This window comes from Trichomycterus rosablanca, chromosome 11, assembly GCF_030014385.1.
Source record: "Trichomycterus rosablanca isolate fTriRos1 chromosome 11, fTriRos1.hap1, whole genome shotgun sequence".
Taxonomy (NCBI): Eukaryota; Metazoa; Chordata; class Actinopteri; order Siluriformes; family Trichomycteridae; genus Trichomycterus; species Trichomycterus rosablanca.
Genome location: NC_085998.1, coordinates 10,480,494 through 10,552,582, shown reverse-complemented (window position 1 = coordinate 10,552,582; position 72,089 = coordinate 10,480,494). Strand labels below are relative to the sequence as shown.

The 72,089-nt window shown below is 40.9% G+C and overlaps 1 protein-coding gene across 1 annotated transcript; it reads left to right on the top strand.

Moving 5' to 3' along the window:
- Positions 1-20,725: 20,725 nt before the first annotated feature.
- On the top strand, positions 20,726-52,722 carry si:cabz01090165.1 (uncharacterized protein LOC100333421 homolog). Its single transcript, XM_063004462.1, has 2 exons — positions 20,726-22,086; positions 52,101-52,722. Exons 1-2 carry the CDS (start codon positions 20,726-20,728, stop codon positions 52,651-52,653), a joined length of 1,914 nt encoding a protein of 637 aa, XP_062860532.1. The 3' UTR covers positions 52,654-52,722.
- The last annotated feature ends 19,367 nt before the right edge of the window (positions 52,723-72,089 follow it).

The following is a 72,089-nucleotide window of genomic DNA, read 5'->3' as shown; positions in this document are numbered from 1 at the left end:
TATCCTTTCCCTGTGTTTGGATTCTGCCTGTTATTAAAGCGTATAAACAAAAATCGCTGACCTAACGCAGACCGTTTTCTCTCACCTTTCTCTTTCCGATTGAATGTGTTTTGGGTAAAGCATACAGGTGCTCTGGCTAATGCACTGTAAAGGCTAATTGCTAGCCAAGCTAGTATTCGACCCATTCTTTCTTTTAAAACCCCAGCAATTATTTAGCACTTAAGCGGTCAACGTGTGCTACATTCCACCCTCCCTCATTCGACTGGCATTTAAACACGCTCAACAAACCATGCGCCGCATGTCTAGCTATGACCTGACTCATCATTCAATGATGCAACGTTTATTTTTCTTGCATAAACGGGGCTATTTTTGCACACATTCTGTCTGAAATGCTGATTTGAGGTTTGTATTATGTGTTGTTGGGTGAGGATTGTTTCTGGTCTGTTAGGACAGTGAATACCCTTGACATTACAACCAGAAGGAAGCTACTTTGAGTTTATCCTGATGTCTGGGCTGAATTTGATGTTTATTTATAAAGGGATTATAAAAACTGGAACTAAACTTGTACTAAAACAGTAATAAGTGGCATAACTAGCTGCTTATGGCCCACCAGCAACCACAAAATGCATACGGATGTTGCCCACGTGTCGAAGGGGGCATGGGTTAGCTTTGTTCTCCTCAAATCAGAGCGGGGGTCGGCATTAGTGGAGAGGAAGTGTAATGCAATTGGGCAATTGGACCCGCTAAAAAATCGGGAGAAAAAAGGGGAGAAAATACATAAACAAAATATATTAAAAAACAATAAATTAATAAATGAATTAATTCAATAAAAATACAAAATAAAATAATAGATCTTTACATTTGATAAATAATCTGTTTATAAGAATAAATATCTGTTTGTAAGAATAAAAAATGTTTAGGTAAAAAAAGACTGGAAAGCTCTGGAGAGAAAATGATGCAGATTATAGAAATATCTGGGTTATGGGGTATTTTATTTTGATATTCTGGTTTGTGGGGTAATTTTGTTTGATAATCTGGTTTGTGGGGTATATTTTGTTTGATAATCTGGTTTGTGGGGCACTTTTGTTTGATAATCTGGTTTGTGGGGTATATTTTGTTTGATATTCTGGTTTGTGGGGTATTTTTGTTTGATAATCTGGTTTGTGGGGTATATTTACTTTGATATTCTGGTTTGTGTGGTATTTTTTGTTTGAAAATCTGTTTTGTGGGGTATTTTTGTTTGATAATCTGGTTTGTGGGGTATTTTTTGTTTGATAATCTTGATTGTGGGGTAATTTTTGTTTGATATTCTGGTTTGTGGGGTATTTTTGTTTGATAATCTTGTTGGTGGGGTATTTTTTGTTTGATATTTTTGTTTGTGGGGTAATTTTGTTTGATAATCAGGTTTGTGGGTTACTTTTGTTTGATAATCTGGTTTGTGGGGTATATTTTGCTTGATAATCTGGTCTGTGGGGTATTTTTGTTTAATATTCTGGTTTGTGGGGTAATTTTGTTTAATAATCTTGTTTGTGGGGTATTTTTGTTTGATAATCTGGTTTGTGGGGTAATTTTGTTTGATAATCTGGTTTGTGGGGTAATTCTGTTTGATATTTTGGTTTGTGGGGTATATTTTGTTTGATAATCTGGTTTGTGGGGTATTTTTGTTTGATATTTTGGTTTGTGGCGTATTTCTGTTTGATAATCTGGTTTGTGGGGTATTTTTTGTTTGATAATCTGGTTTGTGGGGTAATTTTATATGATATTCTGGTTTGTGGGGTATTTCTGTTTGATATTTTGGTTTGTGGGGTATTTTTTGTTTGATAATCTGGTTTGTGGGGTAATGTTGTTTGATAATCTGGTTTGTGTGGTATTTTTGCTTGATAATCTGGTTTGTGGAGTATATTTAGTTTGATAATCTGGTTTGTGGGGCATTTTTGTTTGATATTTTGGCTTGCGGGGTATTTTTTGTTTGATATTTTGGTTTGTGGGGTATTTCTCTTTGATAATCTGGTTTGTGGGGTATTTTTTGTTTGATAATCTGGTTTGTGGGGTAATTTTGTATGATATTCTGGTTTGTGCTGTATTTCTGTTTGATATTTTGGTTTGTGGGGTATTTTTTGTTTGATAATCTGGTTTGTGGGGTAATTTTGTTTGATAATCTGGTTTGTGTGGTAATTTTGCTTGATAATCTGGTTTGTGGGGTATATTTAGTTTGATAATCTGGTTTGTGGGGCATTTTTGTTTGATATTTTGGTTTGCGGGGTATTTTTTGTTTGATAATTTGGTTTGTGGGGTAATTTTGTTTGATAATCTGGTTTGTGGGCTAATTTTGTTTGATATTTTGGTTTGTGGGGTATTTTTGTTTTATAATCTGGTTTGTGGGGTATTTTTGTTCGACATTCTGGTTTGTGGGGTATTTTTTGTTTGATAATCTGGTTAGTGCAGTATTTTTGTTTGATAATCTGGTTTGTGGGGTATTTTTGTTTGATAATCTGGTTTGTGGGGTAATTTTGTTTGATAATCTGGTTTGTGGGGTATTTTTGTTTGATAATCTGGTTTGTGGGGTATATTTTGTTTGATAATCTTGTTTGTGGGGTATTTTTTGTTTGATATTCTGGTTTGTGGGGTATTTTTGTTTGATAATCTGGTTTGTGGGTTAATTTTTTTTGATAATCTGGTTTGTGGGGTATATTTTGTTTGATAATCTGGGTTGTGGGGTATTTCTGTTTGATAATCTGGTTTTTGGGTATTTTTGTTTGATATTCTGGTTTTTGGGTATTTTTTGTTTGATAATCTGGTTTGTGGGGTAATTTTGTTTGATATTCTGGTTTGTGGGGTCTTTTTGTTTGATAATCTGGTTTGTGGGGTATATTTTGTTTGATATTTTGGTTTGTGGGGTAATTTTGTTTGATAATCTGGTTTGTGGGGTATATTTTGTTTGATATTTTGGTTTGTGGGGTAATTTTGCACGACAGCATTTAGAGGATTACAGTGGATGATGCTTTGCTTCAAACTGAAGAACTTCTGAAGGTTATAAATCTTGCTGAGTGAAACCAGACTCCTGGCTGAATGGGTTTCTAATGCAAATGAAACTTAATACTCACTCAACCCTTCAAATCCTTAAATAGCAAGCATTATTTTCAATATCACTAAACACTTAAGGCAGGGAAGGGGGCGTGTGATACAGTTCTTTATAAATTGCTTCTATTTCATTTTCAGTCTGATTACAAAGCCTCAGGATTTGTTTGTAATTTCTGGCTTGCGGAAGCTTTTGAGGTGAAATGATAAGTGAATATACTGTAGCATGTAGTGTATTATGTGCATGTTTTTCTAACAATAGCTTTTCTACCAATATTTTTTAATTATTTCCCCAGCGGGACATAGTCTAGCTCACAGTATTGCAGAAAAAATGCAGAACTTGGTGTTTAAATTGCACTGTCCTACTTCCTGTGCCCGCTCTACCTCCACCAGGCCAACAGAGAATACAGCCAACTGACTCTGAAACAGGAAGATAACCAGATTGGGAGCGACTTGTACTCGCACTTACTGCAGTGTATTTTGGATAAATTTCAATTTAGCTTTAAAGTAGAGTGATACATGAGCCTAGAATTAGGGGCTGTGGTCAAATAAAGAACCCCCTTCTTAAAAATTGTCACCCCAAAATTTTATTAAAGTTCACTGCTGATCACATGTACTAAGAAAATACAGAAGCAAAAAACAATGTAAGACCATGACCAATGGGAAGCTTGCTTCACTGTGGACAGGGTGTAAATTAGGGTGGATCTGATTCTGGTAGCTCTTGGATATCTGACCATCTAGAAAAATTTCCTGCTAGCATAAGGCTGCTGTACAAATGATCACATTATTATGACCACCAGCTAATATCCCGAGTAACCACCTTGTGCAGCATGGACAGCAGCTAGACGGGCTGGGAGTAAGGTCCTGGTAGGTTGTCACAGGTATCTGGTACCATGCTGACTGCAGTGAATCCCACAGCTGCTGGAGTGTGCGTGGGGGAGGATCCATAGAGCGAACATGACAATCAAGGTGGTCCCACAGATGCTCAATTGGGTTAAAGTCTGGGGAATTAGGGGGCCTAAGTAGTACTTGGAAGTCTTGGTCATGTGCTTCCAACCAGTGTCGGACATTTCTAGCCATGTGACATGTCGCATTGTCTTGCTGGAAGATCCCATGCGCCCCTGGGAAGACAATTTTACTCATGGTACTTTCACACATGATAGCAATGAGGGATATACAGTGTATCACAAAAGTGAGTACACCCCTCACATTTCTGCAGATATTTAAGTATATCTTTTCATGGGACAACACTGACAAAATGACAGCTTATATAACAGTGTAAATTTATTCTTACCTCAAAATAACTCAATATACAGCCATTAATGTCTAAACCACCGGCAACAAAAGTGAGTACACCCCTAAGAGACTACACCCCTAAATGTCCAAATTGAGCACTGCTTGTCATTTTCCCTCCAAAATGTCATGTGACTCGTTAGTGTTACTAGGTCTCAGGTGTGCATAGGGAGCAGGTGTGTTCAATTTAGTAGTACAGCTCTCACACTCTCTCATACTGGTCACTGAAAGTTCCAACATGGCACCTCATGGCAAATAACTCTCTGAGGATCTTAAAAGACGAATTGTTGCGCTACATGAAGATGGCCAAGGCTACAAGAAGATTGCCAACACCCTGAAACTGAGCTGCAGCACAGTGGCCAAGATCATCCAGCGTTTTAAAAGAGCAGGGTCCACTCAGAACAGACCTCGCGTTGGTCATCCAAAGAAGCTGAGTGCACGTGCTCAGCGTCACATCCAACTGCTGTCTTTGAAAGATAGGCGCAGGAGTGCTGTCAGCATTGCTGCAGAGATTGAAAAGGTGGGGGGTCAGCCTGTCAGGGCTCAGACCATACGCCGCACACTACATCAAATTGGTCTGCATGGCTGTCACCCCAGAAGGAAGCCTCTTCTGAAGTCTCTACACAAGAAAGCCCGCAAACAGTTTGCTGAAGACATGTCAACAAAGGACATGGATTACTGGAACCATGTCCTATGGTCTGATGAGCCAAGATTAATTTGTTTGGTTCAGATGGTCTCAAGCATGTGTGGCGGCAATCAGGTGAGGAGTACAAAGATAAGTGTGTCATGCCTACAGTCAAGCATGGTGGTGGGAATGCCATGCTCTGGGGCTGCATGAGTGCAGCAGGTGTTGGGGAGTTACATTTCATTGAGGGACACATGAACTCCAATATGTACTGTGAAATACTGAAGCAGAGCATGATCCCCTCCATCCGGAAACTGGGTCGCAGGGCAGTGTTCCAGCATGATAATGACCCCAAACACACCTCTAAGACGACCACTGCTTTATTGAAGAGGCTGAGGGTAAAGGTGATGGACTGGCCAAGCATGTCTCCAGACCTAAACCCAATAGAACATCTTTGGGGCATCCTCAAGCGGAAGGTGGAGGAGCGCAAAGTCTCGAATATCCGCCAGCTCCGTGATGTCGTCATGGAGGAGTGGAAAAGCATTCCAGTGGCAACCTGTGAAGCTCTGGTAAACTCCATGCCCAGGAGAGTTAAGGCAGTTCTGGGAAATAATGGTGGCCACACAAAATATTGACACTTCAGGAACTTTCACTAAGAGGTGTACTCACTTTTGTTGCCAGTGGTTTAGACATTAATGGCTGTATATTGAGTTATTTTGAGGGAAGAATAAATTTACACTGTTATATAAGCTGCACACAGACTACTTTTCATTGTGTCAAAGTGTCATTTTGTCAGTGTTGTCCCATGAAAAGATATACTTAAATATCTGCAGAAATGTGAGGGGTGTACTCACTTTTGTGATACACTGTATATGCAGACAGCCTATCACACACCTTATATACAGCTCACGAAACGTAACTTCCTTCAGTTAGTGGTCATAATAATGCGACTCGACTGTGTATATACACTATGGGTGTGTTTGAAAACCTAGGGAGCTGCCTCAGTAGAGAGGATTCTAATAAGTCAATGACTTATAAGGCAGGTTATTCGAACGCGCTACTTAGACAGCGATTCCATCGGGTTTCGCTTACTAAGCTAACACAGTTAGCATCTTGCCATTCAAACCAATGGGATGGGGTGGCACAGCACGCTAGCATGTCAACTAACATCTCCCTAACATTAACGTGTACCGTGAAAACAGTTAAATTCGCTGACAAGCCAGAACTTGCAAATAAAAACACTTGTGCAAGTTTATACAAGTTAAAAATCAATAATAATTTATTTACGTTTAAAAATAACTCAGTTTGTTTCTTCGTACCCTCAGCCATGTTTTTTATATTTTTCTGTGAGAGAAGAGCTGCCGCATTGAATGCTGGGATTGCCTTGATCAATAAGGATGCTTCTGATGCTCACTTGTTCTTGAGTCAAAATAACATTTAAATGTTAAGAAGCTTTAGTAGACAGCATATTAAGGCATCTAGAATTTCGAACAGCCTCATTCTCGGGAGCGCGCGTTGTGTTGTCCCATGAAAAGATATACTTAAATATCTGCAGAAATGTGAGGGGTGTACTCACTTTTGTGATACACTGTATGTATGTACATATAAGCAGAGGTACACAATATATGGTAACATACCGATGGCAATATACCGTAATATACAGATAATGTAAGCTAGCAGCGTGTGAAATATTTAAAAATAACAGTGAAGTGCACAGCATGTAGGATGAGTACTACAATATTTAGTCAACTGGCAGCAGGTGAATATTGTCATACTCAAGTCTGTATTGTCAGTCATTCATTTATTTAGGAGGGAGATGGCCTGTGGGAAGAAACTGCTCTTGAATCTGGAGGTTTAAGTGTGGATGGACCTGCCAGATGATTTGTAAACAGATTTGTGTCAATATTTATGTTCCTTACAGGTGGCACGGTGGGTAGCACTGTCACCTTATGTCAAGAAGGGCTTGTTTTTAATTCCCAGGTGAAGTGGGTCTTATTGTATGGAGTCTGCATGCTCTTCCCGTCTGTGTGGATTTCCTCACTCACTCCAAAGACATGCAGTCAGGTTAATTGAAGCTACTAAAATGCCCCAAGTGTGAATGTGTGCATGTGTGTTTGCAACCTCTCCAAAGTGTTTCCCACCTTTCGCCCAGTGAATTGCACCCAGCGTGACCCTCAATAGGATAAAGTGGTGGTATAACAGACAATAACTGAATGAGTACCTTACCAGGTACCTTACTAGGTCCTCATGGACCTTCCACGTCATTTCTCCATACAGGTTTAGGTCAGGTGACTGTGACCATAGCAAAAGCTTGATTAAATGTTCACTGAACCATCTGTCTAGTTTCAGATGTAGGCTTTGAATCATTGTCCCTCTGGAAGATCCAACCAGCCAGAGAAACTCCTTTGTAGGTGACAGTAGAGATGAGCTTGTTTTCTGTTTTTCCATCCTTCTTCTGTTGAAATACAAAGTAGGGATTTAACCTATAACCAACTTTCATTAGCCGACATTTAACTGATAACAAGCTCATAGCGTCCCAATAAATAAATAAATAATAAAAAAAAAACACATCACAGAGTTTCATATCAACAATCAACACAAAAATCTTGTTGCTGGTCCTATATAGTTAAAATTTCTCCTAATTGCCCTTATAAAGTCTAAATTTTATTTTATTCTTTCCTATGGTATTTACTCTATATTTTACTTTTACACTGTGCTGGAGCTGCTACAACACTCAGATTTCCCACATGTTCTCCCCGTGTCTGCGTGGGTTTCCTCCAAGTGCTCCGGTTTCCTCCCACAGTCCAAAAACATGCAGTCAGGTTAATTGGAGGCACTGAATTGCCCTATAGGTGAATGGGTGTGTGTATGACTGTGTATAAGTGCGATGGACTGGCGCCCTGTCCAGGGTGTTACTGTGTGCCCTGTGCCCATTGAAAAGCTCCCTGTATAAATTTTAGAGAGTGTTCATGTTCATTTGTGACCATTTACATTTACATTTTGGGTATTTAGCAGACAAAGCGACTTACAGTGATGACTAGGGATGTAACGATGCACCACAAGGCAGTTAATAACGATTTAAAAATTCCACAATTCAAATCGATTTTACATGTAAAATGAATTGATATTCACTTTAAACAGCAGAGGGGACTGGCACTATACACCTCGCCTGGCTTACGTCACTGGTGCTATACGACTGGTTGCCAGAATCGAGGGTTTTCTGCCTAATTGGGCTTAATTCAAAATAGTTTTGCATAGTTTGTACCTACCTGAGAAATGAAAAGGGCATTCATTATTTAGAGAAATAAAAGAGATAAAGATAAGCACAAATACAGTATTTTATTTAATTTTTTTTAAGAGAAATAATAAAATGAAACTTTGTCATAATTTGTCTTCAATTTCAGTTTTAAAATCGGAAAAAAATGTGACAACACAATTTTGAGCAATTAAGGGTTAAGGGCCTTGCTCAGGGGCCCAACAGTGGCAACCTGGCAGTGATGGGGCTTGAACCAGCAACCTTCTAATTACTAGACCAGTATCGTAACCACTGAGCTACCACTGCCCATAAACAAATAGCATCACATTTACATTTTCAGCATTTGGCAGATGCCTTTATCCAAAGCGACTTACATTACAGTTACAGTATACAGTCTGAGCAATTGAGGGTTAAGGGCCTTGCTCAAGGGCCCAACAGCAGCAACCTGGCAGTGGTGGGGCTTGAACCAGCGACCCTCTGATCACTGGTCCAGTACTTTAACCACTAGGCTACAGCTGGCCCATTTAGCAAGAGCTTTTGTCCAAACTGTGACAGTATGGGGCAGTCTGGGTCCTTTCTGTGTGGAGTTTGCATTTTCTCCCCGTGTCTGCGTGGGTTTCCTCCGGGAGCTCCGCTTTCCTCCCACAGACCAAAAACATGCAGTCAGGTTAACTGGAGACACTGAATTGCCCTATAGGTGAATGGGTGTGTGTATGAGTGCGATGGACTGGCGCCACGTACAGGGTGTTACTGTGTGCCTTTCGCCCATTGAAAAGCTGGGATATGCTCCAGCACCCCCTGCGACCCTGATTTAAATACGGTTAAGAAAGTGAGTGAGTAATTGCAATAATATAATAATATAATACTTTATTGCATATAATTGTATTGATACAACTGCTGTTAGTAATAGTTGTGGGTAAAACACCTACATTTATTCATTAGTAGTCTACAACTTGCTGACTGAGGTTTTATCTTTGTTTATTAAATTATATTTATTTAAAATAATTAACAAAACAGGCTTCACATGAGCAATACTTTTAATACACCTCACTGATTCAGTAAGAAATAAAATGTCTGTATGTGTTTAATGAGGCTTTTTATAGAACTTGTTACAGAATTAATGATTTTAATGCCCCCGGACATAAATCAGTAAAATGTTTGTTTCTTGCAAATGGAACTAAATTGATCTAACTTATGTTAATTCGATGTTGCATATCCACTTTTAATACCAAGTATCCAGATTGTGCAATTAACCTGCTGCTTTGGTTTATGCCTTCTGCCAGAAAGTCATCATGTACCCTATGTGCCACTTCATTAACATTTCATGTGGAAAACATTGCAGTGGCCTAGATTTACTTTTGAGTGGATATTTGTTTGTAATCTTAGATGCCTATACACACACTATTTACGGCACAGGGTCGATGTTTATGGCTTAATAAAATATGCAACAGGACCTTAAAGCTTAGTATTTTTTTGCCATTTTTGGCTGTATTTTATAGGAAATATATCCAATTTTCTAAACTTTAGTAACTTATGTTGCTTGTGCTTTAGTCAGCTGCTTCATTATACCAAATAGCATTAGATTAATACACAAACGGAGGATCATACTATACCTTGTGTATTCCTCCTCCGCTTGTGTAAAATGCTTGAAGCATAGTGTTGAATTCTAGCTCTTTTTTATGTTCTACAATTACTGAATTTAGTCCATCTGTTTCTCTACATACCTTTTTAGCCTGCTTTTATGCTGTTCTTCAATGGTCAGGACTCTCCCAGGACCACCACAGAGCAGGTATTATTTAGGTGGTGGATCATTCTCAGCAATGCAGTGATACTGACATGGTGGTGGTGTGTTAGTGTGTGTTGTGCTGGTATGAGTGGATCAGACACAGCAGCGCTGCTGGAGTTTTTAAATACCGTGTCCACTCACTGTCCACTCTATTAGACACTCCTACCTGGTTGGTCCACCTTGTAGATGTAAAGTCAGAGACGATCGCTCATCTATTGCTGCTGTTTGAGTTGGTCATCTGCTAGACCTTCATTAGGGTCACAGGACGCTGCCCACGGGGCGCTGTTGGCTGGATATATTTTTGGTTGGTGGACTATTCTCAGTCCAGCAGTGACAGTGAGGTGTTTAAAAACTCCAGCAGCGCTGCTGTGTCTTATCCACTCATACCAGCACAACACACACTAACACACCACCACCATGTCTAACAAAGCATGTAGAGAAACACACAGTCAGTAATTGTAGAACTTCAAAGTGCTTCTATATGGTAAGTTAAGCTGATAAAATGGACAATGTGTGTAGAAACAAGGAGGTGGTTTTAATGTTATGGCTGATCAGTGTACATATACAGGTGTACAGTACAATGGAATTCTTACTTCGCATATCGTAGCTTGTTTGGAAGCTGGGGTCAGAGCGCAGGGTCTGCTATTGTATGGCACCCATGGAGCCTTAAGAGCCTTGCTCAAGGGCCCAACTATGGCTACATGTCAGAGCTGGTATTCGAACACTCAACCTTTCAATTGATAGCCCAAAGCTCTACCCACTAGGCTACCACTGTCCCATTTTTGCCTCCATCTCATGGACAGAGAGTAACATGCTGACCTCCACATTCCACTATTTCTGTACAGGTGCCTCGGGCTACTAACCAGGGTCCTTACACAGCGTCGAAGACCCAAACCAACCTTTCAGTCAGGTCTTTCCCCACCCAGTAGATTAGTGTTCAATTTTGTCTGCTGCATGCACTGCCAATCGTTTAATCTACTCTTAGCAAAGCTGAGATTCAAACTTACAGAGTACAGAATCCCAGTGCTGGTGTGCTAGTGGAATATCCCGCTACGCCACCTGGACACTGACATGCCGAATTTTGTCTTTTAGGCTCCTGACCGGTGGCTCTGCTGAGGCTTGAACTCAGGTCTCCACTCTAAGGGCCAAACATATAGGACTTCTGATAGTGATGCATAACATTCAGTGTCCATGACTGCATGTATCTATGAACAGTGTGTGTGTGTGTGTGTGTGTGCGCGCATGCTTGTGTTGCTCCTAGAGGCAGTTAAAGACCGTGTAGTAAGTGTTGCAATTAGAGTTGAGGAAAGATTATTTTTACTCTTCACACTTCCTATCTGAGGTGCTCTTCGATGACTCCTCTTCACAGTAACAGCACTTAGTGTTGACCAGGGCTGCTTCAGCATGGCGCAAATCTGACAAGCTGACTTGTTGGAAAACTAACGTTTGTCTAAGGAGACTGTGCACCCATATGCTTGATTCACCACGCGTTTTGGGGATGAGCGAGCGTCCGTAAATTAAAGGAGGTGTACATAAACTTTTAAATGAAGATTGAATAATTTGGTGCAGTAAAATTCCAATTAATAGGTGATTAATTGTGCATGCCTGGCAACCGATCAGCAGGCAGATGGCCAGCATGAGAAGAAGGGGACGAAAGAAAGAAAATGTGTGTGTGTGTTGCTTTGGGTCATTGTCTTAATGTCCAGTGATGTCTTACCATGGGTTGCCAGCAGTGGCAATTTCTCTAAGACTGCAAGGGAAGCTCAGCTTCCCCTAAAATGTCAAAAATTAAATGGTCAAATATGTACAGTTGTGTTAACATTTCATTGACTACAAATGCGTTAGAACACGTTCATCTCGAAGACGAGTTTGTTCAGAATCAGCTACTTATCACAAATCGACTGACTCGAACTTCTCATACATTCCTGTAGCATCAATGCATTTGCCCGCAGAAGCTGAGCGTCTCTTCACTTCAATAGGGCTGCATGGGAGGGTTTTTTTTTATTGCTTCAAAACTCGTCGGTCATTGGATAAATGCCACGATTTTGTCGGGTCTGGACGCTGAGCTTCTGCAAGATGATTGGAGGATCAGTCGAAAGGCTGAATCCCGTTTTGATTGACAGCTATCACTTAGAGCTTCAGTCCCATCGCGGATTTTGCGAGTAAAGTTGAAAGACAAACTGCATCCCATCTCAGGCCATTTTCTTGAAAAGGAACAGAGGGCACAATTTATATACTGTATACGTAAATAAATTGACAAATTTTATGATGTAAGCCGACAATGAGCTTCCCCTGTTTGAAAGACCAGCAGCCGCCACTGGTTGCCAGACATAATCAGAATGAAGCGATTATTCTACAACCCCAAATCAGAAAAAGTTGGGACGGCATGGAAAATGCAGCATATGGTTTTGCATTGTCTTGTTGCAGCACATGTTGCTCTAAGATCTCAATGTACTTTTCTGCATTAATTCTGCCATCACAGAAGTGTAAATTATCTTTGCCAAGGGCACTGACACAGCCCCATACCATGACAGACCCTGGCTTTTGGACTTGTTGCTGATAACAAGTCTGGATGGTCCTTTTCGTTTTTGGTCCAGAGCACACAGCGTTCCTTTTTTTTTCCAAAAAACACCTGGAATGCTGATTCATCTGACCAAAATACACGTTTCCACTGTGTGATGGTCCATCCTAGATGCCTCCAAGCACAGAGAAGTCGATGCCGCTTCTGGACATGGTTAACATAAGCCTTTTTTTGCACAGTAAAGTTTTAAGTGGCATTTGTGCATGTAACTCTGTATTGTAGTGCTTGACAAAGGTTTGCCAAAGTAATCCCTCACCCATGTGGTTATATCAGCTATTGTTGAATGGTGGTTCTTAATGCAGTGCCGCCTGAGGAATCGAAGATCACGGGCCCTTGGCCCCTTCGCACTTAAATTCCTCCCGATTCATGAATGGTTTAATGATATTATGCACTGTAGAGGGAGAAATATGCAAATCCCTTCCAATCTTTCTTTGAGGTAAATTGTTTTTGAACATTTCAGTTTCAAAAATTTTTTAACACATTTGTTGACAAACTGGAGATCCTCTGTTCATCTTTGCTCATTAAAGACTCTTCCTGGATGAGCCTTTCCTGGATGCTGCTTTTGTACCAAACCATGATTACAATCACCTGTTGACATCACCTGTTTGGAATCACATCATTATTTTGTTTTTTCACCTCCTTACAAGCCCTAAATTTGCCCCATCCCAACTTTTTTTGGAATGTGTTGCAGACCTGAAATGCAGGAATGGATGTTTATTAACAAATTAAATGAAGTTAAGCAGGTAAAACATGAAATATCTCAGGTTCAAACTGTCTGCAATCAAATGAAAGTAAAAATAAATGTAAGGAACACTGCATTTTTATTTTATTTGCATTTTCCATACTGCCCCAACTTTTTCTGATTTAGGGTTGTACATTAACAAAATTGGCTAATAGACTAGGCTACTAGGATGGCAATGTGGTTTAGCATGTAGTATGGGTGCGCAGCAGCATTGTTCTTGGGACCAGGGTTTGATTCTTGCTTCTGTTAAGTGTCTGTGATGAGTTTTTCTGTTGCTGTTTGGCTCCAGGCGTTCTGATTTCATGGATGGATTTTCTTTTTGTAATTTGGCCCTTGGTGTGAATGAGCGAACGCATGGTTGAGTAATTAATTCCCTGCAGTGCATTAGTGCCCTGTCCGAGGTGTCTTCTTGCCCTTCACCCAGTGTGTCTGGGTTGAAATAAGTAAATGAATAAATGAATGAATGAACTACACTTTAAACTAAAGAAGGCTAATGCCACCTCAGAGACAAGGTGTATGAAAGAACGTCTCTTTTAGTGTTTTTTTAGTTAGCAGTCTGGATAATGGCTTTCTCTCGAGGCCGGCAGCCGCTTCGTCTGTAATGGAGAGCTAACTCAAGCTCGCCTGGATGCATCACGCGGCCTTTCACTCAAACACTTATGCCATTTCTTTTGCTTCACATGATGCCTGAAGCTCAATGTTTCCCCCTGCTGACTGATGGCGGTAAAATACTCTCCTGCTTATTCTCCCCATCCTTCCAGACGGCACATCCGTCTCATCTCTCCACGCACGGCTTCCTGATATTCTGAGGAATTGTGCACCGGCGGTAAAAATAATTACATTTACGAGCCTTTATGTACAAGTTATTAATATGGAAGCGAACCTGCAAACAATAAACGTCCACAAATCAGATATTCATTAGCGTTGGCGCCCAGCAGAATAATTCATATTTGCGCAGCTGGAGCAGTATATAAATTTTGGGGCAGACAGAAGTACGGGTCATATATCCTGATTCTGACAGAGCAATTAATACTAGCAAACATACAGCTCTGGTGTATCCACCTTCCACCACACACACACCGGAGTGTGTCTGCGCTTCCCGCGTGCATACATTACGCACAGGGGTGGCATATCTTTGCCGGAACACTGTGCAGACTCAGAGCGGGCGCGTACATTACTAATTCCTGTAATCAACATGGCGTCGGATGCATTATCTCTGATTCCCAGTGTTGCGTTTCGTCGCTCGTGGCACTTTAATTTTTTACTCCACTGATCCGGGCATCCTTTTTTGTTATTAGATTAAGTAATTAGATGCGTTTTGCTGGTGTGTGTCTGGAATTAGATGCAGAAATGCAAAGAGAATGAATTTCAGTAGTAATCTGTGTCTGCTTTTTGCAAAAATTAATTATGAATTAAGTTATAAATTAAGTTAATTATGGAATGCTACGTACAGCAGGATTTCTCAGCGAGTTTGGGCCACAGATTATGACCAAGCTGCAAAGCTCTGGTAGTCTAGTGGACCTAAGATCAAGCCAGGGGCCAAACTGCTGCTTTATGCTACCATTTGTACAGGTTGAGGAAACCTCCAGACAGTCATAAAGGTGCTTTTTATTAAGAGGATGAGAAGGCTTGACAAAAAAATCACTTTAAAATTCACTAAAAGCATTACAAATCTCCACCAGTGACTGGTTAGTAAAGATTTGTAGATGAGCGTGAGTGGAGCTTCAATTCCGTACTGCTGCACAGCTGATCAAATCAGTCATAAAGGTGCTTTTTATTAACGGGATGAGGAAGATTGAAAAATTCACTTTTACGAATTAAAAGCATTAAAAATATCCACCCACGCCCACAGTGATTGGTCAGTAAAGATTTGTAGATGAGCGTGAGTGGAGCTTCAATTCCGTACTGCTGCACAGCTGATCAAATCAGTCATAAAGGTGCTTTTTATTAACGGGATGAGGAAGATTGAAAAATTCACTTTTACGAATTAAAAGCATTAAAAATATCCACCCATGCCCACAGTGATTGGTCAGTAAAGATTTGTAGATGATCGTGAGTAGAGCTTCAATTCTGTACTGCTGCACAGCTGATCAAATCAGTCTTTGCAAGAGCCTCTTAGAATCAAATACAGATGTCCTGAACTTATTATATATTAAATATCAGTTGTAACAGAAGTAGTAATGGATGAAGACTAAGTCTTAAGTGGAAAACTAAGTGGTAGTAATGCCTGTTTCCCTGATATTGGAGTGTTCGTGGTGTACTTTAGTATAATAATCTCAAGCAAAGCAGTCCAGCTTTGATATTCGCTACATAATTTTGTTGTCTTAATAGACTTGTGGGTAATATCACTTACAATTCAGCTCCAGCTGTAAAAAAACAGAAACTATATATATATATACTATATATATACAGTGTATCACAAAAGTGAGTACACCCCTCACATTTCTGCAAATATTTTATTATATCTTTTCATGGGACAACACTATAGAAATAAAACTTGGATATAACTTAGAGTAGTCAGTGTACAACTTGTATAGCAGTGTAGATTTACTGTCTTCTGAAAATAACTCAACACACAGCCATTAATGTCTAAATGGCTGGCAACATAAGTGAGTACACCCCACAGTGAACATGTCCAAATTGTGCCCAAAGTGTCAATATTTTGTGTGACCACCATTATTATCCAGCACTGCCTTAACCCTCCTGGGCATGGAATTCACCAGAGCTGCACAGGTTGCTACTGGAATCCTCTTCCACTCCTCCATGATGACATCACGGAGCTGGTAGATGTTAGACACCTTGAACTCCTCCACCTTCCACTTGAGTATGCGCCACAGGTGCTCAATTGGGTTTAGTCCATCACCTTTACCTTCAGCTTCCTCAGCAAGGCAGTTGTCATCTTGGAGGTTGTGTTTGGGGTCGTTATCCTATTGGAAAATGTCACAGTACATGTTGGAATTCATGTTTCCCTCAATGAACTGCAGCTCCCCAGTGCCAGCAACACTCATGCAGCCCAAGACCATGATGCTACCACCACCATGCTTGACTGTAGGCAAGATACAGTTGTCTCGGTACTTCTCACCAGGGCGCCGCCACACATGCTGGACACCATCTGAGCCAAACAAGTTTATCTTGGTCTCGTCAGACCACAGGGCATTCCAGTAATCCATGTTCTTGGACTGCTTGTCTTCAGCAAACTGTTTGCGGGCTTTCTTGTGCGTCAGCTTCCTTCTGGGATGACGACCATGCAGACCGAGTTGATGCAGTGTGCGGCGTATGGTGCACTGACAAGCTGACCTCCCACGTCTTCAACCTCTGCAGCAATGCTGGCAGCACTCATGTGTCTATTTTTTAAAGCCAACCTCAGGATATGACGCCGAACACGTGGACTCAACTTCTTTGGTCGACCCTGGCGAAGCCTGTTCCGAGTGGAACCTGTCCTGGAAAACCGCTGTATGACCTTGGCCACCATGCTGTAGCTCAGTTTCAGGGTGTTAGCAATCTTCTTATAGCCCAGGCCATCTTTGTGGAGAGCAACAATTCTATTTATCACATCCTCAGAGAGTTCTTTGCCATGAGGTGCCATGTTGAATATCCAGTGGCCAGTATTAGAGAATTGTACCCAAAACACCAAATTTAACAGCCCTGCTCCCCATTTACACCTGGGACCTTGACACATGACACCAGGGAGGGACAACGACACATTTGGGCACAATTTGGACATGTTCACTGTGGGGTGTACTCACTTATGTTGCAGCCATTTAGACATTAATGGCTGTGTGTTGAGTTATTTTCAGAAGACAGTAAATATACACTGCTATACAAGCTGTACACTGACTACTCTAAGTTATATCCAAGTTTCATGTCTATAGTGTTGTCCCATGAAAAGATATAATGAAATATTTGCAAAAATGTGAGGGGTCTACTCACTTTTGTGATACACTGTATATATATATATATACAATATATATATACAATATATATATATATATATATATATATATATATTAGGGCTGTCGAAGTTAACGCGATAATAATAACGCAATCTCAATTTAACGCGATTTTAAAAAATAGTGCCGTTAACGCAATTTCTATTTGGCCCTGCGAGTCATCCGTAGTTCATGTTGAGACTTGACCGTTTGACGTTTTAACGTCGGACTTGCCACCGTTTGTTTCATTTGCGGTTTGTTAACATAATGTAACCGAGCATTGTAGTGATGCACTTGCTTAATAAAGAAATAAATACACGGTATATTCACAAGTTGTCGGGAGCAGAACACTTTATTACTTAGAGTCATACCGTTAGCCAAGCATGCTATTCCATGCACTATGGAAGCCCCAAAGGCTCAAAACACTCACAATGTTTGCTGATGGAGAAATTTTAACCTACAGTCTGACATTTATACGAAGTCAAGGGATAGTATTACTGCCTAGTATGTGAGTGAATAAAACTCCCTTACTCTTGTCCCAGCAGTTTTTAACATAAGTACATTTAGCATAAAATGTGTTCACCATTTTAATTGTAACATTTCACTTAAAAATCCTTGTTTTCTATAACATTTACACAGATTGTTTTTAAATGCGATTAATCGCGATTAACGATATGAAATTCTGAGATTAATCGCGATTAAAAATTGTAATCGTTTGACAGCCCTAATATACAGTGTATCACAAAAGTGAGTACACCCCTCACATTTCTGCAGATATTTAAGTATATCTTTTCATGGGACAACACTGACAAAATGACACTTTGACACAATGAAAAGTAGTCTGTGTGCAGCTTATATAACAGCATAAATTTATTCTTCCCTCAAAATAACTCAATATACAGCCATTAATGTCTAAACCACCGGCAACAAAAGTGAGTACACCCCTAAGAGACTACACCCCTAAATGTCCAAATTGAGCACTGCTTGTCATTTTCCCTCCAAAATGTCATGTGATTTGTTAGTGTTACTAGGTCTCAGGTGTGCATAGGGAGCAGGTGTGTTCAATTTAGTAGTACAGCTCTCACACTCTCTCATACTGGTCACTGAAAGTTCCAACATGGCACCTCATGGCAAAGAACTCTCTGAGGATCTTAAAAGACGAATTGTTGCGCTACATGAAGATGGCCAAGGCTACAAGAAGATTGCCAACACCCTGAAACTGAGCTGCAGCACAGTGGCCAAGATCATCCAGCTTTTTAAAAGAGCAGGGTCCACTCAGAACAGACCTCGCGTTGGTCGTCCAAAGAAGCTGAGTGCACGTGCTCAGCGTCACATCCAACTGCTGTCTTTGAAAGATAGGCGCAGGAGTGCTGTCAGCATTGCTGCAGAGATTGAAAAGGTGGGGGGTCAGCCTGTCAGTGCTCAGACCATACGCCGCACACTACATCAAATTGGTCTGCATGGCTGTCACCCCAGAAGGAAGCCTCTTCTGAAGTCTCTACACAAGAAAGCCCGCAAACAGTTTGCTGAAGACATGTCAACAAAGGACATGGATTACTGGAACCATGTCCTATGGTCTGATGAGACCAAGATTAATTTGTTTGGTTCAGATGGTCTCAAGCATGTGTGGCGGCAATCAGGTGAGGAGTACAAAGATAAGTGTGTCATGCCTACAGTCAAGCATGGTGGTGGGAATGCCATGGTCTGGGGCTGCATGAGTGCAGCAGGTGTTGGGGAGTTACATTTCATTGAGGGACACATGAACTCCAATATGTACTGTGAAATACTGAAGCAGAGCATGATCCCCTCCCTCCGGAAACTGAGTCGCAGGGCAGTGTTACAGCATGATAATTACCCCAAACACACCTCTAAGACAACCACTGTTTTATTGAAGAGGCTGAGGGTAAAGGTGATGGACTGGCCAAGCATGTCTCCAGACCTAAACCCAATAGAACATCTTTGGGGCATCCTCAAGCGGAAGGTGGAGGAGCGCAAAGTCTCGAATATCCGCCAGCTCCGTGATGTCGTCATGGAGGAGTGGAAAAGCATTCCAGTGGCAACCTGTGAAGCTCTGGTAAACTCCATGCCCAGGAGAGTTAAGGAAGTTCTGGGAAATAATGGTGGCCACACAAAATATTGACACTTCAAGAACTTTCACTAAGGGGTGTACTCACTTTTGTTGCCGGTGGTTTAGACATTAATGGCTGTATATTGAGTTATTTTGAGGGAAGAATAAATTTACACTCTTATATAAGCTGCACACAGACTACTTTTCATTGTGTCAAAGTGTCATTTTGTCAGTGTTGTCCCATGAAAAGATATACTTAAATATCTGCAGAAATGTGAGGGGTGTACTCACTTTTGTGATACACTGTATATATATACTGTATATACAGTATAACATTAAAACCACCTCCTTGTTTCTACACTCGCTGTCCATTTTATCAGCTCCACTTGTCATATAGAAGAACTTTGTAGTTCTACAATTACTGACTGTAGTCCATCTGTTTCTCTGCATGCTTTGTTAGCCCCCTTTCATTCTGTTCTTCAATGGTCAGGACTCTCCCAGGACCACTACAGAGCAGGTATTATTTAGGTGGTGGATCATTCTCAGCACTGCAGTGACACTGACATGGTAGTGGTGGGTTAGACACAGCAATACTGGTGGAGTTTTAAACACCTCACTGTCACTGCTGGACTGAGAATAGTACACCAACCAAAAATATCCAGCCAACAGCGTCCCGTGGGCAGCGTCTCGTGACCACTGATGAAGGTCTAGAAGATGACCAACTCAAACAGCAGCAATAGATGAGTGATCGTCTCTGACTTTACATTTACAGGGTGGACCAACTAGGTAGGAGTGTCTAATAGAGTGGACAGTGAGTGGACACGGTATTTAAAAACTCCAGCAGCGCTGCTGTGTCTGATCCACTCATACCAGCACAACACACACTAACACACCACCACCATGTCAGTGTCACTGCATTGCTGAGAATGGTCCAACACCCAAATAATATCAGCTCTGTGGTGGTCCTGTGGGGGTCCTGACCATTGAGGAACAGGGTGAAAGCAGGCTGAAAAAGTATGTAGAGAAACAGATGGACTACAGTCAGTAATTGTAGAACTACAAAGTGCTTCTAAGTGGAGCTGATAAAATGTAAAGTTAGTGTAGAAACAATGAGGTGGTTTTAATGTTATGGCTGGTCAGTGTAAGTTGCTTTGTATAAAGGCGTCTGCTAAATGCAGAATATGTAAATGATAAAGGTTTGTGTTTGATTGTGTTATGTCATGTAGGTGTGTATGAGTGTAAAAAAAAGCCATGAGTTTTACTGTGAAAGGCAGGAAAAAAATCCAGGGCAGGAGTGAGTGCTTAGCCTCCATGCTAAAGCCTCTTTTTGATTGTTGGATCTGTTTTGATTTTGCAGGAGTGCAGCCATGGAACGAGTGCTCTTGTGCCTGTCTCTGTTGGCACTGCCTGTCACTTCGATGCTGTGCCCAAAGCGTTGCACCTGTCAGAATCTCCTCCCCTCTTACACGGTGCTGTGCGCCAAGACGGGCCTGTTGTTCGTGCCGCCCAACATCGACCGGCAGACGGCCGAGCTTCGACTCATGGACAACTTCATCACTACGCTCCGGCACCGGGACTTCACCAACATGAGCAGCCTCATCCATCTGACACTGTCACGCAACACTATAAGTCTGATCCTGCCCTACGCCTTCGCTGACCTTCAGGAGCTCCATGCTCTTCATCTGGATGGAAACCGCCTCACGTCGCTGGATGACACCCATCTCCAAGGTCTGGTTAACCTGCGCCACTTGATTTTAGCCAATAACCAGTTGCAGCATATTTCCAATGGAGCATTCCAGGACTTTTTAGAAACCCTCGAGGACCTGGACCTCTCATACAACAACTTAATAAACGTACCATGGGATACTATTTCACTTCTTGTCAGCGTCAATACACTCAGCTTGGATCATAACCTTATTGAGTTTGTACCTGAGGGCATTTTCTCCAACCTACACAAGCTAGCTAGACTGGATATGACCTCCAACAAGCTGAAAAAGATTCCTCTGGATCCGTTGTTCCAGCGCATTCCGGTTTACGCCAAAATAAAAGGCTCGCCACTTACAGCACTGGTGCTGAGCTTCGGTGGAAACCCTTTGCACTGCAACTGCGAGTTGGTATGGCTACGCCGACTGACACGCGAGGATGACCTTGAAACCTGCGCCTCTCCCAAAGAATTAGCCGGGAAATACTTCTGGACTATCCGCGAGGAGGAGTTTGTCTGTGAGCCGCCTATGATCACGCGCCACACTTCAAAAATGTTCGTTATGGAGGGTCAAGAGGTGAGCCTGAGATGCAGATCAGTGGGAGATCCTGAGCCCAGTACGCACTGGGTGAGTCCGGATGGCAAGCTGATAGCCAACACATCTCGAACCACCTCCTTTGAGAATGGATCTCTGGACATCTTGACCGCCACAGTGAAGGATTCAGGTGTATTTACCTGCATAGCATCCAATGCTGCTGGAGAAGCCACAGCCCCAGTGGAACTAGTGGTGAACCCCTCGCCTCATTATGACCCCAAACTAGAACCAGAACCAGGGCCCTCAGATATGCCCACCTCTATAAAGTCAAACAGCAGCGGGGGGCAGAACAGAGTGGAACAACGGGTGAGTGTGACTGAGGTAACAGCCACGTCAGCCACCATCCGCTGGCCATCACAAAGCCATATTCCTGGAGTTCGGATGTACCAGATCCAGTATAACAGCTCCACAGATGATATTCTCATTTACAGGTTAGTAAAACAGCACTTTATGATTCATAATGTGATGTTTTAATGTTGGTACTTTACATACCACCAGTATTCACATCAAACCTCAGTTACAACCTAAAAACCTCAAAACTGGAACAGTATGTGAGATGCACCAATTTAAATTTTATTTTTTAAATATTTTTTATTTGTTCAATAATATTTAAACTGTACAATATAACACAATATTTGTGTTTTACCTTATTAAACCATTTTGCCATTTTCCTTGCACAAATTTAGACTAACATCCCCCCATACCATTACAACCATTGCTTTTAAAATTCACGCTGGTAATAATCTGGATGGTCCTTTTTATTTATTTTATTAATGATTAATCTCAACTTGTCAGACTAGGATACATATTTTCACTGTGCAGTAGGGCTGGGTGATATGACTAAAAAAGTCATATCTTGATATGCTTTTAAGAAGTGGTGACATACGATATGATATAATATAAACTTAAAGTACAATGGCAGGCCACTGCCCGAATTTTAGCTTATATTGTTTATGTTACCTTAAAAACACAATGTATTTGTATTAATATTGACAATATTGATATTATATCTATATGTTATAAATATATATTGACAATATCAAACAAACCAGCAGAATCTCACAATCACATTTATGCTGTCCAATTCACTTCGAATAAATGAGCATCAAAAAAATCCTGAAAAAGTTAATTCAATATTTGATAATGCTTTGCTATCATTGGAAAATGAAAGCTCTTGATAAAAAGCTGCACCGCGATTCAGATCAACCACACTGCAGCATATAATAATAACCGCTGCTTACCTGAGCTTCTCTTCTTTAAACTGAAGCCAAATCTATTCCGTGTGTTGGTCCATTAGGGATATAATCTACTCGTTGTCCTCTTGGATGCCATCCTGTATGTTTCCAGAATATTTCCATAATATATAAATCCATTTCCAACTGTGTTTGTTCACCAAACTAATGTAAACCGTCTTAGATCAATTATTCTCTCGGCTTTTGGTAAAAAGCTGAAACTGGTCATTCGTTCACTAAGCTGTCATTTATACAACAACCAATGAAGAGAGAGATTGAAGTTCCGCCCAAAATCTGAATTTGGAAGCTCTGATTAGTTTGTTTAAGCACAACATCGTAATGAAATAGAGTGAGCAAAAAACGAATGAATCTTTACCATAGATAAAAGCACAGCTCCCTGATTCGATTCCAATGAATAATTAGTTTAAAAGAGTCTTTTCTGACTCAAATGGTAACCTGTGTATCCTAGGCATACTCGAATACTTACGACATTTTTAACATTGTGTAAAAAGTAATATCGAATATATCGATATTTGCAATATACCGCCCAGCCCTACTGTGCACTAATTCATTTCAGGTGAACTTCAGCTCAAAGTATTTTCTGGATGTTATTAATATGTAGAGGGTTGAAGGTGTAAAAATCTAAAGTCCTGAAATCCTTCCACTGGAGTTTTGAGAAGCTTGTTTTGAGAAATGGTTGGATTATTTGCTTTATTTACCATTGTCCCAACATTTTTTAAACTTAGAACTTGTTACAGGCTTTTGTAAATGATCATAAATTAATTATACATAAAAAATATATTTTTAAATCAGGAATAATATAAAATTTCATCACTGCTTTTTCTTTAATTAATTAATTAATTTATTTATTTATCATTTGTTTTGGTGTGGGTAGTCACATTTCATTTTTCTTTTTGTTTTCATTTATTTATTTATTCATTTATTCATTCATTTATTCAGAAATAACATGCTCCAAATTAATCAGACCACATGGGCTGTATTCAAATTATTGGAGTCTGTAGGTAAGCAACACCTAGATGAAGGTAATTTAACTGCAGTTGATTGTTCCGCCAGACATTACCAAGTCTGAATACAAACAAGTTATACCTCCTTCTTCTTCTTTCGGCTTTTCCCTTTTTCAGGGGTCGCCACAGCGAGTCATCCTCATGATCGCTCATTGATTTGGCACAATTTTTTACGCCGGATGCCATTCCTGACACAACCCTCCCTAATTTATCCGGGCCTGGGACCGGCACTACAATGCACTAGTGCATCTAGCGGCTAGGTATCTATAGGACAATTCAGTGTTTCCAATTAACCTGGTGGCATGTTTTTGGACTGTGGGAGGAAACCGGAGTACCCGGAGGAAACCCACGCGGACACGGGGAGAACATGCAAACTCCGCACAGACCCAGACCCGGACCCGGACCCGGGACCTTCTACAAACAAGTTATACCAACCTGTGTAAAGTTTTATCTTAGTTTATATAATAGTAGTATTATGGTTTTAGACATAATCTGTGCCCGTTTACATTACACACAGAATCCTTGACACTTTACATACACTAAATCAGTGGTTTACAACCTTTTTGGACATGCACCCCCTTCCGTGTGCCGACCACGAACTTGCACCCCCCTCCTCCTCCCCTCCCATCAACCTTCGCGAAAAAACCATTGCGAAAGCTCTTAACAAGCTAAAACAATATAATTTACATTGTGCATATCATACATACAATGCAATTTTGCTGATTTAAATATTTACTTCAAAAAAGATAATACAGCCCTATATTATTCAATGAGCACATTATAGAAATTTGTGGTTTAATATTAGTTACAGCCAGTTGTAAATCATAAGCCATACTTGCTTTAATGTAGATGAGAGCAGAAAACGTTACTTCACAGAGCCAAGTAGAGGCAAAAGTACATCAATGCTAAGTTCTCTAGTTCAGGATGCTTTGCTTTGACTGACAGAAAACCAAGAGTAGCTAACTTTTAGCTTCACAGGCAGAATAATTCTGGCTTGGCTACCGCTCTGTGGTAATAGTCAGTTTAATTAAGTCTCTGACCAGTAAGTAAAGCGAGTCACACAAAATGTTCCAGAAGCTGGAGTTTATTTAAAACAGCAACATTCATTAATTACAGTAAAAACAGAGAGCTGAGTGAGGAGAGAAACTCAGAACGTGCACAAGCTTCCCTTTATACGAATCGACTCCTGAATCACTTATAGCGATATTGTGAACAGAGCATCTCCCACTATACACCTCTCTTAAAGACATACACACACACACACCCATGTCGTATAACAGCTGTTATTGCTTTTGTCACCGATTATCTTCACTGTTAGCCCTATTTTTAAGTTTTGCTAACCAACGGTCCTTTTTTCAGACTGAACTGGATAACATTAAACATGTGTGTGTGCGTGGTCAGCGAGACTAATCAAATATGTCTCCTGTGGGTGAAAAATGAACTGCTTTAGTTTTAGAAGTAACAAAAAATCTTGTCATGTTGCACATTGTTAAATACCGTGTCTACTCACTGTCCACTCTATTAGACACTCCTACCTAGTTGGTCCACCTTGTAGATGTAAAGTCAGAGACGATCGCTCATCTATTGCTGCTGTTTGAGTTGGTCATCTTCTAGACCTTCATCAGTGGTCATAGGATGCTGCCCACAGGGACCTGTTGGCTTGATATATTTTTGGTTGGTGGACTATTCTCAGTCCAGCAGTGACAGTGAGGTGTTTGAAAACTCCAGCAGTGCTGCTGTGAAGAACAACATGAAAGGGGGCTAACAAAGCATGCAGAGAAATAGATGGGACTACAGTCAGTAATTGTAGAACTACAAAGTGTTCCTATTTGGTAAGTGGAGCTGATAAATGGACAGTGAATGTAGAAACAAGGACGTGGTTTTCATGTTATGGCTGATCCGTGTATATGTTATTTAAAATGTAAAAGCTATTTTAAGGTAAAGGTAATATAAATATATCAAGTATGTTACTATAACAACTCATCAAACTGGTTTTATGTGGTAACCAGTCTCAGCCAGTTGAACTGCTTTGAGGTATTAATTTAAAATGATATTATGGATGCTGTTCCAGCTGTTCTTAACACTACATTAAACCATCGCACAGCAGAGAACAGAAGACTTTGTTTCTCCTTTTATTATTGTATGTATTTACTGTTTTACATTTTAAAGCAGATTTTAATGGCCACCGTCTAACATTTGTATTCATGCTGTTATTTATAAAAACTTGTTATTTAGTTTGATAGGCTTTATTGTTTGTTTTTGCACACTCAAATAATGCCAATTAGTAGCTTATTCTGGCCTTGGAACTATTTCTCCGAGTCTTTTATTTAGTCTAGATGTTCTGTTTGAGTTTGTAAAAGGGGTGTAATGAATAAAGCATTACTTGAGTGTAAATAATGAAATAAGTATAAAACAATATCCAGATGAAAGGGGAAGGTTCCCTGCAGATTGTGTTGATTCAGATGCATATGTTATGGGAAAGTGTTGCTAGTAATTAATCTGGTAATTAAGTCCCAGTACAGATTAATCAGCAGAAGAATTATTACCATCACCATCATCATGTTTTTAAAACAGTATAAAACAGTTTTTGACTTTTTCTTTTTATGTCCCTTATGTGGGTGGCACAGTGGCTCGGTGGGTAGCACTGTCGCCTCACAGCAAAAAGGTCCTGGGTCCTGAGTCCTTTCTGTGCGGAGTTTGCATGTTCTCCCCGTGTCTGCGTGGGTTTCCTCCGGGAGCTCCGGTTTCCTCCAACAGTCCAAAAACATGCAGTCAGGTTAACTGGAGACACTGAATTGCCCTATAGGTGAATGGGTGTGTGTATGAGTGTGTATGAGTGCGATGGACTGGCGCCCCGCCCAGGGTGTTACTGTGTGCCTTGCACTCATTGAAAAGCTGGAATAGGCTCCAGCACCCCCCGCGACCCTAATTAAATAAGCGGTTAAGAAAGTGAGTGAGTGAGTGTCCCTTATGTTAACAGTAGAGGTCACTACGGGTAATACGTAGTCATTTATTAGACCACAGTAAACTAGGGTCAAACCCAGAACCAATGGAACCATATTGCTCTGTGACATTCACTTTACCAGCTATGCCACCATAGCAGGCTCTTATGCATGTTTTATTATCAGAATTAGGAAAAGATGCACTTCTGTAGCAAACACTGGAATAAAAGAAAGGTTATAAGCATCTTCTGTACATTTAATGTTGAATATTTTACATCCAAATGTGTCTTAGGAAAACATTTATAGCTATATAGATGATATAATCAATATAACTCAAGTCCATTTTTTCATAGTCTACTTACAGTTAATGTGCATTAAATACAAAGGATCTGAGCAGTATAGATTATCAGTAAATCAGGTCTTTTGCTGCATCAGTTGAAGGTTTTACCTTACTTTAATTCAATTAGAGCTTATCAGAATGTGTTTATTTAAAAAAAAAAATCATTGTTTATTGGCTTACAGTTGAATCAGCAGAATCAGTCTGTTGTTCTGCTTGCTGCTTACTCCTATTTGCCATTCATTTCCAAAACATTTTGAGTTATCCAACATGCATCTCATAGAAGCACTTTGTAGTTCTACAATTACTGACTGTAGTCCATCTGTTTCTCTACATACCTTTTTATTTTGCTTTCACCCTGTTCCTCAGTGGTCAGGACCCCCACAGGACAACCACAGAGTAGGTATTATTTGGGTGGTGGATCATTCTCAGCCCTGCAGTGACAATGACATGGTGGTGGTGTGTTAGTGTGTGTTGTGCTGGTACGAGGGGATCAGACACAGCAGCGCTGCTGGAGTTTTTAGATACCGTGTCCACTCACTGTCCACTCTATTAGACACTCCTACCTAGTTCCACCCTGTAGATGTAAAGTCGGAGACGATCACTCATCTATTGCTGCTGTTTGAGTTGGTCATCTTCTAGACCAGGGGTCTCAATTTACCTGGGGGGGGCCGAGTCTAGGAGCGGCTGGGCCGCATCAAGTATTCCACAAAAAAAGGGTTTCAGGTATTCCAAACAAAAGTACAACTGATCCAAACTTCTCAATCTTTATTAAGAACAGTTCAGAACATGAACAATTCTTCAGAACATAGGCTTCTTTTAACTACTCTTTGCTGCCAGAAACCTTCAAAGATCCATTATTCCCAGAATTGTCTTACATCTTGAAGGTTTTCTTTGGGTCATTTAGTGAAAGTCACAACACTTGTAACCGTGACTTGTTTTGAGTTATGAGATTTGCAGTATGACTGTTGTTTGGTATTTGTTGGTGATGAAAAGAAGGCTGGTCTATAGAATCCACAATTAATGCCAACTTCAGTGGTTATACAGTTTGAAAATGTTTTATGGGATGTTCTGTACTAAAATTACACATTACACATCCCTAAATGTTTTAAATGTTCTATCAACATGTTTTTTCTATTATATTTTAAATAAAAACAACTATTGTGAGATATATCCACTTGTCCTGTTTGCATTACACAGGAGAGACCCCCCCATTGTTAAGAATTTTTTTTTTACTAACACAAGTAACAAAGTAACGTTTACTCTGAGTACGTTTTAAATGAGTTACTTTTTTACTTGAGCAGGTTTTTAGACTAGTAATTTTACTCGTATTTCAGTAAAAATTATTTAAAGTAGTAGTACTTTTACCTGAGTACAATATTTTAGTACTCTTTCCACCTCTGCCCAATTTGTGTTTGGGATATTATGTGTTTGGGATATTATTCAGAAAGCCCTTTCTATATATTCTGAGAGGAATTTGAAAATTTTATCATTGTTCATAGCTTTTTTGAGCACTTCGTTTTTCTTATCATTATTAAATTTATCTCTCAGGTGTTTATGCATTTCACATTCATAAATAAAGTGATCTAGATTTTATTCTTTTTGTTTACATCCTACACATCCTTCTGCTCTACCAAATCTCTCCGCCACTGAGCTAACTCAGGTGTCCATGTTACTTCACCTCTCTTAATTCTTAATATCAAGTGCATTGTCTGTTTTATATATTTTAAATTCTTGCTCTTTTTGATTAAATTGTTCTTGGTAAATTCGTTTTCTTTTGTGATCGCACCTTTCTGTCCTCTGTTCCTTGCACTGTCTGACAGGATATATTTTCCTTCCACTTGGTGTCGCTCTGAATCACGTTTCAGCCAAGTGACGTTGCTAATACGTTGCTAAGTGAAAAAAATAATAAAATGAGAAGGGTAAAGAGTTGCGCAACGACTCGGCAAAATAGGTGCATGTGAGAAAACCGCGCGGGCCGCACTAACAATGAACTTTGACGTTATGTCGGGGGCCACAAAATATCGGCCTGCGGGCCGCGAGTTTGAGACCCCTGTTCTAGACCTTCATCAGTGGTCATAGGACGCTGCCCACAGGGCGCTGTTGCCTGGAAATTTTTGGTTGGTGGACTATTCTCAGTTCAGCAGTGACAGTGAGGTGTTTAGAAACTCCATCAGCATTGCTGATCTTATCCACTCATAGCAGCACAACACACACTAACACTAATACCTACTCTGTGGTGGTCCTGACCATTGAAGAACAGGGTGAAAGCAGGCTAAAAAGGTATGTAGACAAACAGATGGACTACAGACAGTAATTGTAGCACTACAAAGTGCTCCTATAGTAAGTGGAGTTGATAAAATGGACAGTGAGTATAGAAACGAGGAGGTGGTTTCAATGTAATGCCTGATCGGTGTATATTTCTTACCCAGAAACTCGGACTATAATGTAAAAATAGTATTAATATTCTCTTTAGCAAAGAACTTAATTTAATCTTATTTTCATGTTTTATCACCACTAACACACCCTGGACATGATGTCGTCCATAGTGGGGCCTTGCATATAATTTCTCATAATAAATGTTATGTTTTATATATTAACACTAATAATTACTGACAACCCTTTATTTGAAAGGTCATTCATCTCCTTTATTTTTCCAATCCATCATCATAACTTATCAGAACTCTGTAATGACTTTACAGAAAGCTGATATTCTTAGATCTGATTAATGAATTGATTCTGTATTTGGCTTCAAGCAAAATCAGCCTGTATAAGCTTTTTACTCTCTATTTTCTATACTTAATAACTGTAGGATGGACCATCACAATCGATGCAAATCACCTTAGATGAAGGTCGACTGCATGGCGACACAACAATATGCGAAAAGGAGATGATCTTGTGCATCTGTTTCTATATGAGTATGAAAGGTTGTCGTAATGGAACTATCAGATTTAAGCCAGTGCTGTATAAACACAATCAGTGGAGTCTTTGTAAGGAGTCTGATCATTTACATACAGATGAAAGCAAGGCTGTGTTAATAACTATGAGGTTATGATGTTTGCTGGATGGATATTGTGCAAGACAAAACAAGCTGACCTGAAAAATGAGCATAAAAATGTCCACTTTTTTCTTTCAAACCAGATTATTTTGTCTTGAGTTTCTGCTCATTATTCTCACTGTGGTGGGAAATAACAAAAGAAGCAGTAAATGAACTGTTTACCCCCACATAACCCTCGGTGGGCATGGTCCAATTTGATTTACGCCATCTTCAAAATTTCACTTTTTTTAGTTATCAAGATGAGAAAGCAAGCTAAGACCGCAGCTCGTAGCCTTAAGGTCTTTTTCCAGATGGTTCGGATTTGCTGTGCCTTATTACGTTTCGACTCCTGTTGAATGGCTAGAGTGGTTTTCCATTTTTAATATTCCTTTCAGTTCTGATGCCAGTGAAGCCTCATTGAAAATGTCTGCAAGGGAGTAATTAGTTTCCTTCATGTCCCGACAGACAGATTAAGAGTATGAAGAAACACACACCGAAAGCAATCTGCTGTTAATTATACAGAAAGCAAACGGGACTTCTTTGGATTATGAAGGTAGTGCGAATCAAAACCCCTTTTCCAATTCCAATTATATATACATGCACCAGATCTCAGTAGGTGCCAAAACAAAGAGCCTCAAGCTTAAGGTAAAAATTTGACAACCAAAATATTTGGAATGTCAAGTATGACCTGTGGGACAAGAAGAAAGTAAAAGTGAAATTACAGATAAAGGTTTGGTTGGAGTTTTAGGAAGAGTTGGTGAGTCTGATAGATTTGAACCTTTTAGAAAAATGATGAGGGAGATTAAGCAAGGTAAAATAAGAACAGGTGGCAAATGCAGGTGTATATCATTTTCCAAAAACAACTTTTTGATGGAAAGTTCCAAGGCTTCAGCGAGGTATGTGCTTTCCATAGCTAATTGGTAACATTTGCATAAATCTCAACAGACAAACAGTTTAATTAAATTTGAATAAGTCAGTATGTCAAATAATTGCAGTAGTTTTTTTTTTTTATAATTTTGCCCTGATTCCCATATTAAGGAATAAGTTTAATAAACAGCTGCCTCTGGAAGCAATGTTAGCACAATACCTGCTCATCAGGAGGTTTATGAATTTGATTTATATGGCCAACCAGCTGCACACAAGCCTAACATCAAATGGCAAGGTGTAAAACATACCACTGGCAGCATGGCAGACCAACTGAAACTGATAATGGCAGATGCCAGAGCAATACTATCAGAGTAAAACTAACATGTATAAACTTAAACATTATAAATACCTGAGGCAGCTCTTGATCTCTTGGGCTGGACTTATTGGTATCAGCATGAAGACATTAACATTTAAGATATTTAGCAGAAACCTGTGTCCAGCTGTAAACAACTACAATGCAAGCAATTTAGGGTGAAGGGCACCAACAGCGGCAACTTGACAGTGGTGGGGCTTGAACCAGCAACTTTATCATCACTAGTTATTAACTCAGTACCTTAACCACTGAGTTACCCTGTGTGATATACTAAATGACTAGTGTTTATGAACTTAAAAAATGGTTGTTTTAGGGCAGTTGTTCTAAGAGTTTTAGACCAAGAACCAACCCTGAACTTGGAAGCGTGAACGCATGAACAGTTGAAGCAGCTGTTCGTCTCAACAACCAATCAGAGCTGTGGATCCAGATGCGGAGGCAGGAGTCTACAATTCCCCAGAATAAGTGTCATATGTTTTGACACTTGCAATTGCTAACAATACTGGTGCCAAGACTAAAATCAGATGTTGCAGGGTAAGCCATTGACCTCATTTCTATTTATTAATTAATTGATTGGTAAAGCTGGTAGTTCTTGCAAGTTTTTTTTATTTTTGTATCCAAACATCTTACATGTGGATGCTCACAGCAACATGGGGTCTGATAACCTGGGTGAAATCCTGTATTAAATTTTTCCCAGTGTTCCCAAGTAGTGCCAGACTCACGGAAAGTTTAATAAAGCAGGTAGTAAAGAAATAATAAGTAAATAGCCTTAACAAAACAAAAACAACCTCAAGAATTTCAAGGATGTCAAGGATTTTGGAATGACCACCACATATGGATCTGAAGTTTTCTGGCCATGTAATGCAGTTGTAGGAGGTGTTTAAAGACTGCAAATGTCAAGCCTGCTGTGGCTACATAAACCATATGGAAGACAGGTGATGAATGATAAGAGAGGTGGTGGTGATTAGGTGGCAGTGATGATTGAGTAGTGGATATCACTGTCAGCTGTCAAATTTCAGAACCTCCGTCCATTTTTTTTTCCATTCACTTTCCCATTCTGCTATGATCCGATAATGAAATGACGTGTCTTCTGGCAGTCATTGATCGACCACATCCCTGACGTATATCAAAAGTAAATTGACCAAAGACCCTGTCTGACCCTCCCTATCTGCTTGTAATGACAGATCTAAAGCAGGTGGAATCTGAAAAAAGGAAGGATGAAGCTCAATAAACGTCAATCAAACACAATCCCCCAGCCTTCATATCACAACATCCTGAAGGTTTAGTGCGGCACCTTATTACAGGAACCTTGGAACAAGTTGACCAGGCTAAAGTTTCATACATAAATCTTATGGCTTTCTAATCAGACAGGGAATAAAGAAGCAAACTCGTATCAGAATTTTACAGAACACACTTTCACCTGCTGACTCCCTCACTCACACACAACTTGGAGCAATTTAGAAGCTAAACTGTTCATAGAAAGTGTCTGGAAGTCAGGATCGAATCATGGTGCTGTGCAATACCCAAACTACCCGCTGCACCACTGTGCTGCATTGCACAGCTATTACAACATTGAATTAAAATACATATTAATCCTCTTTAAAGTACATAAAATGTCTTGGGATTAAATTTAGGATTAGAACCAGAGAATCAGAATATAATCAAATCATGTGGAGTCCTGCCCAAGCGGCGGTGGCACACTAAGGCACCGTGGGGGGGTGACCACTGAGGCTCGACTTAGATCAGGTACCGACGAGAAGATCCCTACGCTTAAAAACCGACAGTTCAAAGTGCAAGTAGAAGGGCAAACATTTAAGTGTTCTGGCTTGCACCTATCCAAGATGAGTGCATTTCAGGGCTTGAATTTTTAAAGGCAGTGCACGCCACCATGCCACAACACTTATGCACAACACCATCTGTCTTAATGAGGTTAAGTTGCCCATGAAGGCAGCATAGTGTGACGGCAGACTGATGGCAGCAAATCGGTATTTTTTGCATCTGGAGGAGTTAAACAATCAGTTCCAGGCTCAGTGGGGTAACTTCCACAAATCAGTGGGCATTAGCTTTTGAAGACCAGGAGAAAACTGTGTTCACTATTAGTTAGGTTCTGTGGCAGTTTAAAGTCATGCCTTTCGGATTTTGTAATGCCCCCGCCACGCTCAAGCGCCTGGTGGAGCAATTACTTGTGGGCTTTCCTCGAGACCAGTGTGTCGTGCACTGTTTCAAATAAAAGCATTAAGTACTTTACAAGTATCTGCAGTATCTATGAAGTATCTGATGCCAACAACCAGGACATTGGTGCTGTCACTGCATTTTTCAGCCAGTAGCTTTCCAGACCCAAGTGGAATCACCAGGAGGGAATTGTTGGCAGTCGTGGCAGGACTAAAACAATTTAAAACTTACATCTATGGGGTGCAGTTACACTTCAGACCCACAATTCAACACTCACATAGTTGCTATGGCATGATGCAGAACGGTTACACTGTAACACTAATACACTGATATCACGTCAAGTTGCTGGACGCTACCCTAGACTGTGCGTTCCAGTGGTGGGGCGGAGGCACTGAGCATTAACTCACGTGGGCTAAAAGATGCTCAGGACTCCAGTCTAGAGCTGTCTGTGCTCCAGGACCTGCTACAGTCTGAACCAATGCCAGAATGGTCGGCTGTGACTCCTTATGGGCCAGTCGTGAAAGCATGCTGGTTCCTGTATAATTGCCTGTTGGAGAGGGATGGTAAACTGTACCATTGCTCAACAAGCCTGGTCCTGGACACCAAAGTTTGGCAGCCACTGGTGCCTCATAGCTTGTGGGACACTAAAGGGTGACCAAAACTCTTCGCCATCTATGTCAGTATTTCTAATGGCCCAACTGTCATCGCAATGTCAAGTTATTTATACACTTCTGCAACATCTGCAGGGCAAAGAAAGGTCCCTCCGAAAGGGTGCACGCCCTGCTTTAACCTCTCCAGTCCAGGGCAGTCATGGGGATATGGCCGTAGATTTTCTTGAGCCATTTTTGGAAACGGAAAGAGGGAACCAGTTCTCTCCATGTCTACATGGACTCCCTGCAGTTTCTTTCCACCGCTATAAACCACACAAAAGTGGATTGATGTATATTTCCTGTAGGTCTGAATGAGTGAATAGGTGAGTGTTTGATGTTCTGTAATGGATCGGTGCCCTGCGTGTATTCCTGCCCTGTGCTCAGTGTTTTTGTGTGATAAGGAAAAATAAAGCGGTTGGTCAGAATGTATGAAGAAATGAATCATCCGAGTCGTCTCTGGAGCTCTGGAGTCAATTCACAAAATTGATTTGGCTCAAATGTACATCCGTCTAGATGGTGTGGATATGCTGTTGTAAAGTGCTGTAAGGTCTCTGCATGTGCTCCATTTTTTTATTTCATTTTATTTTGAGCCTCTGACCCACTAAAGGTCTCTGTGCTGCCATGATATGAAGCGAAGTAATTGTTTTTAGGCCTGGTTCTGTTTTCTTCATTGCATTTACACAGCTGCTGTGCAGAGGCAGCAGGGTTGCAGCATGTGTAGTCATTTTACATGTTTATTTCTATAAATACTGTTTGAATTGCTTTTCTTTAAGATGAATTTTATGTATTGTGGATTAATTATTAAGGTAATTTAATGGAGAGCTTTGCATTGCTTTAATAGCAGATGAGATGGTCTGAATCAACAGGAAATACACTGCTCAGTGAATAGTGCATGAGGGTTAAATCTAACGCTACTGCTTTGTATAATATTTACTTGCAGTGTCCATTTATGGTAATCCGTGCAAGCCAAGAGATGAAAAAGAGCAGCGTTAGCATTATTTTTACAACCACTTTCTTAGACAGCCAGTTTTTTTTTTGATTTGCAGAAAATGCTTTGAGCGCATTCAGCTCTAATTGAATTGCTCAGAATCGTAGGGTGCAGCGAAAGCAAGGTTCATATGAGGCTTGGTGAAGCACCTAGTTTGTACAAGTTAGGGGTGGCTCAGTACTTAAGATACCAAAACTATTCATCACCACACACAAGCTGTCACTTTTAGGCTCTTGAGAAAAGCTCGTACCCAGTCTCATTTATTTTGGTTAGTGTTAGTGTAGTGTTAGTGTATTGGACTGTTGATCAGAAGTTTAAGGACTCAGCCCCTGTTGGACTATTCAGAAAGGCTCAGAATTGATTGTATTGTATCCTGTATCAATAGTAATTAGCTTAAAGTGTTTACTGAATGGGTGGCTCGGTGGGTAGCACTGTCGCCTCACAGCAAGAAGGTCCTGGGTTCAATCCCCAGGCGTGGCAGTCCGGGTCCTCCCCGTGTCTGCGTGGGTTTCCTCCAGGAGCTCTGGTTTTCTCCCACAGTCCAAAAACATGCAGTCAGGTTAATTGGAGACACTAAATTGCCCTATAGGTGAATGCGTGTGTGTGTATGTGTGTCTGCCCTGCGATGGACTGGCACCCCATCCAGGGTGTTACTGTGTGCCTTGCACCTATTGAAAAGCTGGGATAGGCTCCAGCACCCCCTCGCAACCCTATTTGGATAAGCGGTTAAGAAAGTGAGTGAGTGTTTACTGAATGTGTAAATGTAAAGGTATAAGGTCTGGCATAAGAATTCACTCTCTTGTAGGGTTCCACATTTTGTAGTGTTGCACAATACATGGCCTAGGGGTCAGCAACCCAAATTTTAAGAATTTGCCAATCGTTGAAACAGGTTGGCATGGTGGTGTAGTGACTAGTGCTGTTGTTTTACAGCAAGAAGAGCCTTGGTTTTATTGCCTGGCCAGGCGGCCAGAGGACTATTGGTCCCAACATGATTGCTTGGTCAAGCCGGACGACAAACTATACCACTGCTGGGCAAGTGTGATCCCGGACACAGAAGTTTGGCAGCTACTGGTGCCTCGTAGCCTGAGAAACAGAGTGCTGCACTCTGAGTGCTGCACTCTGTGGGTAACTTTGTGGCTCCAAAACTCTTGGGGGTCTACGTCAGTATTTCTACTGGCCCAGCTGTTGTCGCAATGTTATTATTTGTACATTGGTGTATACACCGATTAGGCATAACATTATGACCACCTTCCTAATATTGTGTTGGTCCCCCTTTTGCTGCCAAAACAGCCCTGCAACTCTGATGCACTATGTATTCTGACACCTTTCTATCAGAACCAGCATTACCTTCTTCAGCAATTTGAGCTACAGGAACCAGTCTATTGGATCGGACCACACGGGCCAGCCTTTGCTCCCCACGTGCATCAATGAGCCTTGGCCACCCATGACCCTGTCGCCGGTTTACCACTGTTCTTTCCTTGGACCACTTTTGATAGATGCTGAGTTTTGGGGATGATCTGACCCAGTCGCCTACCCATCACAATGTGCTCAAATCCTTCCACTTGCCCATTTTTCCTGCTTCTAACACATCAACTTTAAGGATAAAATGTTCACTTGCTGCCTAATATATCCCACCCACTAACAGGTGCCGTGATGAAGAGATAATCAGTGTTATTCACTTCAGTGTCAGTGGTCATAATGTTATGCCTAATCGATGTATATAGTTGCTAAATTAATTGTTCTTTATTTATTTAGACTATTATAAAGATTTATTTACAAGCAAAATTGATTAGCTAGCTAGCACTAATGATTTTTTTATTATTTACTTAAAGATTTAGAGTTATAAAAAGGACAATTCTGGGAAAGGTCATGAAAGGAGGATTCTGGAATTTGATGCAATGCAAATAATTTATTGTGTGTGTATGTGTGTCGCTGCAGTCAAATGAACAGTGCTCTGAGCTTCTAGGTAAAAATAGATTAACCAGGCGTGGAGCTTCTAGGAAAATGTTACCAGTGATCGGTTGTTTTAGCATTTAAATTTGGTGAATTAGCAGTTCGGCTATACAATAATTCCAGCGTTTAGGACCATTTATCGTTGAAACTGTTGTTGTTGGGATGTTCAGCAACGCAATATTTTATTGCAAAGGAGGATTATGTTTTTTTCTATTAATTTTTGCATTTTCTCCCATTTTCTCCCCAATTAAGCATATTCAATTTGTCTTCCGCTGCTGGGGGATCCCTAATTGCAGTCGAGGTGGGTATATTGCTGCTCACGCCTTTGAACCACGTGCAGCCCTTTGCGGAACCGTTTGTCACCTATGCACTCTGCACAGGCGCCTCTATCTGCCAATCAGGGTCCTTACACAGCGTTTGAAGACCCCACCCACATAGTCCGGTCATCCCGCCCTAACCGAACTGTGTCTGCTGCAGGCACTGCCAATTATGCCCGCTAGATGGCGCCCAGCCGACCAGTGGCAACGCCGAGTTTCGAACCGAGGAGTTCAGAATCTCGGCGCTGGTGTGCAAGCGGAATATCCCGTTGCGCCACCTGGGCACCTTGATTGTGTTATTTTTTACTTAAAAATGGCATTCTGATGTGAAGCCACAACCTGGGCAGTAAAAGAGTAGCTTGTGGCTCTGACCTCTGACCTAGCTGAACCACCATAGACTACAATTATAGTTGCAAATCCTCTGTAATATGTCTCATCTTTACTCATCTGGATCCTGATAATTTTGCTGATTCTTCTGGGCACTCTTCATACCATTGGTAAACCAGAATTTTAAGTCTTGCCATGGATTCAGATTAAGCCCCGGTCTTTGACCTGGCCACGGCATCACTAAACCAAATAGAATAAAGTAAATGCAGGCAGTTTTTACGAGTTAACAAGCAGAGCACCTGGTCACCTTGTACATCTAGCCTTGTGTGGTTCTCCTGGATGCCATTACTATAATAGCTTGTATGAATAATGCCGTTGGTCAAATGTGACTGAAAAATGGGATTTGTGACCTCGCTCTTTCCAGCCATTGAGCAAAAGTGCCTACTGCATGCATGATTACCTTCATGGCCACACAAAAGTTCACCCACATAAATATAGACACTATAGACGAGAACTGCAGGTTGTAATAGAGTCACTGGTGTTAAAGGGGGGACAGAAACTCACGCCCTGTGTGAATAATACATGATTTACTCTTTCAGGATTGAACCTGCTGGAAAATGTGCATTACGTTTACGCTCAGACTTCACAGTGCTATAATGTGAAGGTCATGTCCAAGATGTACCCATCCGAAACTGATCTGAACATATTAATCTGCCCTTTGTGATGCATCCTTCAAAGGTACCCGACTCATCAACCGTGTCAAATTACCTGAAGATAGATCCTGAACTGCCAAATATGTTTCTAATATTCAACTAGGGCAACGTTCAGGTTTGTTTCACAAATCTATATTTTGTGTCCACACTGCCAATTACAATTTTTCAGTAGTTTTTTAATGAAGGACCATGTAGGTCATGATAGTCTTAAAGAATGCCTTTATTTGTCATATATACATATACACGTAAACAGTACAATGACATTATTTTACTGCATATCCCAGCTTCTTTGAAAGCTGGGGTGAGAGCTCAGGGTCAGTCATTGTACGGCACCCCTGGAGCAGACAGGGTTAGGGGCCTTGCTCAAGGACCCAACAGTGGCTGCATAGCAGAGCCTGGATTTGAACCGACAATCTTCCAATTGTTAGCCCAAAGATCTAACCACTAGGTGGTACCACTGTCCCAATAAATAAATAAATGAACAAATAAATAAGTGTTCGATTCCTTTTCATTCTGCCACTTTATTCATTTGCCAGAGTCAAACTCAAACCGAGTGCTTAATTGTGTCTGGAGAGTCACACTATGCCTGCCGCAAATTATCCACCACTCATGCAGGCGCCTCAACCAAACAGCAGAGATTGCATTTGCAGTGGCAACAAGCAGCCCTGTCTTTTCTCCCTTTTTCTCCCTTTTAGCACATCCAATTGCCCGATTGCGTCATGCTTCCTCTCCACCAATGCTGATCCTTGCTCTGACTGAGGAGAACGAAGCTAACCCATGCCCCCTCCGACACGTGGGCAGCAGCCATATGCATTTTATCACCTGCACTTTGACGAGTGCAGTGCAGCTCAGCATTGTGTACGGAGAGGACACACCCTGAGAGCACTCTTTTCTCATCTCTGTGCAGGCGTCATCAATCAGCCAGCAGTAATTGCACCAGTCATGGGAGAGAGACCCCATTAGTCCCGCCCCTATCTGAACAACAGGCCAATCGTTGTTCATGTGGCCGCTCAGCCTTAGACGGTAGGCAGAGCTGAGATTTGATTCGATGTATTTGAGATCCCAGCTCTGGTTCCAGCGTGTGTTTTTACCGCTGCGCCACCTGAGCGGCCCGCGCATCCAATTTTTACCCGATTACATTAAGCTTCCTCTCTACTGGTGCTGACCCCCACCTCTGATTGAGGAGAGCAAACTGACACACGCCCCCTCCGACACGTGAGCAGTACCCGACTGCATATTTTTACCTGCATGAGGTGAGTTCTCATGCCAATCAGCCTTGTGCACGTAGAGCCACACCCTGATCAGCATTATTCCTCGACTCTGTGCAGACGCCATCAATTAGCCAGCAGAGGTCGTAATTGCATCAGTTATTAAGTCCCTATCCGGCTTGCTTACCTGGATGAATAAAAGCCAAGTGTTTTTTATATAGCCGCCCAGCCCAGCTCGATGGCTGATGGGATGTATTCAAAATCCCAGCTCTGGTGTGCTAGCATATTTTACAGCTGTACCACCTGAGCGGCCGACAATGAAAACTTAATTGACATGAGCTTCTTATTCATTGCAGAATGAATTTTTTTTTTTTTTTTTTTTTACATTTAACAAGTTTATATTCCTTGGTGACCTTGATAAAGAGACCACTGTTCCATATAGCATGTACTTATGGATAGATCGACCTTGGGACATGAAATTGCTCAGAAATTAATCCAATTAACATTCCAGACAGCTATGATCAGATCTGGTGAAAAATATTTGGCCAGTAGCAGTTCATATCGTGCAGCAAGGAGAACCAAGGAGACAGAAATTGTATTTGCCTTTTCCTTAGGCTGTCTATTACTTTCACCACGGGCAGTTCCAAAAGATAGAAAAGAAGGGAAGAAAAACTAATCATGAACAGGGTCTTTTCAGACGTGTGGGGTGCTGGCTTTTCAGCTTGTCAGGTCACTACCTCCACCATCACTGGAACCAGGCACCAGAGGTTGTTATCACCAGTCACACCACAGCTGTAATGATCTACTACATAAAAATGCTCCATTATCATTGGATGCATGGCATCAGTCATCAATAATACAAAGCCTTCATGCTTTTTCCATAAGGGGTCCCCTAAGGGGTCACCACAGTGATCATTTGTCTTCATCTTGCCCTGTCCTGAACATCCTCCTCTGTAACACCAACCACCTACATGTTCTCCCTCGACACATCTATAAACCTCCTCTTTAGCCTTCCTCCCCCTGCCTGGTGGTTCCGTCCTCGTAACTCCCCTGCACATGCCCAAACGATCTCAATATCTCCTGAACATGTCTCCAAAACATCCTACTGGTGCTGCCTCTTAATGAGCTCATTCATAATCCTGTCCATCTTCATCATGCAATGAGATGATCAGAGCCTCTTGCCACAAAACTGTAGAGTTCCCACAAGGTAAGACTAATGGGCAAGTTCAATTTAGTGGCTAATAGAGTGTAATAGCTAGCAAGCTCTACGTTTTAATAGTGCGTTACATCAGTCATTTATTCATTCATTTTTACCTCAGCTTTATTCTGGTCAGGGTCACACCAGGCACACATATACACCCTGGTCGTGGCAGCATTTTATCACTTGACTTCACTGAGGGAGCATTTCAAGCAGGTCTTGATTAATTTGGCGTAGAGGAATCCCATTGGCCAACAACTGAACAACTTTGGGATTAATTGGAACAGTGACTGCAAGCCCTGCCTTCTCATTCATCAGTGCCTGAGCACATTTGTCTTAAATGAATAGACATATTGTCAACATACTCACACACAAATTGTGTGGTAATGCCTTTCAAAACAATAGAGACTGTTATAGCTGCAAAAGGGGGAGGGTCAACAAGCATCTGCCAATGTCAAAAAGGATGTTTACATGCATTGCGTATGTACTAATATATAGCCAAAGTCTATAAATACTTTATAGCAGAAAGTAGCTTCCTTCTAGACAAAGCCCAGATGGCACAGTGGGATATTTTGCTAGCTCTGCTACCGGTCAGCTGGGCGCCGCTAGCAGGCATAACTGGCCACTAGTCTGCTGGGTGGGAAAGAGACCAGACCAAAAAGGGTAGGGTCATTAATGCTAAAGAACTCTGATTGGTACCCCAAAGCGACTGTACTGAAGTGGGGCAATGCAGAGATTTGTGTGTGACTCTCCATATGAGAGACTGACCTCATGGGTGAATAAGAAGGGGTCGGTGGACTGCGCATACATCAGAGGGAGCATGTGTCAGGCAAATAAACCCTTCTCTGAAGCGATCAGGGTCCCCAGCAGCAGAAGAGTGAATTGCTATGCTAAATTGGGAGAAAAAGGAAAGTAGCTTCTTTCTAGACAAAGCCCAGGTGGCACAGTGGGATATTTTGCTAGCTCTGCTACCGGTCAGCTGGGCGCCGCTAGCAGGCATAACTGGTCACTAGTCTGCTGGGTGGGAAAGAGACCAGACCAAAAAGGGTAGGGTCATTAATGCTAAAGAACTCTGATTGGTACCCCGAAGCGACTGTACTGAAGTGGGGCAATGCAGAGATTTGTGTGTGACTCTCCATACAAGAGACTGACCTCATGGGTGAATAAGAAGGGGTCGGTGGACTGCGCATACATCAGAGGGAGCCTGTGTCAGGCAAATAAACCCTCCTCTAATGCAATTGAGGTCCCCAGAAGTGGAAGAGTAATTGGCTATGCTAAATTGGGAGAAAAGAAATGCATAAGTTTTATTGCAGTGTATTTCTTCATCTTGACAACTGTTCCATGTGCAATGCAGGGTTTCTATTTCTTCTCCCTTGTTGTACCTGATCAAGCTCTAATTTTATTATACTGACTCTGTGTTCATTAGGAAGCTTGAGCAACATTGTCAGCGCTACAGTGATTCTAAATTTACTCACTGACTGTAGTTCAGTTAAATTGACTGCTTCATTTCCACATCCCAACAGTCCCAAGATTTGTTTATTCATTAATCCAGTTTTACCACCCATGCAGAACCTGGTCATGTTTGTTGTGGGTCTGGCTGTATGCAGGGCGGGAGTCTGATGTCTAATGCTAAAACATGCTCACACGCTCACAACCTGTCATGTTTTGTGAGGTAGGAAATGAAACGGGTAATCAAAACAAATGCAAGGCAAAGTTCATTTACATTTGTATGCATACTTCTCAGTTGGAGCAGGGTTTGCACGCCTGTTTCCTAAAACTAACATGGTTTTTTAATGGTTTGGTGCAATGAACATAAAATAACCCAGAACAACGAGATGACATGCAAACAACGTCATTTGTTTTCTGAATTGATGTACTGTACCTCAGAGCTCAGAGGCCAGCTGCCTTATAAATGGTACTGTTATCTCAGCAGCATGGAAATGTCTCTTCCTGGTTTCCATAAAGAAATGTCTCATTGATGTGTTGAAAGAAATACGCTTTTAGTATTGCATCATTTGTCTTTGTCGTTAATGTCTTTTTTTTAATTTATGATTTATATTGAAATGCCAGCTGTGCAATGCATCAAAAAGTAGTGCGAGAGTTTCTAGTTCCTCTCTCTCATTGTGCCTATGTGGTCGTCTGTTCTAAAATTTAAAAACAGTGCTGTGATTCATTATACAGGGTGAGTCAAAAGTCGCAGGACAATCTTTTATTTCATAAACGAAAGGGAAAATGACATATCTGAATACCCCAGCAAGTAATGGGTGAGGGGGCCTATCTTTTAGGCTATGTCAGGAACATGGCCGCCATCTTGAAAGCCGCCATATTGGATCAAGGGCAAGTTTTTCCAATGGGAAAGTGGTCATGTAGCATATCAAAGAAGACCAGAATTCTCTCAGAAATTGATTGCCGCATTCAGATTTGCAATATTTCCTGTGGTTCAAAAGTTATCAACACAGAAAATTACAAAAACAACCGGGAATGTTCCCTGTGATGCACAGCTATTTGACATATTCAATATGTTGTCCATGGTGCTAAACACAGAGCTGAAGGCGCTGGATCCAATCGTTATGAACCCGCATGAGAATCTCTGGAGAAATGCTGTCACAAGTCTCCACGATGCGGTGCTGAAGGTGGTGTCTTTTGTGGATTTTCTCAGCCAGTCATCCCTTGTACAGATTCTTCATACCAATAAGTGGCACCCCTTCAAGATCCAGCTGCAGCAGAAACTATCAGAGGATGACCCTGACAGACGTGTCGAGTTCTGCACCTGGGCGTTAGACCAACATCGGAGGGATCCCGCATTCGCACAGGGCATTCTGTTCAGTGACGAGGCCAATTTTTATGTCAGTGGTGAGGTCAACCGCCAGAACGTGAGGTACTGGAGTGACGAAAACCCGAAAATGTATTTATATAGCGAACATTATAATGAACATTGTCTCAAAGCAAATTTACAGAATCCAGGACTAACAGACAGTGGCAAGGAAAAACTTCCTTAAAAATACAGGAAGAAACCTTGAGAGGAACCAGACTCAGCAGTGACCCATCCTTCTTGGGTGGCCTGGAGGACACTGATTATCTCTTCATCACGGCACCTGTTAGTGGGTGGGATATATTAGGCAGCAAGTGAACATTGTATCCTCAAAGTTGATGTGTTAGAAGCAAGAAAAAGAAGGAATTGACAAGGGCCAAATTATGATGGCTAGACGACTGGGTCAGAGCATCTCCAAAACTGCAGCTCGTGTGGGGTGTTCCCGGTCTGCAGTAGTCAGTATCTATAAAGAGTGGTCCAAGGAACAAACAGTGGCATACCGGCGACAGGGTCATGGGCGGCCAAGGCTCATTGATGGAAGCACTATGGAAGCACTTTTGTAAGTTGCTCTGGATAAGAGCGTCTGCTAAATGCAGAAAATGTAAATGTAAATGATGCACTTGGAGGGCAAAGGCTGGCCAGTGTGGTCTGATCCGACAGACAAGCTACTGTAGCTCAAATTGCTGAAGAAGTTAATGCTGGTTCTGATAGAAAGGTGTCAGAATACACAGTGCATCACAGTTGCAGGGCTGTTTTGGCAGCAAAAGGGGGACCAACACAATATTAGAAAGGTGGTCATAATGTTATGCCTAATCAGTGTGTATATGAACTGGGTCTACAGCTGAGCTTTTTTTTCTTAGTTACATATAGCTTTAAATATAAACTGTAAAAGTTCTGCTTTATTAACTACTCAGCTCTGTTACGTCAACCGAAACAATAAATAAATAATATAAAAAAACAAACCAATCAGTATTAAAAGGTTTTTATAATAAAATATAATCTATTGTTGATTTAAGCTGCTGTTTTGTTAGATATTTCGTATTTAAATTACAGGAATTACTGGTAATTAACCAAAAATAAGTAAATACATATTTAATCAATCAATCAATCAATCCAGCTCACCCGTTTTTAAAAACAGGTTTAACATTCAGCCATGTGTTTCACCTCACCTGTCCACTAGAGGCTGCTATTACCCAAATTCTGGAATGGCAGAGCCTAAATAGCCACACCTGCCTCTTATTACCCTGCCTATTTAAGGCCCTTACTGACACAAAACTAAGGTTTGCTGGCCTTTTGTTAGGCTCAGGAAAATTCTGTAGTGCTCATTTCTAATTTCACTTTTCCTATATCTGCTTGTTAGATTTAGCTGCTTTGTTTTGCTTGCCCGTATTGCCACATGCAGTATGACCCAGTCTGTGTTTTGATTGAACCCTCTTTGACTCATCTACGCATCAGTTAGGTGACGAGCTAAAATAGACCAGTCAGGCCCTCTTCCTGCACTAAACAAGCTCCACCATTAGTATGTGCTCTGGATCACTCACTTGCCCTAACACCAGCTGCCAAGAAAACTGGCATTTATAAAGAACAATGGTTGCCATTACTGAAGCAATCATGACTTCTGGCTTGCACGAAACAAAGTGCTTTTAAAATGTAGTTTTCAGCTGTCTCTTCAGTTGGTACAATAAGTGCACTGGGTCTTATTTTAAGCTTGATTTATTGTTTCGTAGCACTATTTTAGCTCACTTGTGCCATCCACAAAAGCATATGGTTATAAAAAGTGGTCCACTTAAAACTTTTAGCCAGGAATGCGTTTTGCCTTGATGTTTCTCAATTACATAAAGAGAAACAGTTCATCTGTCCAAATCACTGATAATTATCACCAATCAAATCACAGCTGTAATTATCTACCACATAAAAGGTTCCATTATCATTGGTTGCATGATGAGAAATATTCTTTTGTAATCATAAGAAAAATCTCAGGGGTGTGAAAATATTTCCCTCTTTTAAAACAGTTCCATTAACATTAGGAGCATGATGTTACGTTTTATTGCGGTGTATCTCTTTATTTGCCAGCTGTTCCATGTGCAGTGCCGGGTTTCTGTTCTCCCTCCTTTTTTGTCCCCGATCAGACACCTGACTCGTGAAAAGATGCTCTAATATTATGACTCTGTGTTCATTAGGAAGCTTAAGCAACATTGTCAGCGCTACAGTGATTCTGAAAATATGCACTGAATGTAGTTCAATTAAATTGATTGCTTCATTTTCACGCTAAAAACATTTAGTCAGAAATGTGTTTCGCATTGACGTGCACAATTAGCCTTGAAGAGAAAGTGTCACAAAATGTTTCTCGGTTCAGCTGTCTAAATCACTACTAGCTGTTCTGAACATGGGGATTTTAATTTAAATAGTGAATTTAAAGATGCTCCACTGTTTGCCAGACACAACTTCATCTCCCACAATGCCATACAGTTTGTTTACTTTTTTTAAGACGGCACTATTAGCAATTTTGACTACTTAATTGTTGTCATACAGAACTGTTTTTAAAATAATCTGTTGTAGATTTAAGCTGCTATGTTGTTACAGATTTTGTGTTCAAATCAGAAATTGCTGGTAGGAAACCATAAATACATACATACATAACATACACATACATACATTACATACATACATACATACCTACATTACATACATAAATAACATATACATACATACAGTGTATCACAAAAGTGAGTACACTCCTCACATTTCTGCAAATATTTCATTATATCTTTTCATGGGACAACACTATAGACATGAAACTTGGATATAACTTAGAGTAGTCAGTGTACAGCTTGTATAGCAGTGTAGATTTACTGTCTTCTGAAAATAACTCAACACACAGCCATTAATGTCTAAATAGCTGGCAACATAAGTGAGTACACCCCACAGTGAACATGTCCAAATTGTGCCCAAATGTGTCGTTGTCCCTTCCTGGTGTCATGTGTCAAGGTCCCAGGTGTAAATGGGGAGCAGGGCTGTTAAATTTGGTGTTTTGGGTACAATTCTCTCATACTGGCCACTGGATATTCAACATGGCACCTTATGGCAAAGAACTCTCTGAGGATGTGAGAAATAGAATTGTTGCTCTCCACAAAGATGGCCTGGGCTATTAGAAGATTGCTAACACCCTGAAACTGAGCTACAGCATGGTGGCCAAGGTCATACAGCGGTTTTCCAGGACAGGTTCCACTCGGAACAGGCTTCGCCAGGGTCGACCAAAGAAGTTGAGTCCACGTGTTCAGCGTCATATCCAGAGGTTGGCTTTAAAAAATAGACACATGAGTGCTGCCAGCATTGCTGCAGAGGTTGAAGACGTGGAAGGTCAGCCTGTCAGTGCTCAGACCATACGCCGCACACTGCATCAACTCGGTCTGCATGGTCGTCATCCCAGAAGGAAGCTGACGCACAAGAAAGCCCGCAAACAGTTTGCTAAAGACAAGCAGTCCAAGAACATGGATTACTGGAATGCCCTGTGGTCTGACGAGACCAAGATAAACTTGTTTGGCTCAGATGGTGTCCAGCATGTGTGGCGGCGCCCTGGTGAGAAGTACCAAGACTGTATCTGTATCTTGCCTACAGTCAAGCATGGTGGTGGTAGCTGCATGGTCTTGGGCTGCATGAGTGTTGCTGGCACTGGGGAGCTGCAGTTCATTGAGGGAAACAAAAATTCCAACATGTACTGTGACATTCTGAAACAGAGCAAGATCCCCTCCCTTCGAAAACTCATGGCAGTTTTCCAAAAGGATAACGACCCCAAACACAACCTCCAAGATGACAACTGCCTTGCTGAGGAAGCTGAAGGTAAAGGTGATGGACTAAACCCAATTGAGCACCTGTGGCGCATCCTCAAGTGGAAGGTGGAGGAGTTCAAGGTGTCTAACATCCACCAGCTCCGTGATGTCATCATGGAGGAGTGGAAGAGGATTCCAGTAGCAACCTGTGCAGCTCTGGTGAATTCCATGCCCAGGAGGGTTAAGGCAGTGCTGGATAATAATGGTGGTCACACAAAATATTGACACTTTGGGCACAATTTGGACATGTTTACTGTGGGGTGTACTCACTTATGTTGCCAGCCATTTAGACATTAATGGCTGTGTGTTGAGTTATTTTCAGAAGACAGTAAATCTACACTGCTATACAAGTTGTACACTGACTACTCTAAGTTATATCCAAGTTTCATGTCTATAGTGTTGTCCCATGAAAAGATATAATGAAATATTTTCAGAAATGTGAGGGGTGTACTCACTTTTGTGATACACTGTACATACATACATACATAACATACACATACATACATACATACATACATAAATAATACAAATCCAGCACACGTTTTTAAAAACAGGTTTAACATCCAGCCATGTATTTTACCTCACCTGTCCACTAGAGGCTGCTATTACCTGAGTTTTTTTAAATAGCCACACCTGCCGCTTATTACCCTGCCTATTTAAGGCCCATACTGACTCAACAATAAGGTTTGCAGGTCTTTTGTTAGGCTCAGGAGAATTCTGTAGTGCTCATGTGTATAATCTGAGTTTGATTTGTTGAATTTATTTATATCTGCTTGTTAGATTTTTCTGCTTTGTTTTGCTTGTCAGTATTGCATTTAGTATGACCCAGTTTGTGTTTTGAATTATCTAGAATTATCTAGACTAATTATTAGTCTGTTTATGACGTTGGAGGTATTTCTTGGAGATATATCTGTGTTTATACAACATTCTGTTGAAGATATCTGAGTATGATGATTGCTTTTTCAGTAAAATAAGATTAGAGAGGCAAAAGATCTTGAGTGATTTTGTTCCCATCTATGCCCATTAAGTTACAATGTGTCCTGATTAAAGCCCACTTCTGTCCAATTTACGTTTCTTGTTTGCATTTACAGCATTTATTCAGTGATTTTATCCTAGCAATGTATAACTGTGACCAAATGTAACTAGAGCAATTTATGGTTAAGGGCCTTGCTCAGGTGGTCAACAGTGGATGCTTTGTGGTGGTGGGGCTTGTTCCGGCAACCTTCTGATGACTAGTTCAGCACATTACCTGCTGAGTTACCACTGCCTGGTGCTCTTATGTTTTTCATGATTTGGTTCTGTTATAGTTTGTTAAAGTTTGTATACGTTCTTGTTTGTACTTAATCAAGTGTGTTTATGATGTTGGAGGTATTTCCTGGAGGTGTCTCTGTGTTTATACAACATTCTGTTAAAGCTATCCGAGTATGATGATTGCTTTTTCAGTAAAATAAGATTAGAGAGGCCCATTAAGACGCTATGTCCTGATTAAAGCCCACTTCTGTCCAATTTACATTTCTTGTTTACATTTACAGCATTTAGTGGACACTTTTATCCAAGCAATTTATTACTGTGACCAAATTCAACTAGAGCAATTGATGATTAAGGGCCTTGCTCAGGTGTTTAACAGTGGATGCTGGTGGTGGTGGGGCTTGTACTAGTCCAGCGCATTAACTGCAGAGCTACCACTGTTTGGTGCTCTTATGTTTTTCATGATTTGGTTCAGTGTGTATATCATTGGGATATAAAGAGAAATATACACTGATCAGCCATAACATTAAAACCACAATTACTGACTGTAGTCCATCTGTTTCTCTATATATATTTTTGCCTGCTTTCACCCTGTTCTTCAATGGTCAGGACCCCCACAGAGCAGGTATTATTTAGGTGGTGGATCATCCTCAGCACTGCAGTGACACTGACATGGTGGTGGTGTGTTAGTGTGTGTTGTGCTGGTATGAGGGGATCAGACACAGCAGCGCTGCTGGAGTTTTTAAATACTGTGTCCACTTACTGTCCACTTTATTAGACACACCTACCTAGTTGGTCCACCTTGTAGATATAAGGTCAGAGACGATCGCTCATCTATTGCTGCTGTTTGAGTTGGTCATCTTCTAGACCTTCATCAGTGGTCACAGGATGCTGCCCACAGGCGCTGTTGGCTGGATATATTTTTGGTTGGTGGACTATTCTCAGTCCAGCAGGGACAGTTAGGTTTTTAAAAACTCCAGCAGCGCTGCTGTGTCTTATCCACTCATACCAGCACAACACACACTAACACGCCACCACCATGTCAGTGTCACTGCAGTGCTGAGAATGATCCACCACCTAAATAATACCTGCTCTGTAGTGGTCCTGGGAGAGTCCTGACCATTGAAGAACAGCATGAATGGGGGCTAACAAAGCATGCAGAGAAACAGATGGACTTCAGTCAGTAATTGTAGAACTACAAAGTGCTCCTATATGGTAAGTGAAGCTGATAAAATAGACAATGTGTGTAGAAACAAGTAGGTGGTTTTAATGTTATGACTGACTGGTGTACATGCCCTAAAATTTGTGAAATATAACTATAGAATTACAGAATAATTCATTTCGCAATGTGACAGCCTTTGTCTCAGGAGCGTGAAAATGACTTCTGCTTTTATGAAGAAATGTTCCATTATCGTTTAGGCAATAAAAAGAAAAAAATAGACTTTCTTGTCTCTTTATCTCGCCAACTGTGCCATGAAGAAACTAACATGGGTTATTATTTCTGCTTCCACATTGTACCTGATCAAATCTCTGTGTTTGTTAGGAAGCCTAACCAATATTACCAGCACTACAGTTAGTCCAACAGATGTATCGATTAATTCAATTGAGCTACGTACACTTTGAATACATATCTAGCTGTCCTTCATTAACAAAATATGAGTCAGAGGCAAGTCACAAGTCTTTAAGCTAGAGTCCGAGTCAAGTCACGAGTCTTTAGGCTAGAGTCCGAGTCAAGTCACGAGTCAATATAATATACACAAAACATATATTGGAAATGTAGCGTAGAAACAAATAATGTGTACGTTCAGCTAAAAAACAACAGATTAGCAACTGTATTTTGCTGTTTTACTTCGTGCCTTTACTTTCCAAGGTACCAGTTAAAAGATTAAACTGATGTTTTGTTTTCATAAATCACAGCACAGCAGCCAAAATCCAAAACACAGCAAAACAAATCATAACCACTGCTTACCTTAGCTTATGTTGTTCCAGATGCTATTAAATGTATAACCGTGTGTCCCATTAGGAATATAATCTGTTAGTTTGTAAATGTGCTTATAATTAAAAACCTCCAAACTTTTCCCGGTTGTGAAGTAAAACACGAACTCAAGCGTTTCATTGACACATCATCTGTGTGACGCTGCAAACTAAATGAATACAAATAACAGCATTTCTTACTAAAAATTAAGATCAGAAGGTCTGATTGGTTCAGAAAGCGGTTCTTCCAACCATTAGTGCCAATTCTGTGGGAGCGTTTCATTCACACCAGCTGTTCCAGTGAAGTGCACTAGGGTATTCCACCACTCTACGTGAGAATCTAATCCAAAAGAGGGAGTAGGGAGCGACGCTTCATCACTATACTGGAAGCTGGCTGGAACATTTCCTTATTGCGTGCAGAAAATGACACAATCAGAATGATGTCGGATCAGATAGATAGATAGATAGATAGATAGATAGATAGATAGATAGATAGATAGATAGATAGATAGATAGATTGATAGATAGATTGATTGATTGATTGATTGATTGATTGATTGATTGATTGATTGATTGATTGATTGATTGATTGATTGATTGATTGATTGATTGATTGATTGATTGATTGATTGATTGATTGATTGATTGATTTCATGCTGTTCTTCAATGGTCAGGGCCCCCACAGGACCACCACAGAGCAGGTATTTATTTGGGTGGTGGATCATTCTCAGTACTGCAGTGACACTGACATGGTGGTGGTGTGTTAGTGTGTGTTGTGCTGGTATGAGTGGATAAGACACAGCAATGCTAATGGGGTTTTTAAACTCTTCACTGTCACTGCTGGCTGAGAATAGTCCACCAACCAAAAACATCCAGCCAACAGCGCCCTGTGGGCAGCGTCCTGTGACCACTGATGAAGGTCTAGAAGATGACCAACTCAAACAGCAGCAATAGATGAGCGATCGTCTCTGACTTTACATCTACAAGGTGAACCAACCAGGTAAGAGTGTCTAATAGAGTGGACAGTGAGTGGACACGGTATTTAAAAACTATATATATATATATAATTGTCACATGAAACTAATGTTAACACATGCTGCTGACTTTCATTGTCTACAAGTCATTTTTTGCGAGTCACGAGTCGAGTCTGAGTCATTTGAAACAAGTCCGAGTCAAGTCTGAAGTCGAGTCCCCATCTCTGCATCACACAGGCTTAATGAATCAAAACTCCTTCTGTTGTTTCAGGATGATCCCGGCCTCGTTCAAGCTCTTCCAGCTGAGCGACCTGGCTTCCACGCGGGACTACGAGCTCTGCGTCCTGGCCGTCTACGACGACGGCATCACGTCTCTCACGGCCACGCGGCTCGTCGGCTGCATCTCCTTCAGCACGGAGCGTGACTTTCACCACTGCCGCTCGCTTCACGACCAGTTCCTGGGCGGCACCATGATCATCGTCATCGGCGGCATCATCGTAGCCTCCGTGCTCGTCTTCATCTTCATCCTGTTGATGAAATATAAGCTGCACAGCCAGCACTACAAGCAGAAGGCCGAACGGGTCAGCAACGTCTGCTCGCAGACCAATGGAGGCCAGCAGGGATCGGCGGCAGGACCTCAACCACCTAGATCCTCCTCTTACTCGGCCTCGACGAGTAAATCGTCCATTCCTCTGAGTCAGGAGAGGCCAGAGGGTTACGGGGCGCAGGAGGGAGGCTATGGCACACTCAAAGGCACCACAGTGGTGGACTTGAATCCGGAATACGGCAAGTCAGTAAAGGAAGAGGACTCCATATCACAATAACACAGGGTCAAACCCAAATCCACTATCCCCTCCTTGTGCCCCTCTTATGTTTTATTTTCTTTCTTTTCTTTTTTATGGTGCTAGGGTCTTGCTGCCTTACTGAGGATTTCCTCCTGTTTAAGGTAAGCAAAAATAATTTTATAATACATATGAAGCTATTGATGAGTGCAGTTCAATACTTTGTTCATATTTTTACTCACCACATTGCATCTGAACTGGAGGCAATGCATCATGACAAAGCAGGGATTTCCTTTTTGGATATAACAGGGTGGTGCATCCACTGGACAAGTGTGTTTGACAAGGCGGCCACGATAAATATTAAGGCCTGCTTAATAACAGCTTTAAGACTTTGCTGGTCTTTACTGGTTTGGACACCCTTCATTTAGAATTTAGGACATGAAGTGACTCTTATATTGTTGGGAAACCAGTAACGAACATTGTGAGAACATTTTGTATACAAGAACATTGAATAGAATAGAATAGAATAGAATGCCTTTATTGTCATTGCACAGTGCACAACGTAATTTTTGAGCATCTCCTTGACGGTACACGTACAGTATGTACACACACACACATATACACTATATTGCCAAAAGTATTCACTCGTCTGCTTTCACACGCATATAAACTTGAGTGACGTCCCATTCTTTATCCATAGGGTTTAATATGATGTCGGCCAAACAGCTTCAACTCTTCTGGGAAGGCTTTCCACAAGGTTTAGGAGTGTGTTTATGGGAATTTTTGACCATTCTTCCAGAAGCGCATTTGTGAGGTCAGACACTGATGTTGGACGAGAAGGCCTGGCTCGCAGTCACTGCTCTAATTCATCCCAAAGGTGTTCTATCGGGTTGAGGTCAGGACTCTGTGCAGGCCATTCAAGTGCTTCCACACCAAACTAGCTCATCCGTGTCTTTATGGACCTTGCTTTGTGCACTGGTGCGCAGTCATGTTGGAACAGGAAGGGGCCATCCCCAAACTGTTCCAACAAAGTTGGGAGCATGAAATTTTCCAAAATCTCTTGGTATGCTGAAGCATTAAGAGTTCCTTTCACTGGAACTAAGGGGCCGAGCCCAACTCCTGAAAAACAACCCCACACCATAACCCCCCCTCCCCCAAACCTTACACTTGGCACAATGCAGTCAGACGAGTACCGTTCTCCTGGCAACCACCAAACCCAGACTCGTCCATCGGATTGCCAGACGGAGAAGCGTGATTCGTCACTCCAGAGAACACGTCTCTACTGATCTAGAGTCCAGTGGCGGCGTGCTTTACACCACTGTATCCGAAACCCATTCCATGAAGCTCTCTACACTCTGTTTTTGAGTTAATCTGAAGGCCACATGAAGTTTGGAGGACTGTAGCGATTGACTCTGCAGAAAGTTGGCGACCTCTGCGCACTATGCGCCTCAGCATCCGCTGACCCCGCTCTGTCATTTTACGTGGCTACCACTTCATGGCTGAGTTGCTGTCATTTCCAATCGCTTCCACTTTGTTATAATACCACTGACAGTCGACTGTGGAATATTTAGTAGCGAGGAAATTTTATGACTGGACTTGTTGCACAGGTGGCATCCTATCACGGTACCACGCTGAGCTCCTAAGAGTGACCCATTCTTTCACAAATGTTTGTAGAAGCAGTCTGCATGCTTAGGTGCTTGGTTTTATATACCTGTGGCCATGGAAGTGATTGAAACACCTGAATTCAATGATTTGAATGGGTGAGTGAATACTTTTGGCAATATAGTATATATACACATGTATTTACAAATAAACATATACACATCTAGATATAAAAATACACATGTGGGTTTTAAAGATCTTTAAAGAAAAAAAGAAGAGAGCTATTGCGCAGTCCATATAAATTGCACTAGGATGCAAAGTTTTGAGAGTTTAGTGTTTTTATGTTGGAGGGGTAAAAGCTTTTCAGGAGTCTGAAAGTGTGGACCCTGTGACTCCTATAGCACCTACCAGGGGGCAACAAGGAGAGCAGGTTGGTTGAAGGGTGAAATTAGTTCTTGGTGATGTTTGAGGCCCGGCACAGGCATCGGGTTCTGTAAATGTTCTCTAGTGAAAGCAGCTGTATTGATGGTTCTCTGAGCTGATTTGATGATTCTCTGAAGAGTCTTCTTGTCAGCCTCAGAGCAGCTGGCATACCAAACCAGAATGCCATGGGTGAGTATGCTTTCCACAATGCTGCGATAGAAGGACACCAGTAGCTGCTTGGACAGGTTGGCTTTCCGTAGTGTCCTTAGAAAGTAGAGTCGCTGCTGTGCTTTTTTCACTAGAGAGGTGGTGTTGGCAGTCCATGTGAGGTCCTGGGAGATGTGTGTGCCGAGAAATTTGAAATTAGACACTCTCTCTACTAGGGTTGGGCGATATTGCAAGAAAATTAAATCTCGATTATTTTCAAATTTATTACCGATACTCTATTCCGATTGCAATTTTTTTGTTTTGTTCTTGTATAATGCCATTGAATAAAAAAAAAAAAGAGACTTTATTTTTGCATTTTAATTTAATAGACTGCAGAAGTGCAAAAATAGTAACAGCACCACCTATAATTATTACACTGTGCAAATAATGGTTACTTTTAAATATCCTTTTAAGGGACTGAACTGTGCAAGCACAACAAAATTTGTAACAAAAATGATAACAATAGATAAAACTAAATAGAAATCTTAATTAGCTATATCCTTTTTAAAAAATAGCTCACAACTTTCACTTTAAATAATGTGCAAGCATAACCTCCTTACATTAACTTCTAATCACCTTGGGTGTGTTCCAAAACCTGGTGAGCTACCTTGCTCTCTTACTGCCTACATAGCCAGCTGCCTCAGTAGAGAGGATTCTAATAAGTCATCGATTTATAACTCAGGTTATTCGAACGCACTACTTAGACAGAGATTACATTGGGTTTTACTTACTAAGCTAACTAAGCTGACACATTTAGCATTGTGACATTCAAACCAATGGGATGAGGTGGCACAACGCGCTAGCATGTCAACTAACATCTTCCTCTGTGTACCGAAAACGGTTAAATTGTCACTGACAAGCCAGAATTTGCAAATAAAAACACTTGTAAACATTTAAACAAATTGAAATTCAGTAATATATTATTTACATTTGAAAATAACTCCATTCTTTGCCCTGCATCATTAGCCATACTTCTCGGGAGCGTGAGTAGGATGACGTAAAATGCGTTTTGAACACACCCCCTCCTGTGTGTGCGTGTTTTTTTTCTTCTCTGCGCGACTGAGGTTAGCACACATACCTGTGAGAGGTGGTCTGTGAGAATAGCTTTTGTTGGTATTTTAATTAAAATATAAGGTATGTAAACTTGTACAATCGCAATTGTCACATTTGTAACATCGTGTGAAAAAGTAAATTCGAATTAATCGTAAAAATCGCCCAGCACTACTCTCTACTGTGTCTCCTTCAATGTATAAGGGAGTAGGTTCCTCTCTCTGTCTCCTGAAGCAGATGACCATCTCTTTTGTTTTGGAGGTGTTGAGTGCCAGGTTGTTGAGAGTTAAATAACAAGGTTATTTAGAGCAGAATAGATTATTGTGGTTCTGGAAGGCTGGAGTCCAGCACAGTTTATAGGTTTTTCTGTTAAGTCACACCAGATTAAACTTACCTTTTATTCATTAGGCTTAGAAGGCTGTTTGTTGACAGCATGGAAATCAACAAACTGCTCAGTACTCTAACACCTCTGCTACAATGCTAAAGAAGCAAAACGTTTCTGGCCTTCAGTTCAGCTGCTTTTCTAGCCTGGAAAGGTTAGTGTTGTGCTGGGCTTGTTGGTACTCCAGCTGGTCTTTTCGCCTGACCAGAAAATACCAACCACACTAGCACCGAACATCCATTCATAACCATTAAATCTTGACCTTGAGGTTGGTTAGCATTTTAAACCAGCGTGATACCAGTGCCTCTACTGTGTTGGTCTTTTTATACACCAGCCTTTTAAGCTTGTTTTACTGTTGACAATGTCACCATGTTCCACTAACCTCCAGGACATTGCAGACCTGTCTTTGGCAGTTGTAGAATCTGACCAAAGGGACAAATGATCTCTCAGCATCGGGGTTTTTTTAATGTTATTTTTTTTTCTGAGATAGGCAAGTGACTACTGTTCCATGTACAACCCCAAATCAGAAAGAGTTGGGACGGCATGGAAAATGCAAATAATAATAATAATAGAGTTTCTTACATTTACTTTGACTTTTATTTGATTGCAGACAGGATGAACCTGAGACATTTCATCTTTTGTCTGCTCAACTTTATTTCATTTATCAATAAACATCCATTCCTGCATTACAGGCCTGCAACACATTCCAAAAAATTTGGGACAGTAAAGCATTTACCACTTTGTAATGTTGCCATTCCTTCCCACCACACTAGCTGTAAAGTCACCAAGGGCACTGACACAGCCCCATACCATGACAGACCCTGGCTTTCGGACTTGTTGCTGATTCATCTGACCACAATACATGTTTCCACTGTGTGATGGTCCATCCTAGATGCCTCCGAGCACAGAGAAGTCGACGCCGCTTCCGGACATGGTTAACATAAAGCTTTTTTTTGTGCATGTAACTCTGTATTGTAGTACTTGACAAAGGTTTGCCAAAGTAATCCCTCACCCATGTGGTTATATCGGCTATTGTTGATCGAAGATCACAGGCGTTTAGCTTAAGCTTGCACCCTTGGCCTTTACGCACTGAAATTCCTCCTGATTCCTTGAACCGTTTAATGATATTATGCACTGTAGAGGGAGAAATATGCAAATCCCTTCCAATCTTAACATTTTAATCATTTTCTCATGCACTTGTTGACAAACTGGAGATCCTCTGATCTTTGCTCATCAAAGACTCAGCCTTTCCTGGATGCTGCTTTTGTACCAAACTGTGATTACAATCACCTGTTGACATCACCTGTTTGGAATCACATCATTGTTTAGTTTTTCACCTCATTACTAGACCCCCTCGTTACTATAATTGCCCTGTCCCAACTTTTTTTAGAATGTGTTGCAGGCCTGAAATGCAGGAATGGAGGTATATTAACAAATGAAATAAAGTTGAGCAGACAAAACATGGAATATCTTGGGTTCAAACTGCAATCAAATAAAAATCAAAGTAAATTTAAGGAACACTGCATTTTTACTTTATTTGCATTATCCATACTGTCCCAACTTTTTCTGATTTGGGGTTGTAATTAAATGCTTTCAATCACTTTCAATCATTTGTTTGTCACCAGCTATAGTTAATTATAATCATATATGAGTAAAGTGAACTTTTAACACCTTAAATTAATGATCCAAGTTGCTGTATGTATATTTTAAAATGCCATTTAATAGATGCTTTTATTGGTATCTTTTTAAAATGCGAACACCCGCTGTAATATGTGCTCCATTCCTCACATGAATATGTGTATTGCTAATTTGTAAAGATAATTACTCCCAATTAGTGGGTAAAAACTGGTGTTAAAAATACATAAATAAATAAATAACAGAAAACGCTGAGTGGAAACGTCTGCAAGAGGCCATAGGTGTATCTGTAAAAGCTTTAGTCCTCAGCACAATAAAACCAATGCAAATACTTCCATCCGAGCTGCTGATGCTGCCTCAGCTTCTTCCACCCACACATCCAAACTCTTGTGGGAATAAGCAATTATGATAAACATCACAAATCTCAACCAGCACATGAACAGAGAGAAAGAGAGCCAGACGTGGTGTATATTAAGCTATGGGCTTCACACCTAGGTCTCCACGCGTCCTCCTGCTGGCTCAGCTATTGCTTACTTACTGGGAAACCAATTATTACTGGCCTGTTTGCCTCAGAGACATTTGTTTTGACTTCAGATCTAGTGAATTAAGAAAGCCTCCACATCTGCACCACATGAGCACAAATGGAGCTCAGCATGGGAGTCTTGCGCTTGTTGGGCTTAAAAGCAGAACATTGGTCACTTGAAGAACGTCTTAACCTTTCATTCTACCTGGTGGAGTATTTTTAGCATTGCTGTCTGCTAAGTAGAGCGCTCTTTGGGATCTGACAGTGGTTTGCTTCCACAGAAGTGTATCTATAATGCAAAATTAAATGGACATGGACATAAACCTATTCAATGAAATCACTACCCGTAATAAGAAAAACGGATTTATTATGACTGGTAGGTGAAGTACAGGGATCGATGGGGTGATGAAATAAAAATTAACTTTTAAAATGGCATGAAATAATTTTTACACTTTATACTCTTATTAAAATTACCAGAGTTGATCATTATTATTAAATTTGCAAGATTTGCTAAACATCCCAAAAAAAGTTAAAATTTCGGCATTTAACAGACGCTTTTATCCAAAGTGATTTACAGTACTGTGACAGTATACAGTCTAAGCAATTGGTGGGTTTAAGGCCTTGCTTAAGGGCCCAACAGTCAGTAGCAACCTGGCAATGGTGGGGCTTGAACCAGCAACTAGGGCTTCCACGATTGAAATGCGTCAGCGTTAATATTTTAAGTTGATGCATTGTTTTTAAAACTATGTTTTTAAATTATCCTTTTTATTTCTACAAAGTTTCTATTCATATAGTCGTTCATATGATTTCCCTCAGCACTATGTGCTGCGTGCATGACCTAAGTCATATTTGGTCCAGTCACTGGTTGGCGGCATTAAGCGCAGTCTTAACAACTGCCGTCTGCAGCCATCAGAGGCCGATTGTAGAGCTTTCAAAGTAAAGCTAAAAGGTTTTCCAAGACCCAAATTATCAAAAGTTTGGGATACTTAAAACTGGCACGAAACAAAAAGGTGGTTTGTACACTGTGCAAAACTTTGATGGTATCACAGCAGCACTAGCGCGATGTTGCACGTCTCTATTGTTTCATCAAGCTTCTTAATCGTGGAAATTGGGCTCACGATTTTTGCAACTGCCGCGGCGCTCAAAGCACAAAAAGCTTTTACAGGTTTTACAGTTTTTAGGAAAATAATTTAGATTGTGATTTTTAGTCAGGAAACCTTTTTTTTAATTATTTGGCAGTGTTCCTCACATCTGTAAAATAAATATGAAATATACACCAATGAGGCATAACATTATGACCACCTTCCTAATATTGTGTTGGCCCCCCTTTTGCTGCCAAAACAAACTGTGATGCATTGTGTATTCTGACACCTTTCTATCAGAACCAGCATTAACTTCTTCAGCAATTTGAGCTACAGTAGCTCATCTGTTGGATCGGACCACACGGGGCAGCCTTCCACATGCATCAGTGAGCCTTGGCCGCCCATGACCTTGTCGCTGGTTTACCACTGTTCCTTCCTTGGAGCACTTTTGATAGATACTGACCACTGCAACCCGGGAACACCCCAAAAGAGCTGCAGTTTTGGAGATGCTCTGACCCAGTCGTCTAGCCATCACAATTTGGCCCTTGTCAAACTCGCTCAAATCCTTACACTTGCCCATTTTTCCATCTTCTAACACATCAACTTTGAGAATAAAATGTTCACTTGTTGCCTAATATATCTCACCCACTAACAGGTGCCATGATTATATAATAATCAGAAGAGATAATCAGTGTTATTCACTTCACATGTCAATGTTCATAATGTTATGCCTGGTCAGTGTATGTTTTAATGGTTTAATGGCTGCACTAGGCTTTGCAAACAGGGATGAAATGTAGATGAAAGGCAAAATCGAAGCAATCGGCACAAGGAGGCGTTCTAAATAACTGGAATGGATGTTTATTTTGGGCATGGTTTTAAAGGAAACACTAAGGCAAGAGTATCAATTTATTTGATGGTTGCCATTAGCTTAAAAAATTCCCCTCTACTTTCTTTAGGTAAATGTGTTACCAGCCACTTAATGTATATTGATTAACTTTTACTTATTTTTTTGCACAGAGCTTTTTCAAGAAGTCAGATTCAACTTGAAATGGTTGCCAGGTTCATACACTTAAATAAATGTGCTATTAAGAGTCTGTTGGGCAGTAAAGGTGAAAGAAAGATGAGCATCATAAAATCTGACTGCCCTCTTTATACCTTCTGGGTGACCGAGTACCGTTTTGAAGCTAATATCACAGTCCAATGAAATGTCCATTTCCTATTTATACCCTGGTGTAAATCTGCCTGGTTCTGCTGAAGTGTTTTGAATGAAGTATAATGGAGAGGAAATGCGGGTCCCTTACAGGCATTTCAAAACAAGTTAGCATCTCGGTTCGGATGCAGTGGAGGAAATGGAAGAGAAGGGCTTATTTTTTTAGCACACCTGGAAGGGATTTTATTTTATCGCTGATTTAAAATAAAGGAGAAAGGAGGGAAGGTAGGCACTGCACAGAGCTGCAGGATAAGAGGACGGTGGCGTGAGGGGGGTAAAATAAAAATAGATGATCTGGGAGGTTGGGGCGTTATGATACGGAGGGAAGAAAAGCAGAACAAAAGGTGAGAGGGGTTGGAGAGCAAGGCACGGAAGGGTTAATCAATCAGGTTAAAGATACACTGATCAGCCATAACATTAAAACCACCTCCTTGTTTCTACACACACTGTAGTGTGTGTTGTGCTGGTATGAGTGGATAAGACACTGCAGTGCTGATGGAGTTTTTAAACACCTGACTGTCACTGCTGGACTAAGAATAGTCTACCAACCAAAAATATCCAGCCAACAGCACCCCGTGGGCAGTGTCCTGTGACCACCGATGAAGGTCTAGAAGATGAGCAACTCAAACAGCAGCAATAGATGAGCGATCGTCTCTGACTTTACATCTACAAGGTGGACCAACTGGGTAGGAGTGTCTAATAGAGTGGACAGTGAGTGGACATGGTATTTAAAAACTCCAGCAGCGCTGCTGTGTCTGATCCACTCATACCACCACAACACACACTAACACACCACCACCATGTCAGTGTCACTGCAGTGCTGAGAATGATTCACCACCTAAATAATACCTGCTCTGTGGTGGTCCTGTAGGGGTCCTGACCATTGAAGAACAGGGTGAAATCAGGCTAAAAAGGTATGTAGAGAAACAGATGGACTACATTCAGTAATTGTAGAACTACAAAGTGCTCCTATATGGTAAGTGGAGCTGATAAAATGGACAGAGAGTGTAGAAACAAGGATGTGGTTTTAATGTTATGGTTGATCGGTGATGTAAGGTGTGGGCTCACCGTGGGACGATGTTAAAGGTGGTGCAGGAGGGGGTAATTATGTTTGTTTGTGCACTATGGAAAGTGGGGCACAACTTCTTCGCCATCTGCCAGCAGCCGCTCGCACCCACAATCCCTCCTGACTGCAGCAGCGCTAAAAATAGCAAGGCTTAGCGTTAGCCTGCAGATAACTAGGAAACGTCGTCACTACTCTTTCTTTACCATGAAATTTTTAAACAGCTTCACCCTGTGGCAGTTCAAAAGAGTTTGAGCTAATTAACCCTCAGCATCAGCTTAATTAGTGGGGTATTTTTGCTTAGTCAGCTTATTTATAGTAGAGCATGCTATAAATTTACATTTGGTTTCATATGCATGCTGTAAACACAGGTTTCTGCCAGAAGCCATGTTTTTTTATAATGGCCTCCTCACAGAATTTTTAGGGTCAGACGCTGATGTTGTATGAAAAAAGCTGGTTTCTATTTTGTCAAAAGTATGTGGACACTCTACCTCATTATTAGGTTCAGGTGTTTTAGAAATATTCACTACTAAGAGAAAATCAATTCTATAAAATAAGTTTTATGGTTTTTTTATGCTTTTTGCATGACCTTCTCCTGTGCATAAAGGTGAGGTCTATAAAGACATACAGTAGACCCTTGAGTTATGAACGGTTTACCATACGAACATTTTGGGTTACGAACGATCTTTTTCAACTTAATGTACAAAAAAATTTCGGATTACGAACCGAAATTCGCGAAACACGTGACGTCACCAACAAGTTGACTCCGAGCATCTCTCTCTTTATATATATATATATATATATATATACAGTGAGCAAACATTCCGACAGCGGACGGTGTTTTTCCCATGTTTTCTTTATATTTTGTAAAATTCTATATTAAAATGTCCCCAAAGAATGTGCAGAGAGAGCGCAGTGTTGAGAAAATGAACAGATCTATTACATTTGTTGTTGTATAATTACTCCTGCCAGTAGCTGTCACTGTGTATCAGACAGAGGGGACAGTGAGTGAGAGAGAAGAAGGAATTCGGCTCAGTAAAGTATTTTTCCTTTCGTGCAGTTACACCTACGAAAAACACTATTGATATAAAGAAGGAAATATGAGAGAAATATGAGAGTTATTGTTGTTTCTGGTTGATACATTTTATAAAAAAGAAGAAAATTTATTATGATGTATGGTACAGCACAGTACTGTATTGAAATGTGATGTGTGTTTTATGTACAGTGCAGTACTACTGTGTATTGTTGTTTATTATTGTTTATTACAGGAATGTCTATTCTATAATTAAGATTTAAGGGAAAATAATACTTGTATTTATAACAAAAAATACATTTTAAGACATTAGAAAGGTTAGGTAAGAGGGTGGTTTTGGGGGTCTGGCACGGATTAATTGTATTTACATTATTTCTTATGGGAAAAATATGGTTTAACTAACAAACATTTTGACTTAAGAACAGCCCTTTGGAACCAATTAAATTCGTAAGTCAAGGGCCTACTGTAGTTTGATGTATAGGAACGCCATACTGCGCCATTGTGCTCTTTTCACATGTTGATTGCAAGCCAGGTCTTCTAGCCTAACATGCCTGACATTACAAATGCTCTTTTGACTGAATGTGCACGATATCATGAAAGTGATAGCTTATCGGTTAAGGTACTAGACTAGTAATTGGACGGCACGGTGGCTCAGTGGGTAGCACTGTCACCTCACAGCAAGAAGGTTTGATAGGTTTGATCCTCAGGTGGGGCGGTCCAGGTCCTTTCTTTGTGGAGTTTGCATGTTCTTCTTGTGTCGGTGTGGGTTTCCTCCAAGAGCTCCGGTTTCCTCCCACAGTCCAAAGACATGCAAGTGAGGTGAATTAAAGATACAAAATTGTCCATGACTGTGTTCGACCTTAAACTTGTGCATTGATGAATCTTGTGTAACCAGTAACTACCTGTTCTGTCATGAATGTAACCAAAGTGTGTAAAACCTGACATTACAATCCAAATAAATAAATAAACTAGTAATCAGAAGGTTGCCTGTTGAACCCCCACCACTGCCAGGCTGCCACTGTTGGGCTCCTAAACAAGACCCTTAACCCCTTATTGCTTGAATAGTATTCAGTCATAATTGTAAGTTGCTTTGAATAAAATGGTCTGCTAAATGCCCAAAGTGTAAATGTCCAACAGACTTTCTTCTAAATCTTGTGGAAAGCCATATCAGAAGAGTGGAGACTGTTATATCTGGATAGAACAGCAATTCAGTATAAATTATAAACAGTTTGATATTAATGGTCAGGTGTACATATTTTTGGCTGTACACCTGTTTAATTTTTTCGCACGTTTATTGTTACTTGGCTGCTGTTTAGGCTCGGTGGGTAGCACTGTCGCCTCACAGCATAAGGTCCTGGAGTTTGCATGTTCTCCCCGTGTATGTGTGGGTTTCTGTCAGGTGCGCCAGTTTTCTCCCACAGTCCAAAGACATGCAGGCAGGTTATTTGAAGCTACTCAAATTGCTCTAGGAGGTGTGTGTGTGTTTGCCCTGTAATGGACTGGTGCCCTGTCCGGGGTGTTTGCTACCTTTTACCCAGTGGATTGGACGCATCGCTGCCCTAAATAGGATACAGGTTGTTTGTTTGTTTATTAGGATTTTAGCGTCATGTTTTACACTTTGGTTACATTCATGACAGGAACGGTGGTTACTCATTACACAAGGGTCATCAGTTCACAAGTTTATATCAAACAAGTCATGGACAACTTAGTATCTCCAATTTACCTCACTTGCATGTTTTTGGACTGTGGGAGGAAACGGGAGCACCCGGAGGAAATCCACACAGACATGGGGAAAACATGCAAACTCCACACAGAAAGGACCCGGACTGCCACATCTGGGGATCAAACATAGGACCTTCTTGCTGTGAGGTGACAGTGCTACCCACTTAGCCACTGTGCCGCCCTGGATAAAGTGGTTGTATGACAGACAGTGAATGAATATATGAACGTTATTTGTATGGTATGGTATGAATATATGGTATTTGTAAACATGATCATTATTTAAATAGTTTGTGCTAGACAGCTTCACCTAACACCTTTATTTCTGTTTCTTCTAGGCAATCTCAGTCTAAAAGGATAATTTAATTGCCTGGGATTTGAGCCAATGCACTCCTGAGAGGAGAGGTGGGTGGATAAAACTGTTTTAATCCCTTATGCAAGATTCTAATCAAATAATGGATATTAATGAGGCCCGTTCTGAACATATGGGCGGAATTTCGTTCTATCCAGATGTTACCAGTAATGGAGAATACAAAAACTCGAGCATCACTGGATTAAACACATCACTGATGGAATCTCTCTCGATTCTTTTACAAACTGATTTGACTGACTCACTTAGTCACTATTTAGTCACAAAGTTCAGCCTGGAGTGTTGCAGAGCCAAAGGGATGTAAAATGTTCTGATTCGACACACATCGCTCCAGGGAGTACGATGTTAACACAAGAACGGACGTCCTAATCTCAAGTATCAGTCTGGTGAACTTTTCAGGCACTTTACAATATATTCCACTCATCTGCTCTCTCCTGATCACTCTGCTGGACCTGGACGTGTATTCAGCTGCTGTGTAGGCATGTTGTGGTCAAACTGGAGATTCATTTATTAAGAAAAGTCACCACCAAGGTTTTGATATTCATGCACTGAAAACCACATATATCAGTAAAGGTAACAGAAAAAAAAAACATTTCCAAGATACTCTGCACTGACACTGACTTTCATAGACGAGAAGACCTCATCCAGGTCAAACCAGGCCTCTGAAAGCTGGCCCGCTCAAAAAATAATAATAATAATAATAATAATAATGATACTGTTTCTATTATCCCTGCAATCGACTGTGTACGTATTTGTATGTGAACCTTCAGCCATCTCTGATTTGAATTCTAAGTGAAAATAATTAAAGTCCTCAGATGAAATTTTATGCTTTCATAGGTAATAAATGTGGATTTATAAAGAAATAAAGTATTTTTCTTGAAAATGTGTGGGTTTTTCTTTTCGTGCAGTCTCTCTCTTATTTTATGCATAAATTATTTTTAATATTCGGGTCATTCCTACAATTCGATGCCTTTTGTGTCCCCAGTACTGATCATTGTATTTATTACGTACATTTTAAACAATACAATTTCTAAACATCTTACTGAAATAATTAACACTTTCAAATACTAAACACAATGTTTTCTACCCCTCCCCCCACGAAATAAATAAATAAATAAAATGACTGTATACATATTGTTTTTATCTCTTAGATACCAGAGGTTTTCCCATGTCCCCAGTGCTGTACATTCTGATTTAGTGATGGATATATGAGGTTTAATCATGAAAATATCTCAGTCTTTCAATACTGTTTAAAAGGTTTTTCTTAAGTCCCTCTAAACCCTGGATTTATTTTTCTTTATGAGTTTAATTTTATTGCTGATTATGAGGGTTTTTCACACGTCCCTCAAGTTGCTGTCCACCCTGTTATTTCTTACTACTGTCTCTTACAATGAAGAGCTGTTTTAAATACTGACATCATTTCCTGGAGATCACATGATCTTTTTGGAGGGAAAACAACTGTGGACGGTGAGTGGCTAACTCCTCATTTTAATGTTGTTTTTTCCACATTTTATCCTAAAAGTCTTATATGCTCAATCATAACATGTCCACTCTGTTATGGGATATATGAGAAAAAGCAATACGATCTGATCATTTTAAAAATAATCACACTTAAAAAACAGAATTATTTGTCTGAATTCACTGTTATGCTAGCATGGTTTTGCTCACTCGCTAGCTAATGGCTAATTTTATGTCAGAATGTCCACCCTGTTATGGTCCACCTTGTTACAAGCTAACACGTAACAGGGTGGACGTCACAGTGTATATGAGGTGCATGTGTAATTTAGCTTGACCAATATTAGTTTGGAAAAGTATAACATGTCCTTTTTATAATAAAACATGAAAAACAAATTAAAACTGTTTTTTTTTTAAGTTTTAAGGTCCAAAAGGCACCCAATCCCAGGAATGACCCATTCATGTATAGTAACTTGGTGCAAGGTTGCTGGCTTCCTGTAGCTGCCCGCGTTCAGTTTAAAACACTGATGCTCGCCTACAAAGCCAAAAATGGACCAGCCCCAAGCTGCCTTTGAGGTCTAATAAAACCCAGCTCTGTACCATGCAACCTCCAAGCCACTAGTCTCGCTTGACTTGATCCTTCACCCAGAACTCAAGGAAGACAAGCATCAAGGCTCTTCTCTGTACTTGCACTCAAGCTTCCCCTGTCTGTCCAAACATCTGAGTCTCTCGCTGTCTTCAAAAGACGATTAAAAACCTTCATCACCTATTTACTAAGCACTTAAGCTGACATGTACTTACTTACTAATGCCCTTAATTATTTCTTGCAATTAAAAAAAAAACCTTTGGTTTTTAACAGGGTTTTAGCATATTTGTATTATTGGACTGTTGTTTACTTAAACAGTAGATAGAGTAAGGTAATGTTTACTATGGAAGCACTTTTGTAAGTCACTCTGGATAAGAGCATCTACTAAAAGCCAAATATGTAAACGTAATGTAATGTAAATGTTGCAATAGATCTGAATCCTACACAGAAACACCTTAGATAGGACACCACTATCACACACCCAGTTATTTACTCCAAAAAGAAGCAATTTCATGTAGTCAGTTCATTTACCTCCATGGTTTATGGAGGTAAGAAAAAACTTAATGTCCTAGATCTAATTTACAGGGGCACCATGTCCTGTTCTATACAGAGAGAGAGATGCAGAAATGTCCAGGACCCTAAAGAGAGTGCTACACTGATCTGGACTCATCCACATAAGAAGCGGCAAAACTGATTTTGCGCCGGCTGTGCTGTTGTTTCCTATGAAGTGTGGCACTTTGGCCATGTTGGGCTTGAGATTTTTGCGCTTCACCTGACCGCTGAACTTTTCAAAGTGCCTCCAATGAGATGAAGTGTTTGATATGACGTGGTAAAGCGATGAACAACGCTTAATGTGACATTGTACTAAAACAGGGAGGAATTTCATTAGTGGAGAGAAATTATGATGAGCTTAGAGAAGTTTAGTCTTCTTAGGTCACTCTTTTAGTACATTAAGCCACATTAAGCATTTTCACAAGAAGAGTTTTTGAAGCTGATTCTCACCGTTTCTCAGCACCCCGAGCTGTATAACACAAGTTTAAAAGTGAAACCACCACAGTAAGGAAAATACGGCTAAACATACACCAATCATCATAACATTAAAACCACCTCCTTGTTTCTACACTCAATGTCCATTTTATCAGCTCCACTTACCATATAGAAGCACTTTGTAGTTCTACAATTACTGACTGTAGTCCATCTACAGAGCAGGTATTATTTAGGTGGTGGATCATTCTCAGCACTGCAGTGACACTGACATGGTGGTGGTGTGTTAGTGTAAGATGAGCTGGTATGAGTGGATCAGACAGCAGCGCTGCTGGAGTTTTTAAATACCTCACTGTCCCTGCTGGACTCAGAATAGTCCACCAACCAAAAATATATCCAGCCAACAGTGCCCCGTGGGCAGCGTCCTGTGACCACGGATGAAGGTCTAGAAGATGACCAACTCAAACAGCAGCAATAGATGAGCGATCGTCTCTGACTTTACATATACAAGGTGAACCAACTAGGTAGGAGTGTCTAATAGAGTGGACAGTGAATGGACACGGTATTTAAATACTCCAGCAGCGCTGCTGTCTCTGATCCACTCATACCAGCACAACACACACTAACATACCACCACCATGTCAGTGTCACTGCAGTGCTGAGAATGATCCACCACCCAAATAATACCTGCTCTGTGGTGGTCCTGTGGGGTTCCTGACCATTTAAGAACAGGGTGAAAGCAGGCTAAAAAGGTATGTAGAGAAATAGATGGACTACAGTCAGTAATTGTAGAACTACAAAGTGCTTCTATATGGTAAGTGGTAGAAACAAGGAGGTGGTTTTAATGTTATGGCTGATCAGTGTAGATACACATGGATGCTTTCAGAGTGGACGGTTATTTCACACAAATGCAGATTCGTGTCGTGTTGCACCTTGATGACATTTTACCTCACCATTCAGGCCAAGCAGCAATTTGCGTCCTCATACAGACGATACATAATTCTGATGTCTTAGACAATATTTGTTTATTCCTCCATTTTCCGTAATCATTCTATCCTGGTCAAAGATCTGGGCATACGATGGATTCACCCTGGATCACAGAGCATTTCTAAAACATATTTGTTCGGTTTCACCCACGACTCTATGCAATCTAGAGTTCACAATTCATCTGCTGAGGTGCTATTTGAGAGCAGGAAGATGTGGGGAGATGTTCAATACACCACAGGAAGTAAGTGTAGGTGGAGATCAAAGCTGAAGCCTTTTTGGTTGTGCTGCACCGACACCACTTTCACACACCCACTTACTGTATGTATTCTCTCTTGCTTATAGCAAGGTAATAGTAGCAAATCTACTCACCTACTTACAAAATTATTTTTTGGGTAGGGTGGGAGGGTACCATAACACCACATGGACACTTGTAGACAGTAACCAGAGGTGGGGACTGATTTCGGAACTTGGGCTACTGGGGTTGTGTGTCACCAACTCTACCCGTGTGATATCTTGTTCTTCTATTCTTGCATACTTGTATTGCAGTGGCGATTTCTCTAAGACTGCAAGCTCAGCTTTCCCCTAAAATGTCAAAAATTAAATGGTCAAATATGTACAGTTGTGTTAACATTTCATTGACTACAAATGCGTTAGAACACGTTCATCTCGAAGACGAGTTCGTTCAGAATCAGCTACTTGACTGACTCGATTTTGTTAACTTCTCATACATTCCCGTAGCGTCAATGCATTTGCCCGTAGAAGCTGAGCATCTATTCACTTCAACGGGACTGCATAAAAACTTTTTTTTCATTGCTTCGAAACTCGCCGGTCATTGGATATATGCCACGATTTTGTCCCGCCCCCGGACGCTGAGCGTCTCTGGGGGTGAATGGAGCTGTGGGCGGGTCTGGACACGGAGCTTCTGCAAGATGATTGGAGGATCAGTCGAAAGGCTAAATCCCGTTTTGATTGACAGCTATTTTGAGATCTACACGTCACTTAATCACTGGGAGCTTCAGTCCCATCGCAGATTTTGCGAGTGAAGTCGAAAGACAAATTGCAACTGGTTTTTGCTTGGTGAAATTACTTGACCATTTCCATTGTTCATTGTGTAAATAAAACACACTCATAGTATTTGTTTCAGTTTAACATAATTTCAACATTTCCTTGTTCGAGTTCAGGCCATTTTCTTGAAAAGGAACGGAGGGCAGAATTTATGTATAAATAAATTGACAAATTTTATGATGTAAGCCGACAATGAGCTTCCCCTCTTTGAAAGACCAGCAGCCGCCACTGTTGTATTGGTATCACACTTTCAGCATTTTTTGGGGGGTTAAACATGGGTTAGCTTTTTTGCTTTATGCTTATCATGGTGGCGGTGGATCTGTATGCACACATTTTGTACTTCAAGAGACTTTAGAGTTGTCTATCCAGCTGCTGGAACGTTGTTTGGAAGTAGGAGTATATAAAAAAGCACTGACACTGATATTCCACTTCCAGCTCTCTCTTATGTTTTGCCTTTGCCATGCTTGTGCTGGTATTTTCCAGGATATGTCCAGCGCAAAGCAATGTGAACTCGGGTGATGCAGCAGGTCTATACACTAGTCAACCACTGATGATTCTCTACACTTCACAGACACAGTTAACCATCTTTAATAAATAAAAGGCTGGACGTTCCGCTGCAACATTAAATCCTACTGTTTTGAGGCCCCAGTTCTATCACAGACTGGTGAAGATGTGGTGTATGCTAGCCTGTGGCCCCCTTCAGCTAGCAAGGATGTTGTGCAGCCTGCAGGTCTGCTAAATCTAAATTTAGGCAATGCAAATTAATCAATCGATGAATCACTAAGTAAATAAATCCAAGAATATTACAAATGCATACACTGTAATTAGACAATGCTGTCACCTCACAGCAAGAAGTGCCAGGGTTCAGTTACCTGGCCGGGCAACCAGGGTCCCTTCTGTGTTCTTCCTGTGTCTGTGTGGGTTTCCTCTGGGTGCTCCGGTTTCTTCCCACAGTCCAGAGACATGTAGTCAGGCCAACTTGAGGTACTAAAATTCTCTCTCTCTTTCTCTCTCTCTCTCTATCTCTCTCTCTCTTTCTTTCTTTCTGTGAGTGTGTCTGTCTGTCTGTCTGTCTGACCACCTGCCAGGTGATAGACTGATGACTTGTTTAGATGTTTCTTGTTTTTCGCTCAATGAATCAGACCCACCGCAACCCTGACCAGGATAAAGCAGTGGTAAAACAGAATATGAATGAATGGATGGATTAATTAATTAATTAATGGGGTTTTATTTACATTTATATTTTCGGCATTTAGCAGACATATTTAGTATACAATTTAAGCAGTTGAGGGTTAAGGGCCTTGATCAAGGGCCAAACAGTTGCAACCTGGAGGTGAGACTTGAACCGGCAACCTTCTGATTACTAGTAACTTAACCACTAGGCTACAACTGCCCTGTTTCAGTGGAATTCAGTGATTACTGTTAAATAATCAGCACCGTATATATTCATGCGGTTACACAAATTGGTCCATTTTATTAAATTGTTTTTAATTGCTCTTTTGGTTCCACATTTTAGCTCATGTTTTATTTTGGAGAGCTCATATTAGGCTTTGAATAATATACACTTCAAAGCAGAATCTCTAGACGACTCATCAAAATCCTCCTTTTAAGTCATTTAATCCCTGAAAAAAAAAAGCTTTATGGCATTAGAAAGCATTTCGTGGCTGTTTTACTGAAAGGAGTGCAGTGTGAGGATTGCTTCAAGGCTTTTATAATCCATCAATAATTTGTGGCCGTGGGGAGAAGGATGCTGTGTTGGAGGATTAGAGGGGTAATGACTGCTTCCACCACAGGGTGTCACTGCTCACCATGTCAGCATTACTGCCAAACTGTTACTGAACCCTCCGTGTTTAGCTGTAGCTAACAAGTGAACTGAGATTTTACTGCCAAAAATATGTGGACTACTGGCCGTAAGCTTTCCAAATTCCCATTCCAAACACCCAACCATTCATATGGAGGTGCCTCTTTTTGGTTGTAACAGCATTCACTTCAGCCACACATTCATTTATCTTTAATAGCCACTTTATCCTCATCATGGTGGCGGTGAATCACATTTACTAATTCAAAGGTGATTTAGAGTTGTCTATCCACCTGCTGGCATG

Bases quoted from the DNA above. Each gene is read 5' to 3' on its own strand.
- si:cabz01090165.1 (XM_063004462.1), top strand. From the start codon at position 20,726: ATGGAACGAGTGCTCTTGTGCCTGTCTCTGTTGGCACTGCCTGTCACT. The intron at 22,087-52,100 runs GTTAGTAAAACA...CTGTTGTTTCAG, and splicing joins GATGATATTCTCATTTACAG to GATGATCCCGGCCTCGTTCA.